Source organism: Adiantum capillus-veneris, chromosome 12, assembly GCF_014529385.1.
Source record: "Adiantum capillus-veneris isolate H3 chromosome 12, ASM1452938v2, whole genome shotgun sequence".
NCBI lineage: Eukaryota > Viridiplantae > Streptophyta > Polypodiopsida > Polypodiales > Pteridaceae > Adiantum > Adiantum capillus-veneris.
This window is the reverse complement of record NC_140942.1, coordinates 104,540,870-104,612,958: the sequence shown is the minus strand read 5'-3', so window position 1 is coordinate 104,612,958 and position 72,089 is coordinate 104,540,870. Positions and strand designations below refer to the sequence as shown.

Sequence of the window (72,089 nt, the reverse complement as noted above, 5' to 3'; positions counted from 1 at the left end):
ACATGCAATGAGTCAATGGTATGAGCCTTGGCCAATTTAGAACAAAAAGTTAATCATCGCTATTATTAACTTGAGGCTTGAAATGAGCACTTTTTTGAAATTTTCTCAAGGACAATCCTTTTATGATGTGTTTTAAGCCTATGAATCAAGTCAAAACTTAGTTTGACCTAAAAAGTCAAGAAAAAGTAAATAATCTGAGTTTTGGTCAACTTTTTGAAATTTTTACCTCGAAGTGTCCTTGAGCTTACCCACTGGTTCATACAACTTTTAGGCTTACTCCCCAGTTGGATTGAGTGAATTCGAGTCTTTTCGTGCTATTTCTAGCCGTAGACCTGAAATTCTGCAACCTTACATAACAACTCACACTTGATTCTTTTAGAGAGATCAATGCTATGAAATCCACCTCGGATCCTACTTACCCTACTCCTAGTTTCTCATGCAATGAGGTTGTGGAAAGTGTCCACCAACACTCGTTTTCTTGTGTTTTTCTATGTTTTTCAGAGTCTTGATCTTAAGACTTGTTTCGTCTACCAATCATTCTCCAAATCCTAATCTAAATCTACAATCCTACAATCCTAAAGGTACTCAACAAGTACGATCACTTTCAAGCTACCTCTACACAGCAAAGGACGATAATCTTAAGCTATGCGGTTTCTGAAAAGAGTTTTGAACTCTAAGCAAACCTAGAGGAAGTTAAAGGACAATTACACAAAACGCTCGTGTTTTTCCCTAGTTTAGGTCTCTTCAATCCCCGACAACGGCGCCAAATGTGGGACGCATGTCTAACTTCACCATCCTATCTTATTGCAGTATTAGTGAGAACCACGATTAATTTGTCAAACCATGGGACGAAGCTGACTCGACTAGTGCATAGAGGCTACAAGAGGTTGTCAATCTCTTGGAAAACAACTAACAACTCGCATCTAACTCAGGCTACACTCAAGTGACTGAAATCACCAAAAGCCAATCGCTCATCGACAAGCAAATCACATCCGTTACAACATCAAATGACATCCAAACGTAACAAAACTTCTAGGACAAGTTTATAAGACCTAAGCACACATGTCTATGGCCTCAAACCCCACTTTAGGTCAAGTTTCAAAATCGCGATTATTAACAGCAGTGGATTTTTGACCTAGTCATTTTCGACCCAGAATGCATCTAAATGCTTAGCAATAATACTCCAATATCCCGCCTATGCTTAGTTTTTGTTTTAAAAGTGTAAATTCTTAGTTATGATGAGATTAGGCAGCGGGTCGATGACGCCAAAAGCTACGAAATACGGTGAATGGCTTATGTCAACGCGTAGAGCTCTTACCTACGGTTGCAATGCAACAAACGCATTCGTAATGTGACAACCAGAGAGGGAGTAGGAAGCGCGAGAAGGAGAGAAGTGAGCATCGTTAGCTCACGCTGTGTATTTCTTATCCAAAAACTTACAAAAATTGGCTTTTATACCTTAGCCAAGGTTTTTGGGTGGTCAAAAGTGATAATCTGAAGTTCTACCAAAGCTGGGAATTGAATGGCTGATACAATCTGGAAGCTTATAGCCCCGGCTCATTAATTACAAGGTTTATCAAGAAAACAGGAGTTACGATATTCTTGATTTATCAAAATAATAATTGTTTTTACGAGGAGAACTGCGAAAAACGGTGTCTATGTTAGCTTGCTGCTAACAATACACTAAGTAAACATAGAAGTTTAATTAACATGGCTGACAATAACCAAAAGAGTAGAATGAACATTGATAACTTTGATTTTGCACATGAAGGTGCTAATGATGATGCCCCCATGTTTGTTAATTATCTTGTTACTAGATTGCAACAAGCTATGGGCAACCCTACTTTGCAAGCCAAAGTTACTCAACAACTTCGTGCTTACTGGATTTCCCTTCATCTCCAAGAGGAGAGAGAGCTTAAGAGGCCTCTTTGAGACTCCCAAAAGAAGATCCTCTCCCATACAAGAGGAGGAATCCAAAGAACGAGAAATAAGTGAATCCCTAAGTTCCTCTAAACATGTGGCTCCATGAAGATGGCGGTCTAGACGATCGCGAACTCCCAAGAGGAAACGGTCAACCCATAGTCCTTCTCCTCATCACTCTGAAAGGAGGGAAGAGAGGAAACAAAGGAATAAAAGGGCAAGAAAGAGGTCACCCTCTTCTTCTTCTTCTTCTTCTTCTTCTTCTTCACCTTCCTCCTCTTTCGATGAAAGCAATATCTATTCTCCTAGAGAATACAAGGGGGAAGACATCGCAAATCTTACCATGCATGGCAAAGGTCCCAAAAGCTCAAGGAGTTCAAAGAGGGAGGAAAGATATCACTTTTTTCACCTATGATGGCACCTTTGGTGCTACCAACAAAGTATTGGCCTTCATCCAGCAATTTGATGCGGCCTTTGGAGATGAGGGCTTCATAGAGTCCTCCAAGGTACGTTATGTAGCTATTCGTTTCCAAAAATCTACTCGTCAATGGTGGGCTAACCTTCGTGGCAATGGTGAAGCTCCAAAGACATGGAAGACTCTATGAGTTTCCATCATGAAGCAATTCCTTAGTGATGCAAAGGAAAAAGTGCTTATCGAATGGTGGAGTTTGAAGCTTCTCCTCCATGAGTCTATCCACAAATATGAAGACAAGTTTAGGGATTTACATCTCAAGGCTACTGTCTTTCAAAAAAACAGACTTTGTCGAGCAAAAGCAACAATTTTGTGCGGGATTACTTGGTGCGGGATTACCTAAAGAAATGGTTGAGTATCTCAACTCCCAATGGCCTGGTTCTATCACGGAAGTAATACGCCACTATACGGTTGCTTCGCGCATCAATTTCCAACAAGGGACTAAAAGAAATGCCAAACCCATGGAAAACAAAGATCGAAATGAAGCAAAGGGAAAGAACAATGCTTTAAATTCTTCCCAAGGCAACTCTATCAATAACAATAAAGCTAAGGAAAAAGGACTCTACAAAGGCAAGAATTGACTTTCTCTCGAGGAGCTAGAGCGTTGTTGCAAAGATAACCGGTGCTTCAAGTCAGGGGATCAAGGACAGGCCTATCGTGCTTGACCCTAAAGAAATGTGTGCAATGAGCCTCCTAGAGCCTCTATGGTTGAAGCTCCAAAAGAGGATGCTCATTGCCAAGGATTTCTCCTTTCCTATGCTTGGGGAAAGATGAAAGAGCATGATACATTTTTTTTGTTTGACCTTGGCTCAACCTATAATTGCATATCTATGAGTTGACCCCCAAGCTAGGCATACAAGCCCACGAGATGGTAGATACATTGAAAGCCAATGGAGCTATCAAGGGACAAGACGTCTTAGTTACTCCCTTAATTGGAAAATTGAAGCTTCATGTCCAAAGCTATGTGGACAAAGAGGATTTCTTCATCTCCCCTCTCAAGCATGGGGACATTATCATTGGGGCACCATGGTTTAATCGCATGGCTTCCAACATGAAGTTCCCTAAAAGGAGAATCTACCTCACCTACAAAGAAAAAAGCATGTACATACATGCTAATGAGTTGGGGAATACCATATTCCTCGTAAATACGCTTGCTCTATTTCTACGTACATGATTTTTGTTGGAGAATCTATAAATGATTCCAATGTTTTCACAAGTAGCAACAATAAAGGGAATCGAGAGGAAATAGAGTTGTCTAATATTCTAAATGGATTTCAAGATATTTTTATTGATGATATCCCCTAGTGAGCTACCTCTAAAATGAGGGATGATGACCATGCAATTGAGCTCCTACCAAGAAGCTCACCGCCTAACAAGCCTCCTTATTGAGTTTCCCAAGCTCAACAAGAGGAGATCATGAGGCAAGTGCATGAATTGGTGGAAAAAGGGATGGTGAGTCCTAGATCCATTCTATTCACCAGTACTTTTAGTGCAAAAGAAAGATGGAACATATCACATGTGTGTCGACTATAGAGCACTAACTAAGATCACTATCAAAAATAGATTTCATGTGCCACGGGCCACTCAAATTCTCTTGTGGAGTACAAACAACACCTCCAAGTAATTTTTCAAGTCATAAGAGAGAATAATCTTTTCATTAATCAAAAGAAAAGTGAATTTTTCCTTCAAGAGATTCAATATTTAGGTCACATTATCTCTAAAGGTGGCACCCGTATAAATCCAGCAAAGTTAGAGGTAATAAAAGGATGGCCTAATCCAAGGAATCTCCGAGAGCTACGAATCATTATAGGTATGTGTGCATACTACAGATGGTTCATAGAAAAATTCTCACTAATAGTAGGCCCATTACACGACTTAACAAAAAATAACGTTAAGTATTCATGGATTGCAAAAGTGTAAGAAGATTTTGAGAAGCTTAAGAAGAAGCTTATCTATTAATGTGTGCTCACACTACTAGATCTCTCAAAGCCATTTGAGGTCCAATGTGATACTTGTGGTGATTGCCTTGGAGCTAATTTACTTCAAGAAGGGCATGCCATAGCATATGAGAAAGACTCTACTCTGATAAGCGAGTATTGGGCAAATACAAAAAAGAGCTATTGGCTTTTCTATATGCCCTAGACACATGGAAACGCTATCTCTTGGGGACTCGATTCATCCTATGAATGGATCACAAAGCCTCAAGAACTTCATGACACAAACCAAGCTCTCCGCCGACAAACAAATGAGGTGGGAAAATTTTCTTTCGTAATTTAAATTTCGTGTTGCTCACATTGTTGGCAAAAGCACAATCAAGTGGTTGATGCACTTTCACAATGGCCAAGGGTAAATGTGGTGTATATAGCAACTCACAATGATCTATCATTTATGATAGATGAGTATGCTACTGACCGAAACTTTAAGTATGTATCACAACCTTTGCATTAGGGAAGAAAAAAGAACCATTCACCTTGAAGGATCATTATCTTCCAAACGGCAAATAGGCTATGTGTTACTCACCTATACAATAAGAAATTCATGTATGAATCCCATGCTTCTCCTTATGCGGGGCAAAGAGGGATTCCATAATCTATTCTTCGAGGAGTAGAAATGCATTTTTGTTGGTCTATCACGAAAAGTAAACATACAAGAGTATGTTTCAAAATGTGTGGTATACCAAAAATTGAAATTTGATTGAGGGAAGCAACTTGGATTGTTTTAGTCGACAGACTTAGCAAGAAAACACACTCTATGCCTATCAAAAAGACTATTAAGGCACATCAAACGGCGACTCTCTTTAGATCTCAAATTTTCAAGTATCATGGCTTGCCAAAATCCATAGTGTCGGACACAAATCCTAGAATGACCAATAATTTCTAGAAGGGTCTCTTTGAGAGTTTAGGAAGTAGATTAAATTTCTCTTTCGGCTTATCATCGACAAACGGATGACCAAAGTGAAATAACTAATCTAACAATTCTTGAATCTACTAAAATCCTATGTCATGGAAGTAGATCAACGTTCTCAATGAGAGAAGTACCTACCTCTTATAGAGTATACGTACAATGACATTGTACATACTTCTATGGGGAAAGCACCTTTTGAGGTTAAAGAGGGGAGATCCAAGAGTCCCTTACTACTTAAAGTACATGGGAAGATCTTCGTTGCCGATGAATATAGCCGAGACTCACAAGAATCTTTTCCAAAGATTAAAGAGGTAATATCCATCTCACAGAAAAGGCAAATAGGGTTGCTGCTAATAAGCACAGAAGATCCTTAGCCTTTAGGGGAATTGATTGGGTCTTGCTAAAGTTTCTCAAGGCTCATCTAAGGCATACTATCGGCAAGAATCATACGGGCCACCAAGAGTATTATGCTAAACTAGAAAAAAGATACTATGGTTCTTTTTAAATTCTTAAGCCACTCAATGAGATGGCTTATCAATTAAAGTTTCCCAACTATTGGCTCATGCATAATGTTTTCCATGGGAGCCTACTTAAGCCTTACAAAAGAGCGCCATCAAAAGAAGCAATAGTTGCAGACCCTCCAAAAGTTGAAGATCAAGAAGATGTACTTCAATCTGAGTCCATCCTACGACATGAAGACAAGGTATTAAGAAACGGTAAGATTATCCACTGATATCTTGTTAAGTTTAAGAATTATCCTTTTAAAGATGCTAGATGGATGCAAGGAACCTAGCTTAAGGATAATATGAACCTTGTCAATGCTTACAATGCGACACTAGAGTAAGCAAATGAAAATGCATTTTAAATGAACACTGTTTTTGTCTTATAATACTAGTTCTTTTTTTATTGTGCACAAATTTAAGAAGTATGCATGCTTAGGATCATGTTTGTGGTGACAACGTCTCCCAAACACCAAGTAGAACTTGTCAGTCTACTTTGGAAGAATGATATGGACTAAAGAGCAGACATGCTTGCATCAGCTAAGTCTCCCAAGCACCAAATGGATTAGTCATCTATTCTGGAATGATGTCGTAGGGTAAAAAGGGATCCTCTACCCGCTAAGAAACATGGACTAATGACTAGGCTTTATTTAATCTCCCTCATAGTCGAGGATGACTATGATTTCAAGAGAGAGGTAATGTCATAAAATCTAATGTCTAGCTAACCCAAATGATTTTCTCACATTAAACTGGTCATTTAATGTGGTAGAATAAATGGGAACAAGATTTAGAATAGAGACATGTGCTTCTAGACCTATCGGGGACCAAAAGGAGAGATGGTTGCATCTCAATAGGGGTCCAAAAGGAGATTGTCTACCAGAGAGCAATGTGTAATAAGTGCTTTTGGACTTATCTCAGCAGGGGACCAAAAGGAGAGATGGTTGCATCTCAATAGGGGTCCAAAAGGAGATTGTCTACCAAAGAGCAATGTGTAATAAGTGCTTCTAGACTTATCTCAGTAGGGGACCAAGAGGAGGGATTGTTACATCTCAATAGGGGTCCAAAAGTAGATTTTCCACCAAAGAGAAATGTGTAATAAGTGTTGAATCTAGACTTATCTCAGCAGGGGACCAAGAGGAGAGATGGTTACATCTCAATAGGGGTCCAAAAGGAGATATTCTATCAAAGAGCAACGTGCATCTAATGGAGCTTAAAGACCTTAGGATTAGCTTCATTAAAGACCTCCAAAGGTTAGTGTTAAAATTCCTTTGATCTTAGGCACGATAGGTTTGAGCTTGAGGTGGGAACCCGACCCAAGCTTAAGGTGCCTGTCATGCTTGGTGACTAAGGTGCTTGAGGCGCTTGTCGTGCTTGCTGACTAAGGTGCTTGAGGTGCTTGTCGTGCTTGATGAGGAAGGTGATTGAGAAGCTTCCCATGCATAAGAGTAAGGTGCTTGAGTCAAAAAGAGACCCTACAAAGGAGGGGAAATCCCCAAAGTTAGGGGAATCATTGACTTAACCTCCCACTCACCCAAAGGGCACCCACTTTCTCAAGGGGCACATGGACACATGTTAGGCTCTCCCTATGCTTAGCCACATGGTGTGCTTGAATTCTATTGTATGAGCTAAAGAGGGGTCTAATGAGCTTCTAGTTCAATTCAACAAATATCTAGATATTTCAAGCTCTCTCTCTCAAAGGGGTAAGGAGAACACTTGTCCAAAGGCTACCCATGTGCTTGAAATGCATTGTGCATGTGATTGGCTAGGAGGAGAGGGATCCAATGAACTTCAAGCTTCAGCAAAAAGGAGGGGTTTCCAAAGCAAGAAAGGGGTGTGCTTAGGGGTATACACCTCTCACATACTCATTTTTCAAAGATTCTCACTTGGTGAAAGTAGAGGAAGTCCATCTCTTTCTCCAAGCTTATTGAGAAGTTGAGAGCCTACACCAACACTTTTGGCGATGGAATGCAAATCCAACCAAGAGCCATGCTTCAATGCTTAAGCTTGCCATCTTCTCCACCTTCATTACTATGCTATTATGTTTGCTAGCAAGAAGAGTGATGATAAGTGAGGAACTATTTCTTTCTCCTATGAATGTTTCATCTTCCTCTTCCCTACTCTCATTCCCCGCTAGCTCTCTCCACCTTTGAAGGTGTTTGAGGCCTTGGGAATGAGGCCGGGGATGGTTAATGCTTTTACAAAGTTTATGTTATGCTCGTGATGCATGAAGCTTTCCATCTTCATAGCATCACCAAGGCCACAAGGAACACAAAGATTGTATTATACCAAGTCTCTCTTTATGGAAGAATCTATAATACAAAATCCTATTGAAGAGGGGACAAGCTCCACATAAATCCAGCCCTCAATTGTTGTCAAGTTTTCTAATTCTCTCTCTCTTGCAAAATTATTGTTCATGCCAAGTTAATTAAGTATAATGGTTATGTTGCTACTGCTAATTTAGTTCACCCTCTATGGTCACAAAGTAGTCTCATAAAAATGCTCACTCTAATTCTCTCAATTCCGTTATTCCCAAAGTTCATGGGCCATTTCCATTACACTGCTTGCTGCTCTACTTTGCTCTAGATCTGCAAAACTTTTGTCTTATTGATATCATCCGCCCTCTCTTTGATGCCCTCATTGATTTACCTTGTTACATTGTTCCTCATTGCCTCAGAATCTATCCCCTATAACCTACAATTGGTGTTCTCCTCCTTCTTGAAATCAACCTCCTCTATTATATGGCCTCCATTGGTATCTTGCTATAGACCTGGGCTCTCGCCTTTCTGATCCTTCCATTTGCCTCCCCTATGCATCTGATCAGATGGCTTAAGGACTCTTTTGGGTGATGTATATGTTTTGCTACAAAGGGGGTCTCTCGCCCATTTGATGTGCCTCAATTGGCACCCCTTCTAGGTGGTACAAGCTGAGGATAGTTGAGAGGAGGGCTTCAAGTTGGAATCCTCATACAAGGAGGTGCAATCATCTAATTACAAGATGAGGGTACTCTATGTCCCTCACTTAGCCTCGGAATATTGTTTGAATAAATGGAATGGGTTATTTTATTTTTTTTCTCTTCGCCATGCAATGTTTTTTGTGTGAATGGTTGAGTGGGATGCTGTGCATTGTTGTTGTGACAAAAAAATTCTACTTACTAAAAACAATTCCTCACAACATGTGTTTTTTCAAGCTCACTGGATTTATCTTTTATACTTGATATTGTCATGTTGTGGACTGCCTGGTTTTGGTTTGTTAAGCTATTGTTTATAACTTCTCATTTGCACAAAACGTGTATTCTAAAGATATTAATGAGTTTGGTAGATTACACAACCAAAAAATATATTTTCTTTTAAAGGGTATCCACTATCATTTATCCTGTATCTTATATTCTAGAGATATTAATGAGTTTGGTAGATTACACAACCAACAAATATATTTTCTTTTAAAGGGTATCCTCTATCATTTATCCTGTATCAATGATTTATCTAACTAGCGCTCTTTTCCATGCTTTAATTGGTTAGGCTTCACGTTATCTATTCAATTATTACTCTGCCATGTTGCCTAAACATACAAGTTGTCGTCATTTATGCTTCTAGGCTATAATCAAAATGTATCACTAAAAGTGATAGATACATTGGACTTTGCATATTCTACTACTAGAGAGAGTAATTTTTATCGTACTCCATAACCTCAAAAGACTAGAAAGGTTTGGCTATTATTTGAAGGATATGTTTCCTATTGATCTGAAGGATATGTAGTGTCAAAATGATGATATGAAGTGTTTGGAAATAAAGATTTACTTGCTCGATTCCATTCTTCAAGCTGGTTACTTGTTGGTTCGGTACTGCTCTAGTAGAATACTAAATATTGAGCTTGGCCTTTGCTTGTTTTGTTTTTTGGCATCCCTAGGATTCCATTATTCAATCGGCTTCTGAAATAGATTGTTATATTTAATACTGATCAAATTTAATAGGGTGAAACCATGCTAACGTGTCACACTTTTTCATGTCCCGGACAATGCTAACTAGCACAATTTTGACATATGTTAACTAGTACAATAACATGAGCTACATCTCCAAGATCTATAACGTATGTATATCAGTAGAAAGCTCTTGAAACAAGGAATCCAATATACAACCTCCGACAAATTTTGATATTATTTGTAAAAAAATTACTGGACGCCCAACTTTTTTAAGATGTGCTAACTTGAAAGTGCTAACTGGCACAAAAAGCGCGACACATTAACATGCTTTCACCCAATATGCTATGTACTTACTTGGCCATTAATATACTTGAGCAATGATTGCTATGGAATTACTTTTTTAATCTTTATTGGAAGCCGGTTCTAGTCTTCATAAGTTGTGATACTAAAGGATTTTGATCCTGCTATAGTTTTGAGTAGCTGGGATTATGACTTTGAGTTGGGACTTTGGCTCATACTGATCTTCTGAATATTACTGGTCTCCCTTGCCTGCTCATACAAATAGGCATTGTGGGTTTTGTTTCTAAGCTATGATTGACTGCTTTGATCATATATAAAAAAATAAAAATTACTAGTAATTTTGACTTAGATTGATGGTTGGAACATACCTTTTTAGCGGGTCCTAGGAATCTAAGCTCTAATGTCTTTGCTTGAGGAATCTCAACTAATTCTTTGATTTACATTTTAGCTACTATAGGATGAGCTTTTGCTTCATACGATTGTTAACCACTGAACACGAGAAAAGCCCAATGTTGTATTATTTATTCCGTCAAACTCAATGTAATTATTTTTCAAGATTCAGTTGAGTTTCCAAATTTTAATACACTAAATATGTGGATTAGCCAAACCCATAATAGAAAGTAGGAGAGGATTTTAAATAAGTTAGAACCTCCAAGGCTGATGTATAAAAGATAACTTTTGTAACCCTAAGGACAACTTTTGAATTAATCAACTTTTGAGCTCAACTAAGTGTGTCGTGAGTTTTGTGTGAGAGAGTGAGTGATCTCCTTCTACTCTCTACATGTGCTACAAATGCTATATTGCAAAGGCGTCTTCACCATCATGTTAGCAATAGCAAGATCTACGGGCCGATGCCAAGCTTCCAAGGTTTTGGTCTCTTCGCGAAGAGCTCTCCCACGAGCTTTGAGGTGAGTTTTCTCTCTAACCGTGCATCTGATTAGAGATTTCTATATGTCACTGCGTTCATGGCAAGTAGAACTACACATTAGGCTTAAATACATCTAGAATCAGTGACTTATAATTTTTGGCATGTCTTCATACGCGATTTGCTACACCAAGTGTTTACAGGTAGTGAGTTGGGTAGAGACTTTAGGGTAGTGTCCTTTAGGTGTGTAGAGGACACCCCTTGAGTTTCGTGATGATTCGACAACGTGAGGCCTTGTTTTGGAGAGTGTAGCCATCGTGGATAAGATAGCTTTTGTGCATACATAGTGTGATTTGGGTTGGTTTTCCTTGTTAGTTATTGTCCATAGAAGGTCTAGTAGATGAATGATACCCATCTATTTGTTTCCATGCGCCTACGGGTCAAGCTCCTTCCTTGGTTAACATCTTATTTGTTGGCCTAGTTCTCACTTTGCTAGCAACTATGAGCAGCGAATCTTCCCGAGAACATTGGCGCCACTGTTGCGGATGAGAGCCCTAGGTAGATGACCTTAGACTAGTCCTATGAGGTGAAAGTTCCTCTAGTTTTCCGGATTCTTGTTATTTTACTCTAGGTAGGACTCTTGAGGTTTTAGAGAGGTTCTAGGGAGCGTGGGTCTCCCTTGGGTCTTTCGCGGTAGACAATTTTAGTTAGTTTGGTATACTTGTGATTGTTCGTGTTTGATTGGTTGTGGTGGTGTGAATGTGCTAGACCGTGTGTAGCAATAAAGTGTGTTTCTACCCACGATTGCAAAACCCCACATGATAAGTAGGAGTAGTTGCTGATAGGACATGTGATTGTGATCTAGAGTTATCCATCATTGATATTATTTGCTTGTATGCTTGCTTGCATAAGTACTCTCTAAAAAGTCAAATTTTAGATATAAATTGCAATAAACAATCTTCAATAGACATGTATGCATGGTTGAGTGAGATTGGGCATTAAAAAACACCTATGCAAGAGATCTGGATTAAAAATTTGCAATTTTACATCTGTAGACATCATACGCGTATGATGTCTTAGGGCCTAGCAAGAGATCAAATTTGAAAAAACAGACTGCACTAGAGTGTTCTAAAGGGGTGTTTTATCCTAAGCACACCTTGGGACTAAGGTTTTGAGCAACATTTGGTCCCCAAAAGACAAAAGTCAAGTGTGAAAACAAAAAAATAGGAAACTTGTGATTCAGTGCATATTTTTGCATTGAAAATTTGTAAGAGTGCTTTGGAAGTAGTGTTACTTGGGGAAACCTGTGCTTGATTTCTCTCCCCAATAGACATCATACGCGTATGATATCTCAAGAGTACATCTGGCAACAAAATTGGGCATTTGACTTGAAACCCATAGTCTGCATATTATATAGAGCACATGCACCAAGTTTCATCTCATTTGGGCATATGAACTGAGTATTGAGGAAGTTTTACTCTTTCCGTGAAGCTTCTTGGGAAAAATGGTGATAAGTCCAACTTGATATCCAAACTTTGATGTGAGCACTTGCGCATGTTGTACACATCAAGGGACACCTATGAAAGAAACAAAAATGAATTCTGAAAACTTAGACATCATATGCGTATGATGTCTGGAAGGCCAAATTTTGGGCTAGAAGACACCTTTGTGTGAACCATTGTGTAGAGCTCCCAAGGATAAATTGTCCAAATCTCATTGACTTTGAATCAATTTAAGGCTAATAGAGACCAAGAGATAGATTTAAGCAAAGTGACTGCTTGATTTGACCATATCTAGCACAATAGGTGTTGAAATTACATTCTACAAGTGGCAATGAGTTTCTTGTTTGGTGGAGATTCTCTGAAATGAAATTCACTCCATTTTGACCAGATAGACATCATACGTGTATGATGTCTTAGGGGCATATTTAGTGACTAGAATTGCCAATAGAGCTTATCAAAGTGTGAAACATCTCAAGGAAAGCCTAAGGACCAAATTTCACCCAATTTGGATCAATTTTGGCCTAGTTAACTTCTTGGATAAGCCGGCAATGACCAAGGCTTGTGTAGGAGAGATTGACCTACCTACAAGGGTTAGAACTTCAAAGTGAGCCTAGATTTGGATTAAAAACATCAAGGAGAGTGCATGGTTCAAGTTTGAGTCAATTCTGAGGGAATAGAGATCATACGCGTATAATGTCTACAGACAAATTTTAGTGCTCAAACTAAGAATCTACTCCTCCAAAATTCTTTGCCGATATCCTAGAATTCCATTGTCTTATCAGACCAGAATTTGGAGCTCATATAAGGATCTTGTCTTTTTATATTGTATTAAGTGAGGATTACTAATTTGACAAACTCCAAATAGCGTCTTTTATTGTCATAGCTAAGAACATTTGATGGTGTTTATAATGCAATATGCTCTCTCTTTAAGGTGGAAAGTACCTCAGATCTTGTTAAAATGGGAAGATCCTCACATCTTTGTGCTAATTGAAAGGATGACCTACTCTTGAAAAAATTCATTCCATTCCTATTGCGATTAGTAGGTCAAGCATAGGATAGTTTCAAATGGAGCCTCCTTTTAGAAAAATTCCATGGCCATACAAGAAATTGATTCATCTGCTATTGAAAATGATCTCTAATCAAAAAAATTCAAGGTTAGATTTTGAGCCTATGTTCAAGTTTTGAATGTTTGAAAGAACTAGTAATCATTCAAGTCAGCATGTTCAGAGATTGGTTTTTCCATATCAATCCTTTAGAAGAAATCACACAAGATGCTTTTTACAATGGGGTGAGTATGATACTCTTTAATGATAGTACATGTGGGTTCGGTTACTACAATAAGGCTCACTATCTGTTTGAGCCTCTATACAATTTCAAGGGTATTGTCACTTTTAGACATGTGGTTATTATCAAAGAAGGATATCATGGTCTTTCAATAGTTTTTCCAAGGGTGTAACCCTTGAGTTGGATACTACTATGAGCAAGACTATCTAGAGTTGTACACCCTATGCTTACAACCTCCTGTAGTCAAAGTAAAGTTTAAATGCATCCACATGCTTGGGATTACACATGATTGGGTTTAATTATCTCTCTCTCTCTCTCTCTCTCTCTCTCTCTCTCTCTCTCTCTCTCTCTCTCTCTCTCTCTCTCTCTCTCTCTCTCTCTCTCTCTCTCTCTCTCTCTCTCTCTCTCTCTCTCTCTCTCTCTCTCTCTCTCTCTCTCTCTCTCTCTCTCTCTCTCTCTCTCTCTCTCTCTCTCTCTCTCTCTCTCGTGCCGACGATGATGCAAGGTGCTAGTGACTGCAGCCCTTTTGGTGAATGCATGTGTGCCACCGATGAGCAAGGTGCAGGTGAAAACTCTACGTGAAGAGGAAGAGCAAAAGGCACGAGAACCCTCTTCATGGGTAGTAGAGCCCTTCATTTGCATGTTACAAGTCTCAAAGACACTGGGAAAGTAGACGATAAATTGAAAGAACTTGTAGAGTGCATGAGCATTTTTGAACCACACACACGGGGGCTTGGAGAGTGGGAAAGAAGGCAAGTGATGACAAAAGAAGTTCCAAGGAAAGAGAACTCAATATATGTTTCCCTATGTTGGAAGCTAGGAAGGAATTCCTAAAGAAAAGGCCAACACTCAAGCACGACGGGATATTTTTGGGTGATGACCTCACTCTATCACAAGTAGCACACATGCAAAAGCTAATTCTAGAGATCAAGGCAACAAGAGAGAAAGGGAAAATTTCTTTCTATAGGGGAGGGAGAGTACTCGTTTTGGAAAGGTAGACCGCATGATGGTGCGAGACCTGTGGGACCAACCCTAAAATGGCAGCGTGGATTTTCAATGCATCAATGAAGCTAGATGTAGGCGCATTGGAGGATAGCTTCAAGGAAAGGGACATTATTTTTTACTCAAAGATGCATCAAACTCTTAGTGGCACATTACCCAAAGTGACAAGATACCATTGGGATACTACTTATAGATAGGATTTTAGATCAATTCAAAGAGCACGTGGATCAGGATAAGTGTGGCAGTCCTATTTAGGGAGGAAATTTAGCCCCTCATTTGTATTGTTTGAAGAGATGATCAGGCCAGATATATGTGGATCAATGTGAGAATGGAGACAAGGAGGCTTGCTCTACTTTGCAATATGCTATTTTGCCCCCAACACATCTCATTATGCATTGCCCACCCTACATGATATTGGATGAGGACATATCGAAGTTCTCATTCTTTTGGGATGATGGAGATATATACATGATATTGGATGAGGACATATCGAAGTTCTCTAGGGATGGAGATCTCATTCTTTTGGGAGACTTTACTGCCAAGACGGGCCAATCTCAAATAGCTTTCTACAATACCTTAGAGGAGATATTGAGGAATTGGATGTCAATGATATGGAATTGGCCAGGTCTTTGCAGGATGAGGAGCACACTGGTTATGGGGATATCTAATAGACATGGGGACTGCACATGGACTGGCCATCTTGAATGGCCTCCAAAGATTTCTAGCATGGAGTTTGTTCACTTGTTTTCCTCATAGACATGGGGATAGCGTAGTGGATTATGTTTTGGCTCAGCCCAGCTTTGTACCATCTATTTAGGACTTTACAGTCGAGGGACCATGCCTATTGGGGTAGCAGTAGATCATGCCCTTCTCATGTTTATATACAAAGACTTATGCACAGAGGATTCGAGGAGACCGCTAGAGGATCTCACTTATATATTGACAGAGACACTTGACAGAGACACTGCAGGATGCAGTAGTAGAGGCATATCCACACACTGAGCCTAGGAAATGACATTGTTCTAGGAGCATACCCCAGAATATCTGATATGATGAGGAATGTAAAGAGACTAGAGCCCAAATTCAAAGGGAGGTACTTCTAGGAGTCATTACTCACATGCAGGCACGGATTCTTGACGTTTGGCACGATAGAAGAAGAGGGCATTTCTAGCACAATTAGAGCAAGATTTATATCAGCTATTTTTGAGCAAGGATTCAAGAGAGTCATGTTAACTCTTCCATGGGCATTCACCCCCACCAATCATCACTTGTATAGAGGTATGGGGTCAGCATGCATCACTTCTCTACACAATCTTTGTGCAGCCACCTCTTCCATATCCACTAGAGCCATGCCCACACAAATGTGATTTCTTTACCATTGAGATGGTAAAGAAGGCCATTGACAAGATGAGTACCAAGAGAGCACATGATGGCCTAGTATCATAGCACTTTATACAATCCATAGATCTGCTTGCAAAACTTCTAGCATTGATTTTCAACCATGCGAGGTCCAAGGGCCTACTTGATACTTGGAGTTTGTCTACTATTGTACCTATCTTCAAATCAGGGGACCCTATGGAGCCTAGGAACTAGCAAACTATCATGATTGGACATGTATCGGCACGGTTTTATGCATCTATCCTTGAGCATTAGTTGAGTAGATGGGCAGAGAGAGCAGGTGTACGAGCATTAGGATAGGCGGGTTTCACGAGAGGTTTCTCTAGTCTTGATCATATTTTGACAGGTAGAGCCATTATTGAGGAGGGGAGATCACATGGGAGATGGATTTATTGTTTCTTTGTGGATTTTTTCAAAGCCGATGAGCAGACTGCACAAGATGGGGATACCCATAGCGTTGATTTGGGGGATCATGGCTCTATACACATGTACGCACTCTAGAGGGGATTTTGATCTAGTTCACTCCACTATTGGGGTGAAATAGGGCTTCCCGCTATCTCCTACACTATTTGGCATGTATGTGGATGAGGTTTTTGACTACATTGAGAGGGATCATGGCTCTATACACATGTACGCACTCTAGAGGGGATTTTTGATCTAGTTCACTCCACTATTGGGGTGAAATAGGGCTTCCCGCTATCTCCTACACTATTTGGCATGTATGTGGATGAGGTTTTTGACTACATTGAGAGGGATGGTGATACAGAAGCAAAGTTGGCAGGGACATAGATCCCAGTATTGTCATATATTGATGATATTGTATTGATTTTGTACTTCTCGAAGGGGATGTAGTGTTACTTAGATGCTTTGTACACAGTTTCTCATGATAGTGGATCATTTGTCAACCTAGGGAAACCCAAGGTTATTGTGTTTAACACCACACCACAGTGGGTCAAGAGGTCAGCATCCACATTTACATATGGCCAAGAGATGGTGGAGTATACAAATGCATACACCTACCTTGGGGTAGTCTTCACTGGACCGGTGTTTTCTTTAAGGAGAGCAATAGAGACTAGACCGATGAGAGCTTATGCAGCCTTGGGAGGATTGGAGAGGATGTGTTTGTGGGTTCAGTAGCTTTTTAACACTCTAATGGCTTCATATATTTTGAGTTCAGATGTGGGACCATCAGTGGACCATCATAGCAGATCTGGTAGCATTGCTGAATAGAGATATATGGTAGAGGCCTTTAGTCTCTATGATCTCTAGAATGATTTGGGCTAAGGCCTTAGTGCCACATGAGATAATTCAAGCCAAGCTAGTTGTCCCCCCTCTAGTGGTTAACGTACTTACTAGATCACTATCCTTCATGCTCAAGTTATGGGACCTCCCCAGAGACACATATGATTAGCTAGCCCTTGATTCATCCCAATAGCTAGCGCTACAAGAGGATACAACATGCCGGTATGGATAGATGACATCATGTTTTTAGTCACATGGTTTCACCATGGATAAACTACCTCCGTTCTAGTACTCCTTGGATGCACCCTCCCTATCTCTCACACAGACAGAGATCACTAGAATCATACGTCAAGATCTAATTCAACTAGATACCAGGAGCAGATGGATAGAGTTGACACAGGAGTTGGGCATGAAAATGGCTTTCTATAGAGAACATCTTTGCCAATTAACAAAGGATGGATATGTGATTAGACCGGCCTATATGGATGCTCATTTATCCCATGGGATACAATGTCCTATTGGTCAGATGCACACATCATCGCATCAGTTAGAGGTTGAGACTAGCAGGTTCAAGAGAGTGACAGCAAAGGCCAGGATTTTCCAGTTGTGTCATATAGAACCAGAGACATAGTTACATCACACATTTGTCATTGTCAGGTATACTATGAGATATGAGGCCGCTTTCATTGTCTATTCAAAGATGGCTTTGGACCGTTGGCTAGGGTCATGAGATATCAAGATCAGAGATGCCTTCAATTGTTTATGCTAGAGTTGTGCAGACACAAGGAGAGTCACTTGAGGAGATCAAGGAGTGGGAGAACATTGATGATGCTCTTCATAGATCGATGCAATACTTTCTCGGACAACACAATGTCGGGCGTCCTTGGGCATTGATGATGATTATTTTTATTTTATTTTCACTTTACTTCAGTTTTATTTTGTACCCAGACACTGTATCAGACCGGCCAAGATTGTATATGTTTGGTCAGATATGTCATTTTGGTCTTTTGAAGACGTTCAACATTTCATTTCATTTTCATCTGTGTGTGTGTGTGTGTGTGTGTGTGTGTGTGTGTGTGTGTGTGTGTGTGTGTGTGTGTGTGTGTAGGCCTAACACAACCATATGCATGCATGCTTTGCACCATCAACCGCCACCACATCACACCTATCTTGCATGTTTACAACCTTCACACGGCATACACCACTCTCTCTCTCTCTCTCTCTCTCTCTCTCTCTCTCTCTCTCTCTCTCTCTCTCTCTCTCTCTCTCTCTCTCTCTCTCTCTCTCTCTCTCTCTCTCTCTCTCTCTCTCTCTCTCTCTCTCTCTCTCTCTCTCTCTCTCTCTCTCTCTTTGTCACACACACAAAGGCTCGGGGAGGCACACATCTCACACACCGGCACTAGACAGTTGGAGCAGAGCAAAGATGAGAAGGGGGAAAAGGGGGAAGAAGCGGCATAGAAAATTGGTATGATTTGCTCCAATTATGATGAAAACATCTCCTACAAACACCATGAAACCTGTTGCTACTAGCTGCGTTGGCGCGATCATGACGAGAGCAACAAAAGTTGGGCAATCCATGGCTTCGCCTTCATGTAGCTCTCCTCATTGAGAGCGGCAAGAAAAGCTCCAGTTGGAGCCCTCGTTGGCACCAAACTTCTCCTCCAAGTGCTCCTCCGAGCTCCTATCAAGATCTCCTCTCTGAGCCCTGACTCCTTGGACAAAGACCGCCTTCTTCTTCCAAAAATCGAGCCCCCTCAAGCAAAAAATGGGGCCCTTTAGGGGTGGGCATGGCCCCTTCTATTTTTGTTGAGCCTTGGTATTTTTGGACTCATGTTTGCATGCACGAGGCCACCCTCTATTTTTTGCTTCCTTGAGCCCCAATCTACACATGCACACTCCTCTAACTGGGGCATCAACTACACCGTCATAGCTCCATAAGTTATCCCTCAAAAGTATTTGACCCGAAGGCGTGTGAACATGGCCTTATAGTGCCATGTCAACATGATTTCCCACCGTCGTAAACGGCCGCTCATAGCATCACACCATCATCGCCCACCATTAAAATCCGCCACCAGTATCGCCAAAAACAGTGCCCATAGCACCGCTTAATGAGCATGCCATGGCCATCACTAGGAAAGGACTCCCTCTCCCTCTTTGTGTACCCTTAGTGGCCTCATGGCCCCGGCTATATAGTCCTGCCTTTGTGCAAATGTCATTGCATGTGGGTCTATCTAGGGTGCAACGTGGCACTTCCTCATCCCCCTTCACGGCCCTCCAAGTCCTCAATGGTTTCCAAAAACCCACTTGAAAACTTCAAAGAATTTCCTTTCTTCCCTCACCTTCCACTGCCTACAGTTTGATCCCCAGTGATGCAATGACCAAGCCATCAAATCCCCCTAAAACCTCATCATGCCGTCTCCGAGGTCCTCCATCTCGGCCACTTCTTGACTTCACCAAGCCTGCAAACCGAGTGACTAAAAACTGCAAAAGATCATCTCTACCGACCTATTCAACAACAGATTACAACTTTAACAGGCTCTAACTTCTCAACCATAAGCCCGATGAATGAGTTGTCACTTCATGTGGCCGTCACATGCCACATACTCCACATACAAACCCTAGGAAGGCTCCAAGAACCTCAGATGATGGCACATTGATCGAGGCCACTAAACTAGCACAGAACTGGCCCCCGGTGAGATTTTAACTGGCAATATCTTGGCATCCAGGAGTCCAAATGACAATTTCAAAAGAGTGACATGCTCCACATAATGAGCACTTTAGGCCCATGCATTGACATTAGTTTTGGTCATTTGTCTCCATTTGTCCAGTCCCTCTCAGATCTGCAAACATCTCCAGCTTCAAACTTCAATATCTTGTACACCATGGCTCCGTTTCATGAGCCGACTGGACGAGCTTGTAGAGCACTTCAAGCTCATCATCACCAAGTAAGAAAACAACCCTTTGGACGTCCTTCACTTGCCATCCCATCACGCCCTTTTTGAAGCCTATTTGGTCTAGAAAATGACATAAAGCATACATCTCTGTTGCCACTTGCCTGCCCACAACTCCATACCCTCTTTAGCCCTTTGCCATGCATATTTCAGCATACATACCATTGCTTGGGCCCTTTGCTTAGGTCGACGCACTTTGGTTGCACCATCATTGCACAACCCCCTTGTCAAACATTCATGCTCAACCAAAAACCACTTTATTCTTCTAGAGACTGCAAAACTAGACAACATCGTGAGCATGCCACAAAAAAGAACTACACCATGTACAAGGCCTTACACGTGCTTGATGTTGCCAAACCTCAAGTGGGCTGCCCCAACCCTTGCACCATATCATGTCTTCCACCTGGACCAAACACCTAGCTCTTCTCTCTTCCATCCATCAGCATCAACCTCCAATAGTGCTTCACCCAAGCATGTAACCATCCATGCACACAATATGCCCAAAGCACTTTGGCAGTTCTCTGAGAATCAGCCTACTTCATCAACATACCTGGATCTGTCAACACATCATCTGATCCAACAAACGTGTCTGGTCCTCCCTCCCAACCATGTAAAGTAAAGATCCTCTCAAGGGAACCCCCTGTATCTGATGGATAACTCACTGCACAATTGCGCTCATAAGCATACTTCTCAATCCTAAACCTCGTACCTCTTTTGGAAGCTTAGACAAACCCCAAGAATCTTTTACATCTACCGTAGAGCACCCCTACTGCATTGGTTCCATCATTGTCTCCATGCTTGCTTCTACATCTGTAATGCTCTCAATTCAAGCACCATCAATCCCTTCATCTTTGGCAGGCCCTTCAAGATCAATCATCACCTTTTCTTTGTTAGCTTCATCTACATGCACTTCCACTTCATCCCTTGCCAAAGAGAATAGAGTATCGTCCGCTATCGCGCTGTCCTAGTCTCCTTCCAAAGCCAAGCTTTTGTTCTCTTTCATGGAAAAGACATGTACCTGCTGCACCACTGTAGCACATCCCATAGCAACTTTCACAAGCATAGCCATCAACATGGCACCACATAACATCTTTACGTGCATGTCCACGGCCGTAGTTCTGGACTCCTCTATTTGGACTTCATTATGCACATCGATTGACACTTTTTCCTTCTCCTCCTTGACAACTTTCACATCTTTATCCACATGCAGAAGATCAAATTCCTCATACCTGGAGTAAGACAAATCAGTTTCCTATGTCATATCGGAATCCATAGAACTACTATCCTCTGTTTCCACCTCTTCCTCCATCCCAAGATCTCGGCTTTCCTCTACCTTTACCACTTCAACTTCATCTATAAACCGTGCTCTTCGATCCCTAACACTCACCATTGGAATTTTCTCAACTATACCTGAGTTTGCATGCGCTACTCCCACCCTGTCTGGAACCCTTTGCTCTTCTTCCACAATTGGAGCTTCCCTAACTGGAAACTTTTGCATGGAAACTGTTCCACCTCTTTGCAGCCAAAAAACCCTCAATTCCTCTTGTATCGGCACTTCCCTTTGCACCATCTTTGGCTTTACTTCCACCAGTTTGACATACCTAGGCACCAAATCATTTGACAGACTCTGCCTCGCTTGACGCTTCCTCAAGGTCTTCTTGGTTCGACCTCTTGCCAAATTTATTGCTCTCGCATATGTAACAGGCCCATCCGCTTTGACATTATCCCTAACCTCCTCATGCAGGCAATCCAAAAAAATTATCAACTTCAAATAATCAACACTTTGTGTAGCCATCAGTTGTCTTCAAAGGGCTTCGAATTCCCACAAAAAAGCTTGAAAATCTCCAGGCTTTGCTTCAGACCATTCAACCTCTGCTTTACTTCATGCAACTGCACATCCAGCACATACTGTCATCGAAAAGTCGCTTCCAAAGCTATCCAATCAGCCTTTTCTTCATCCCGCAATTTTTCGTACCATCTTTTTGCTTTACCATGAACCAGCAAGCGAAAAAACTTAAACCACGCCTTCTTCTCTTAACAGCCTGCTCTCCAGTACAAACAGACCATAATCCTGCAATCAGATCTCTGCATCTTCAACCCCATTGAAAATAGGAAAACCCGTCCATGCCATCTTTCACAGCGCCTACTACAAACAGACAATAATCCTGCAGCCAGGTCTTTGTATCTTCAACCCCATTGAAATAGGAAAACCCGTCCATGCCATCTTTCACAGCACCTTCTCTTCAAAATTTGCACTTCATCATCTTCAAAACCACCACTCCATCTTCAATTAGGATTAATTAGATGCTCCTCAGTGGGGGCTCTTAACATAAAAACATCCTCGAAGATTCAAACCCTCACACACTCTCGACTTGCAACATGAAAATGTTAGAGAGAGAGAGAGAGAGAGAGAGAGTAGACACAAGATGGAACTAGGACTATGAGCACTAATTGGAACAATGAGAATGTACAAGAGGTGTCTTTATAGACAAGATGCAATGCAATGATGACATCATTAATTGTGTCATAGGATGTTGACTTCATAGCTTAGGTCAAGTCTAGGATTCTAGCACAAGGATGATTCCCACACCTAACATTCCCTCTTTGAGAGCATAGGTGGAGCTAACTTAAGAGATGACACTAAGCTCAAAAAAAAAGTTTTGATTCAAACAAAATGGATGTAGAACTAGCATGGACTCTGGTAGGCTCAAAGGTGATGATGCACGAACATGGCTACCAATAAACTAACAAGGAATAACTTAGAAGCGAAACAAAAGCCACCTTGACTAAGAGGTATGTGTTCAGATGTTTAGAGGTTGAGCCAAAAATATCCTTTAGATGATTCAGAGGCTAGTAAATCCCTCCTAATGAAAAATCCTTAAGGTAAAGCAAAAAAAAAAGTGGTATCTTTAGGTCAATTGATGCAAGAAAGATGCATGGACGGTCTTATCACATGCTTTAAGAGCATGGACATTGTGTATACCAAACTATATGCAAATTTACAGGTCAAGGAAAAACCTTGTGGAAAAAGCCTTTGCAATTATTCATGAAATGCATTAAAAATATTTTTGAATGATTTTAGAAGGCCCAAGAATCCTCCCTTTCAAATGAGTCTTCTATAACTTGCATTTCTTTTTCTGTTGAAGGTCCTCCTCGTCACCTTCAAGATGAGTAGAAACCAATTGAGCATGATGTTGGTCTTGTTGCTTTTCAAACTTCTTGAAGCAATTGTCAATTTTATGACCGAACCTCTTATAGTATGTGCACTTCGTTAGTTTTCCCTTGGTAAGAAAGGCCTTCATTGAATTGGATCACCTCAGACAAGGTCGCGCTCATCATGAGTTGCCGTTTTCCAAACGCCTTCACACATCATCAAGAGTCGATTCCTAGTTTCCCAAAGAGGAAAACACTTTGATACCATGAGAGAGAGAGAGAGAGAGAGAGACTAAACATAAGATGGAACACAACCCTAAGAATGGACCTCTAATCACTAAGCGTCGGAACAATGAGAATGTACAAGAGGTGGCCTTATAGCCAAGATGCAATGTAAAAATGACATCATAGACTATGTCATGGGATGTTGACTTCATACTTAAGTCAGTTTTTGGATGCTAGCAAAGGAATATTTCCCACACCTAACAAAAAACACACTCTAATAAATTTTATGCTTTAGATTCTCTAAGAAACCTCACCCACCACTAGCATGGAAGACTCTTGATTACCCTAGATCACCCTTGCATAGGGTAACCTTAGTTAAGAGGATGATCATGTACTTCTCCAACAACTAAAAAGGATAACCAAACATTCTTGATTCCTCCTACACTACAACAAGAAAAATTCCCAAAGATGGAGTCTCAAAATTGTGTGGAGTGAGCCATGCAAGAAGGATCTCACACCTCACCCATAGCTTACCGCACAACTTGTACAAGTAGCCTATATCTACATATTGGCAAAGCATCACATGTTTTTTTCATTTCTGCACACATAATGTTGATGTCAATGACAAGTAGACATTTTCCACAAGACCTACCTTCCCTATATAGAAACTAATATGCTTTTATGTTTGTTGGTGGTAGGTAATATATGTTGCCTCTACATAAAGTTGCGCCTATACAAAAAAAGGTGAATGCTATGATGTCCATGCTCTACCATTCATGCCACTTAAAAGCAAAGGTTGCACGCTTTGTTTATTTTTCAAAATTGGTGGGTGGACTCAATTTTGGCTTTGTTTTCGACCCCTGCTCTCTATCACATTGTCTATTTCTTGTGATGCCTATGAAGTTCTCTCAAGGGTGGAAAGCAACCTATACACACATTCACACACGCATGCACAGATTGTGCTTTCTATTGTTGTTTTGTGGGTATTTCTCTTGGAGGATTCAATATGTGTAAACTCTTTTTATCATGTGCATTCGAGGTCTATTTGAAAAACCCTTATCAATTAATATTTGAATAATATATTCTACACTTTTCCTCAATTCAATCTATAGGTAACCCTTTAAATGGGGCACTTCTACATGTCAAAGTGGTGGAAAATGGGGATTCTAGAAACACCTTCTATTGAGCTCACATGATATACTTACATATTTCTGAGTGACCCCTTCTAGGTCCGACTTGATCTTTCTACTGCAAAGGAGGTATCAACCATGAAGCGTTCAAGTTTTAACCAAAGGTATACTTTGAGGAGAGTCTGAAGAAGATGGTGGGAAAGAAGTGCCATCATTAAAGTACAAGATTGATGAATAACCTTAGGCAATTTTTTTGTGAAAGACACACTTATGATCTTTTCAGCACCTTTTTTTGTGAAACCATGGATATTGGCATGTTGATCTACTTCCATCCAACTCCCTTGAGTAGAGTTCCTTGGCTTAAACCCCAAAACCCCTTGCCATGTGTGGCATACACGTGGATCCTAGCCACTGACCTAGTTGGGCCTTACCCTCAGAGGACCCTTTTCTTGACAACTAACCTTCCCACCATGTTTTTTTCCTTTCTTCACCCTTGTATTAGTGAGGAAATGAAAGTATTACTCCAAGAAACCAACTTTAGAATGGTAAATCTTGACATGTGAGATGTAAAAGAATGTATGACGGAATGTATGGACCGGATCTCTGCTATCATGGAAATATTCTTTATAGGAATCCATTTTTGTGTGGATCTTAAATATGGTGTAGCTTCTGGAGGTGAGATTGAAGTGCATGCTAGGAGACTCCACCACATTGATCAACTTGAGCATTGGCAAGACCTTTTGAGCACCCATTAACCAGTCTTCACAACCAAGGAGAGCAAAGAAAGGTCATTATTATCAAAGTGCAAACAAGAAGACCGTGTGTAGAAGCCACTATTACTCGTCATGAAGTTTCCTTCCCATCAAACCATATTTATAGTAATCTTCCGGATTGTATTGAGGTTGGGCCAAGGACAAAACGTGTTGCTATCAAAATTCAAGCTAGAACTAGAAGATGTCATGATTGATGGTATGGTGGATGGCACACCCGAGAGTGTGGTAGGGATAGTCAATGTTGCAATAAGAAGTAACGGATTTTGCAAAAAAGGCGATAACACTACACATTGATGGAGCCCAAGAAGCAGAATAAGATGCGCTATAACACATTGTTGCACTCACGTCGGGCTATGAAATGCGGTGCATCTCGAGCCTTGCAAAACTGCCCTACAAAGTGGATGTAGGTACCATAGAAGAACATGTTCCAAAGCCTAGCATTGACATAGAGACAAGGATTTTGGCAATGTCAAAAAGCAACACACATGTACGGCAATCAACTCATTCATGAGAAGTTTACCAAAGGCCCTACCTTGGTGCTGCTTTTTGTCGCCAGTAGACTTTGAAGTGTCATGTTCTTCTATGTTGTCCACATCCGCCATGTAGGAAAGCTTTGTAGGGCTCGGCTTGCACCTGATTCAAACTTTGGGTAAGACTCCAATGATATTCTACACCACATTTTCTTCCTCTTCTTGTGCCTCTCCGATGTGTTGCAATATCGTCTCATTTCAACATTCTAGCACTTCTCTCTATGTAGTGTCGATCACATCCCCATTGCATTCTTGGTTGTGCCACCCACCACCCCATTGATTGCAGCAGCTTACGGTATGCCTTGAAAATCTATGAAGAGCACGTTTGTCCTTGGCAACCACAACACATTATCTACTTGCTAGAAGAATACCAAAATGTGGATTTGTGTGGAGAAGGATTTATAAATAGATGCAAAATAGCAACTTCTGCATACAATCTTCTCTGTTTGCAATTTGATAACAATGACATTTCTTAGTTCTTTAGCATGGACATCTCAAAAGTCAGAGGAGACATTTCTACAAATGCCTCCATTGGTGTATAAAGAACTCCCAAAGAATTTTGGTAATTCCATTTTAGATGCACATGGGAATTCACTCAAATCGTAAAAGTCGGCACCTAAGTGTCATTAAACTAGTGTTAACTTATTTAGGATCCCTACATAGCACTCTACAATATTGATTTTATAATGCATAGTCAATATCCAAAAATGTTAGCCATAGTCTCAAACTAAAATAGTCAATTGTCGAAGCCATTTTGTCAATACCAAACAATGTTAGCACATAATTTATAATGCACATTCAATTGCCCGAGCCATTTTGTCAATATCCAAAAATGTTAGCCATAGTTTCAAACTGATATAGTCAATTGTCGAAGCCATCTCACCAATATCAAACAATGTTAACACATAATTTAGAACTAGTATGACACATCTTTATGATCTCATACTAGCCAAAACCATGGAGTATGATCTGTGCTACCAACACAATGTGTTTTTTGCAATACCTTCTCTAAGGATTTATTATGAGAAACTGTGATGGACAAATCAAGAAAGAGGAGTCATCCGAAATTGGGGTAGAACAAGGCTTTCATCTTATCTGCCAAGCACACCATCTCAAGCAAAGATAAAACTTGAGTCCATAAAATTAGCAACATCGAGAAGGCCAATTTTTCTACATTGTGGATATTTTGTGGTATCAATTTAGCATTGAAAGGGTCTCATCAATGCTTCAATTAGGCCAAAGAAATCTTCAAGGGGGTTTCATAGAAGGTTTTAGCTTTTATACGAGACGGTGTGCCTATTCACATATGTAAGGTGAATCTGGGACACTCCTAAACATGTGTGTAATTCTCGTCGCCAGAAGTAGGGTTCAAAGGTGAAGTCTTTGTCTGAGGTGCAACAAGTAAATGTGTGAATTGTTCTCTTGTGGTGTCTTCACCCTATGAAGATTATGTGTGCTGATATTTTTGTATTCATTGCATTTCTTACACCGGTACATTTTAGAAACTCTCTATGCTCTCTCCACTGACAATTGTGAGTATGGCAAAAAGAAAGAAACTCTATAGAGAAAAATGAAAAAAAAATCGCCATCATTAACTTGCCATGTGGCACTAATCGAAAAGTCTCTTCATAATCTATGCCTTTTTGCTATGCATAACCCTTTGCAACAAGTCGAGCCTTATAGCGATCAATCTCTTTATCCAACGGTCCAAAATTGCTCCCAAGAGTTCCATGCATTACTAACACCTTATGTATGCCAAGAACCTCAGCTTCTAGCAGCTGCAAACAAAAGAGAATGTACAAGAAATGGAATAAGTGCACACACTTCACATTTCATGTCTTTTTTGGCACTATATGGCTCAAGAGCTCAAAGCCCAAGTTTTCAACACAACACCTGTCATCAAACAGTTTGCTTACTTTTACAATTCAGGAGTATGTGCCATTTATATGCCAATCATGTTATGCCATTTGCTAACTTAAATCGGTAAGAAACGTTATCCCACTTCTTTAAGGTGTACTACCTCAAAAGAAGCCTTTTTTTGGCCCTCCATTAATGTAGGTCTTTTTCAGTTTGAGTATGAGATGTCAGCAGCAGACTCCCCTTTCAATGCCCTGCAAAGCCTCCTAGAAGATGCCTCTTCTTTGTGGTGGAGTTGATTGAACACATAGGTCATCACCATCTTCATCGTCATCGTCGTCATGGTCAGTATTTGCACTCAGCCAGTTGCCTGGATTTCTGTTTAGGGTAATGTTCTTATCATGATACATGATTTGTTCTGGCTCACCTGTTGCATGAGAAAGTAGAGGAAAATGAGCAGCCAGACAACTCTATGGAGACCATAACCATCAACCTTACCAACCTAACGCATTGTCACTCCCAGTTTGCCGAGGTGAGCCATGAGGATCCATTCTCATTACACTTAATGAAAGTGGCGGTGACCTACTGACAAATCAAGAAATCACACAGAAAAATGTCATTAAGAGCCTACCTCCTACCAGTCACAAAACTACATGCTTCAGGTGTTTCAATGAAATAGGCCCTAGCAAACAAGCTGATTACAAGCACATTGTCAGGATACAAAGGAGTGCGATTGGCCACATCATTATCCTTTGGCTGCTCCAATTGCTGGCGTTGTAAGCCAACAAGTATCTCTTCACTTGCATCATTGCTGTCTTGCATGTAGGCAGGCTCCCTAGCCACATCTCTATTATCCCAACTCTTTGTGGCACTTCCTGAAGGGATAACAGGAAAACATTTAATGGTGCATTTTATTAGACTTACTCAACAGTGTCGCATGTACCTACTCTGGAACAAAGTTCAAAGTTTCACTTTCTGTGGAAGGGTCACATATGCATTGGTATAGGATTGATTAGCAGACTGCTCTTGAATCTACCCCAAAACAATCAGCAGGACGAGAAGGCCGGCCTCTATTAATAATATTATCAAATGGCTAAGTCCTGCTATTTATGACAGAAAATTACCTCCTTACATCAAAAGCCAACACCACACAAAAGTCTTTAAAACATCGGAATTTCTAATCATGCGGCATAACTGCATAACATTGTGCTTTGTTTGAACTTTTCAATCACCATCACAATATTTACCGTACATAAACGAAGAGCAGGATCATTGCGGTACTCAAAGCATCCTAAAAAGGTTGTACTAGCTGAAGGAACCAAAACATTTGTGGCACAGAAGGCGACCTATACAGGAGCAGCTTACTCTGTTTGTGGATATGCTTCATCTCACTAATGCACTACAAGGCATAGAATTAAATGAAGTTAGCTGCTTACCAGATACCTCAGACCAAATTTTGGTGTGGTCTGAGTGTTCACCAGCAGATTTTTGTGCAGAAGCTGACATTCTCTGCATCCTTTGAGCCGAGGTTTGAGGCCCTGCAGCAGCCTGAGCAGTTGACCTTCTCAATTGTGAAGGTGGTGTTGGATTAGCTCCAGCTTGCAGCTCCGCACCTTCATTGTCTGCTTCTCTCAGCTGGGAGCCAAGCATTGTTGCCAATACAAGGGTTGCATCAAAGTCCACCTGACCCGAGTCATCCAAGCCAAACCTTGGTGCAAGAAGAATTGGTCTGGCAGCGACACCACGGCGTGTGGATCAAATACAATACACACATGCAATCAGAAAGTTCTAACTTGAATAGCTAGATAAAGTTGCTTACTTGCCAGCCTTCTCAAAAAACACATGCATGTCTGCTTCAGAACCTTCACAAAAACTGAGAAAAGCCTGAAAGTTACACAAGAAGAAGTTGGAAACAAAAAGCTAGTTGCCAGATACAAAAGCTCATAGCAAGGCATCAGTGTCCTGAACCTTAAGCTCCTTAAGACTGAACGTAACATCAACTGCAGCACCTTGGTGCACATACTCTTGCAGCTCCTCTGATGGATCAATCCAAAGCTGTGTGTGCAAAGCTCCATCATTATTCTCTGCTGCTGACCAGACAACTATGTTCCTTCAGGTCCCAGAAGCTAACTAAAACAGCATCAGGCAGCAGGTAACTTGCAAAAAAAGACCTTTTATAGGGTCAATATAGCTCCTTAACTCTACTGCCTTTCCATCTGAAGAAGTCTTTGAGCCCACAGAAGACATCGGTGAAGCTTCTGTGGCAATGATGGTGATCTCTTGAAGTGAAGATTGGAAATTGCCAAGAAGTCGAGTGAGGTCACAAGGCTTGACAACAAGACGGCTTGGAAAGGTTTCACGGTCCAAGACAACATGCTGCATATCAGGGTCATTGGCACATGTGATCCAGTAACTTTTTCTAATCCCTGCAGCAAAACGAACTCACATCCACTGAGACTACGGTGTCTTGCCCGTCACAGTACAGAAGTAACTAAATCTTACCATGCAAGCATTCCAAAGTCCATTGCAATTTTGTGGCCGCAAGGTCCGGTAAAATGATGGCTATTCGCTCCATGCTAGTTGGTGGCAATCTGAAAACTGTGCAAACTGCCTTGAAGTAGGGCACAGAAATTAAGACTGGCCCTTTTATAACAGAACTTCCATTTTGATACGTGGTGTGCACAATTTAAGTAGCCATCTCTCCAAATAGTTCTCAAAAGTGATCCTTCTAGATTTAAACCGCACACCCTTGATGCAGTTGAGATTCTTTTCAGAACTCAACTTTGAACATTCATATACAAACAAGCGTTTCTGAGACGCACCTTCAAAAGCACACCACATTGCGCAACAGGAACAAGTAATCGATATGTGTCGAAAAACTGAGCCTTGAAAGATATTGCCAAATAAGCTGAGCGTGACGAATTCAGTGTCCGCAAAATGAGCTGTTCATACAACAATCCCATAAAAATGATTCAAAAACTGCCCTAAAATAAAGATGGTACATTTACACTCTTGACTGTTCATGAAGATGAATTAATGAGGACTGAATGCGTATGCATCAATCTGTAAATATAAAGCTCTATATCCGATTGATTCTTTTCAAGCGGTTGCCTGTCAATCCTTCTTGCTTTGGCAGAACATCTGTGCACACATACTGCAAAAGGAGCAAGCTGTAGGATTACTTTAAGCTTGGCCATGTGCCTTCGACAAATCTTGTGGCGGCATTGCTAGTAGTACGCACCACTAACATGGAGAGTAGTACTACAGGATTGACCTTGCTCAAAGAGCACATCGCATGAATACAATTACGGAGGAAGAATACAATTACGGAGGCTCTTCAGAAGAAACAAAGACAGAAACAAAGCAAGAAGCTAAACAAAAGCCATAGCAAAAAGGGAATGTTCAATGCCGAAAAACCCCCAGAACACAAAAATACATTCTGGAACTATCTAGTGAGCCAATATGCACCGCAGTGGACATGTTCCATGTCTCAGTCTCTTACTTGCCATAGTCTTTCCAAACGTTACAAATCGAATTTTGCTTATTTGGAACACCCCATCCCCAATGCAGTGTGGCAGTGGGGGTTTATTTCAGTAATAAAGTGACATCCACGTCAGCAACACAAAGTCGCTAAGATCGTCGTGTAGTACCGGCTTCACACCAATCGGGTGGAAAATCTGAGGTTGGTGAATCTGCAATGTCACATGGACGAGGCAACACGTGCCAACGGAAAAGAACAGACCGAACAACTTTAAGCACTTCAAATAACAACTGGACTGAAAGAGATAGAGAGTGCACGACACACGAGATGGGGAGTGGCGGAGTTCCACCCCGAGAGAGAGTACTGGCCCCAAACCTTGGCGCCCCTTCCGGTATTTCTTTATATTGCTTGAACTCAATACAACGCCGGTACTCCACGCACTGCACCTTCACCCGGAAACATGCCAGAGAATGAGCCCTTAGCTCATATTTTAAAGGCCCTTGGCCATGAAAACCAATTACATGAAAAGCTTCAAGTACTAAAAGCACCTGTTTCCAAAAGCTGATGCTAAAAGCTATCAGTGCATTTCACGGAAATCCGTACAACTGTCACATCATCAACGTAAAACGCAAAAATCCGTATTGTTAGCCGCGTGGCAGTGCCAACGCAAAACGCGGATGTCCGTATAGCTGCCACGTCATCATGCTAACGCACAATCTTCTGAGGGTGGATCTGCTTTATTTAATATCTTTAGGTCACTTGGGCCCCATCGAAAGAGGTCCCATAAGTTGGTGGGAACCTCTTTTAAAAATAGGCCACTCGGCAAGACTTTGCAGGTTGGTAAAACTTCTTTTGCTGCTTTTGTTGCTTCTACTACTTCTAGGTTTTAGGCCTCTCGGTCAAGATCTATAGGTTGGCTCCGTTCTTTAGTGGCTTGACATGTCAGCAGTTTGTGCCATGCCCCCTTCTTGAAAGACAAAAAAAAATCGTCCGCAATTATAGCAGATCTACAAAACAACTCAAGTTAGCTCAAAAATTTACAAGGATCATTCCGAGGAACAATCCGAGGGGCAATCAGTTTTCTCAATCTAGATTGGAGCTCTTGATATCCTGGGTCGTTGGCTTCCCAAAAAAATCTCATCCAATAAGGAGTCTCATTCAAGATTGGAGCTCTTAATATTCCGGCGTAGTAAAATTAGCCATCACACCTAGACCGTGCTGATCTCCAACAGGTGTCTTGATGCATTAGCAATATTCACTTGTTGGCACATCACAATGCAACACAAATGCTCACATATGCATGTTACATGACACAAAAAGGTCCGGGCCATGAGTTCAGAGGACTGATACAACCAAACGCTCCCCAGACCGTAGCTTGCATTGCTTGGAGGTTCAAGCATACAACCAAACGCTCCCTAGACATCCCATCTGCGTCGTTTGGAGATTTTCTAGCATACAATAAAACGCTCCCTAGACATCTCGTCTGCATCATTCTGAGGTTTTCACGCATACAACGAAACGCTCCCCAGACATTCCGTCTGCGTCGTTCCGAGGTTTTCCAGAATACAACGAAACGCTCCCCGGACATCTCGTCTGCATCGTTCGGAGGTTCAAGCAATACCAAAACAACATTTCTTACTACTCCACCCTTAAGTAAATCACCAAGCATTGAAACGAGTATTAAAAGCAGAATCAAACAATTCAAATCGGCATCAAGACAGATTCAAAACAAATACCATCCATTTCAAACAAGATCACCAAACAAGTTCTCAAACAAATTTACAAGACTCCTAAATCAAACTGAAAAAGAATTCTCAACATCAGTCGAGATCAAAAGTTGACAAGCCTTCCGCCTAGAATCCTGCAAAAAAATTAGGGATAGATTTTCTTTCATCATATTGTAGCCGACTGCAACATGGTCCATAAGCTCTTGAATAGTTGAAACAAGCCTCAACAGACGGTGTTCTTGTAGTAGTGATGATAGTCCAATGACATAGCAATCACATTGGGCCTCCAAGGTTATCGGTTTGAGAAGAGACCTACTGAGAGATATGAAAAAAAATCAAGTCGTAATCTACTAGGGTTTCAGTGGCAAGCATTTCAGGATACCCCACTCTACCAGAAGCTGCACTTCGAAGGAAAATGTTTGAAGGCATGTAACTTCGGGCCAAAAATTTTCTTAAAAGATTGCCAACTATCTATCAATGATCATGGTTGTATGAGTGTAGATAATAAACTATGGACTCTAATTATTATGCTCAACTCAATTTTCAGCCGATTCGATATATTGGAGTGTGGAGAGACGATGAACTTTCATGAGCCGTCCCATCCATGCGATGGCCGCCATGCTTCATCTTCTCTACAAGTCGCCAAAGCTATGGTGTGATACCTTTCTCAGCACAAAACAATCTGAGTATGTTGGGCTCATGTTTTCAGAGGATGATCAACTTCAGATAGACAGAAAGTCGACCAACTACATGAACGGCATCGGCACTCCTTTTACGAGGGCAGTAGCCTCAAGGAAGGAAGCCACAAAGTTTCCGTTGACGTGGTGGCACTCTTATGGGAGGGTTGGTCTTCCTAACCTCTCATGCCTTGCTCTTCGTGTTCTTTCTCAAGTAGGAATCCATTTTACTTTTTCATCTTTATATTATAAGGCGACCATAAATTCCACTTACTTAATTCCGTGCCCAAAATTGCTCGGCTGGAGCATGTGAGCGCAATTGGAGCTCTTACTCTCTCATTCACATGAAGATTCGAAATCGCCTTAGCACTTCTTAGTCGGAGAAGTTGGTGTTTTGTAGAGCTAACATGAGGCTCGTGCGGAGTTACCAATCTTTGGGGCAATCCAAACCGGTAAATGATTTGGCGTATGGCTGCTGGCATAAACACATATTATAACTTTTTGTTCACTACCGTTTATTTTACTCTTCAACAAGTGGATGTGACACAGCTCAAGATGGTAGATAATCCTGCTCGAGAGGAGGTGGAAGACAGATTAGAGACGAGCAGGAGGTGATTCTCAGAGAGCTGCATAGAGAGCTTGAGAGTGTGGATCGTCGTGTGACTAGATCATGTGCACGAGCTCTCAGCATTCCTCTACGCCCCACGCTTCCAAATCCAAACACTCTGAGACAAGAGAGTATTCGCAGGGGGAAGCTTCGTATTTGCTCGCACACGAGCAAATGAAGTTGTCCAGCTCACAGCGAGATTGCTGATTTCTCTGAGAAGGCTAGCGATGCAGAGGTGCTTGTTCCAGATGCCACTGTTGTTGAGCCAGAGTTTGATGAAGAGGGCAATGTCCATGATGACGGGGACATGCTCTCTTCAAACGATTCATCTTCAACATCTGACACAGACTTTTGAGGCTCTAGGCATGCCGCCTAATAGCCTATGTGCATGCTTTAGAGAGCAGCAGACTTTGAAGTTTGATTGTGTTTCATTATTTTGATTAAGTTTGTATGGCATATACAATGTCAGCTTGTGGCTGATGCCACAGACATTATGCTTGTAGTTGAGTTTGTACCTGTGTTTCATTTTTTTGTTTCAGTTTGTATGGCATATACAGTGCCGGCTTCTAGCTGACGACATAGACAGTATGCTTGTCGTTGAACTTGGTTTTATGATTTATCATTGAGGCTTGAGGCCTCAAAGTTTTATATCCAATTATCAATATGTTCATTTTCAGCATTGTAATGTAAATTTATTTGAGTCTATGGGTTTTTCATTAAAACATGGGTTTTTAACAAATGGTATGTACCTATTACGTACCTGAAAGGTGGTTCACTACGGTAGTACGTTCTGTACGTACCTAAAACATGTTGTACACTATGTACCATTGGCCCTTTAAAAAGTCAATTAGACCCGGTTTATGGACCAGGTTGGCACAACCCGTTCCCGGGGGGGGGGATGTCAATGTTGATGTGTGTGTGTGTGTGTGTGTGTGTGTGTGTGTGTGTGTGTGTGTGTGTGTCTTGTTTGATAGAATTTACAGGTGGGAAACCTCAAAGCGAGGAAAACCCACAGAAAGAAAGGGATACAAAAAGCAGAGCCTTATGAGGCTCAGAAGGCTAGAAACAGTCAAAGTAAATCCTATAGGTATCAAGAGTGATGTCTCCAGTGTTGTTAGGTGCAGCGGAATGAATGTTGTATTTTCTCAAGATTAGTGATCTTTATTGCTCAAGGTTCCTTTTAGTTCTTTAGGGAAAGAGAGAGCTTTCCGTCTTATGGAGAGTGTGGTGATCACGAACAAAGTGAGTGGATCTTGTGCGTGCAAGTGAATGAGACTGAGAGAAGGAGAGAGAAGAGATACGACACCCGAGAGGTTGTAAAACCCTCCTCCGAAGGCCCCACTCTCGTCGGCGAGAGTGGTCTATTCTTGGATTGCACAAAAGTGTACAATGCGTATGCAATGGACTATGCAACTTGGTCTATGCCGATGACGACGACGGTGACGATGACGACGACGACGACGACGACGATGATGACGATGACGACGACGACGACGATGGCTGAAATCTGAGATATTCTAATCGCTGAATTTCGGGACTGTTTCGGTGGCTGAAAATGACTGTTTTGGCTGCATTTTCTTGGCTGAAAAATGAGGTTTCTTAGGGCTGAAAACTGATGGTCTTTACGGGCTGAATCTGCTACACTTTAGGTGAAAAATGCCGGTCTTAATTTGTTGCTGAAATCCAAAAACGCCAGGGGCTGAAATTGGTCCTTCTGTCGCCGGGGTTCTGCAAATGCAAAAACGCTAGGCTGATCTGTTGTGTCGTGATGACGCCGGGGCCGGTCTGCTGTGCACAAATCGCCAAGGCTGATCTGATGCAAAAACGCCTTCTGTGGAGAAAACGCCAGAGTAGTCGCGGGGTTGGTCTTGCTGAGAAGTTGCCTGTTGAGTAAGGTGCTCCTGCTACCTCTTCTGCCATTTAGTGCTAACTTGGGTTTGCTTATATAGAAACTTAGCAAAATTGCACTACCTACTTTTGTTGGGAAGTCACCTAAAAATAATAAGTGAAAATCCCAATAAATAGGAAAATAGGCTAAATGCACTGGAAAATTCCCCTAACTGATGCGAATGGATTTTGATGGGAATTCCGATGATCATGTTGTGTGCAACCGGAGGATATGCATCTATGCTAAGTGACTGGGCATGCACGGTCTACGAATAGACTCACAAAAGTGCCAGATCACTTCTAATCTAGACTTGACTGAACTGACTGAACCCTGCTGTGGTGTAGCTTGTCCACGGACACATAGGGTTGGGATGTGTCACGTGACATCCCCTCCTTTTCAAAGTGAGGTACTGGTACCGAACTGTATGGCATTGAGGGAGATCGCCAACAGCATCCGGAATCCTGGAAGGGACTCTTCGTCGGCCCACTCTGATGTGTGGGTCGTGCGGTACTTGAACTTCATAAATGTTTGCAACGCTTGCTTCTTTGGGCCGCGCCGAAAGCGACACAAAGTCTTCTGAATCTCCTTTCTTGCTTCAACTTCGTCTAGAGTCCTGCTTCTTTCGTCTTCAAGAATCTCCATGGCTGAAAATTCCTGAAACCATCTCCAACACAAAACCATGAACATACCCATTCCATGTAAAGTGAAGGAAAAAAATATTGTCTTCTCTAAAGACTGTGTATGCAATGGCGATGAACATAGAGACGGAGTGGCAACCCGTTCATCAAACACATGCAAACCATGAGATCGAATCTTTTCTGTTTGATCGAAATCAATCAACTGTGGCAATTCACAATGGAAATGCCCATGCTTCGTGCTCATACTATCATGTGCTCCCTCGGAAACTGTGTCATGCCAAGGAAGAGACATGGAATGTGACTTCCTGACATACAAACTTTGCAGCTTTTCCTGAACAATCCGCATACATTCGTGCTCATCCATGAGAGAAACGTGCTCAACATGCAATATGTCATGCCTAGGAAAAGGGATCACATAACGATGTTGACTTAAATACAGGGAACCTTCACGAATGAAACACTCGAACAATGCGTGCGTATCAATCGTGCGAACACATAGTACTTCCTGTGAGGGCTCTTTGGACCAAGGCTGGAGAACCAAGATCGGTTCGTCCTGAATGACCGAATGGTCCTGTGGGGGTTCTTTGGACCTCGACTCGAAAGCCAAGATCGGATCTTCGTGATTGATCGAATCTACAACGAGGTTAGCTTCGCTAGAAAAAGCATCCACTAACACATCATCCTTGTGAACAATCACATCATCTTCATGCAACTCATCATGCTTGTGAGAAATCACATCTTGATCATGCAATTCATCGTGCTTGTCATTGTCATCCAAATCATTATGCAAAGCATTGGCATCCAAATCATCATGCTTATCATTGTGCTTCAAATCATCATCATGCTTCACACAATCATGCAAATCCTGTGTGTCATGCTTTGGAGAAGAAGAGACTGAGAGAGTCTTCTTTTCCCGAATTTGTTGCATCTGTGTTTGTAGTCGAGAAAAGAGTCGCAACATCTCTTGCATTCTTGCTTTGGTCTCGCGATCAAATCTTGCTTGACTTTCTCTCTCTTCCAAGTCGAACTGACGCTCTATGGCTGCCATTTCTTCTTCGTAGGCCTTTCTGTCTGCTTCTCTTGCTTGGTCCAACTCCTCCATAGGAGTTAGTGCAATCTTTGTAGTAGATGGAAAAGGGGGAGGGTCGGAAAAACCTCCTGGTGGGGAAAATTCTTCTTCGCCTCTCATGCTCATCACCTCCAAGCGAAGTATCCATTCCGCTTCGAGTGATGATCATTCTGCAATCGTGGTTCTTTTGGGTTCTTGGGGGTTCTTGAGTTCACGAGGAACTTGGGTTCTTGGGGGTCTTGGGTTCTTGAGGTCCTTGATTCGTGAGAATCTAGGGTTCTTGAGGTTCTTGAGGTTCTTGAGTTATTGAGTCTTGGGTTCTTGGGGTTCTTGAGGTTTCCTTTCGTTTGCAAATCGCGTTAGAGAAGGATCTTCTCTTCACCCGTGTTCTACCCTTTTCTGCGGGCGCACCCCTTGGCGGCCTTGCGCTCACACCAAGGTTGCTTTTTCCCACCTCACGTCGATTGGCCGGCCGCTAAGTGCACAGTCCGCTCTCAATGAGTGAAAAGAGACACAAGGGGAGGCTGGACAAGCCCTTCTTTCTTGGGATTCCTGTCACTCTTCAACAAAACACGATTAGGAATCGCCACGCCCAAGTAAACTTGGGTTCGTGCGATCGCAACAAGCAAAAAAAAATCTTGTGGTTCTTGTGGTTCTTTCCTTGAGTAATGCAAAACACTTCCAAAGCTCTGATACCAATGTTAGGTGCAGCGGAATGAATGTTGTATTTTCTCAAGATTAGTGATCTTTATTGCTCAAGGTTCCTTTTAGTTCTTTAGGGAAAGAGAGAGCTTTCCCTCTTATGGAGAGTGTGGTGATCACGAACAAAGTGAGTGGATCTTGTGCGTGCAAGTGAATGAGACTGAGAGAAGGAGAGAGAAGAGATACGACACCCGAGAGGTTGTAAAACCCTCCTCTGAAGGCCCCACTCTCGTCGGCGAGAGTGGTCTATTCTTGGATTGCACAAAAGTGTACAATGCGTATGCAATGGACTATGCAACTTGGTCTATGCCGATGACGACGACGGTGACGATGACGACGACGACAACGATGACGACGACGACGACGATGGCTGAAATCTGAGATCTTCTAATCGCTGAATTTCGGGACTGTTTCGGTGGCTGAAAATGACTGTTTCGGCTGCGTTTTCTTGGCTGAAAAATGAGGTTTCTTAGGGCTGGAAACTGATGGTCTTTACGGGCTGAATCTGCTACACTTTAGGTGAAAAATGCCGGTCTTAATTTGCTGCTGAAATCCAAAAACGCAAGGGGCTGAAATTGGTCCTTCTGTCGCCGGGGTTCTGCAAATGCAAAAACGCTAGGCTGATCTGCTGTGTCGTGATGACGCCGGGGCTGATCTGCTGTGCACAAATCGCCAAGGCTGATCTGATGCAAAAACGCTAGGTCTTCTGTGGAGAAAACGCCAGAGTAGTCGCGGGGTTGGTCTTGCTGAGAAGTTGCCTATTGAGCAAGGTGCTCCTGCTGCCTCTTCTGCCATTTAGTACTAACTTGGGTTTGCTTATATAGAAACTTAACAAAATTGCCCTACCTACTTTTGTTGGAAAGTCACTTAAAAATAATAAGTGAAAATCCCAATAAATAGGAAAATAGGCTAAATGCACTGGAAAATTCCCCTAACTGATGCGAATGGATTTTGATGGGAATTCCGATGATCATGCTGTGTGCAACCGGAGGATATGCATCTATGCTAAGTGACTGGGCATGCACGGTCTACGAATAGACTCACAAAAGTGCCAGATCACTTCTAATCTAGACTTGATTGAACTGACTGAACCCTGCTGTGGTGTAGCTTGTCCACGGACACAAAGGGTTGGGATGTGTCACGTGACAAGTGTCATAAGCCGAATGCAGAGCTTGACAAAGAGATAATGTGAAATAGGGAAAGGGGTCAACATAAGTGCCTTGGAACATTAAGGAGTTCCTATGGTGCAAGATGGCCCACAAAGTCCAAAATCTGACCCAGGTGAAGAACATCACAAACTGAGATTGCGGTGACTGGAGCACCTCAAAAAGCCAAAAGTGTCACGTGCGCATTTCACTTGCGCCACGTGGACACGCTTCTGCCATAGTCTAGCATGAGTCTTAGCTTAGGACTGAGCCTGGCACCTTTGTGAGCCTCTAGTAGGACGTGCATGTCCAGGCCAGTCACACTTGCATACCCTCTCTTGCACAAGAACAGTCATTTCATCATGCAAGCATTTTACCGCGCGAACCACCTTTTATAAGTCATTTTATTAAAAGTGACTTTTGGAATTCTTTTTGTAAGTTTGTTGGGAAAGTAGGTAAGGCAAATTGCTACAGATCTATAAAAGAAACCCATTGGGCACTCAGTAGAAGCAGAAGAAGCAAGACACAGAAGGGCAGGCACCCGCAGCAGAGCAGGCAGGCACCCACAGGTCCCAGCATTTTCTCAAGAATCAGCCCAGCTTTTGCAGTTTTAAGCCTTGATGCCGTCGTCGTCGACACCGTCGTCGTCTTCGACATCATCATCGTCATCGCAGTCCCAGACTTGACAACGACACCACAGTCGTCATCGTCACAGTCACCATCGTCGTCGTCGTCGTCGTCGTCGTCGTCGTCGACATAGATGAGCAACACCCGTCGTTGACATCATCGTCTTCGACACAGAACTGTCGTCGACTTCACCGTCATCGACAAAGAATCATCGTCGGCTTTACCATCTTCGACATAGTACCGTCGTCAACAAAGACCCTTGGTACCTCGTCTTCGACATAGAACCCGTAGTACCCATCGTCGACATCATCATCATCAACACAGACCCATCCTGACCTCGTCATCGACATAGAACCTCAGTACCTCAGTACCCCTTCAGTACATCAGTACCCAGTCCCCAGCATCAGTATCCATTAGCATCAGCATCATTGTAGTAGCATTTGTGCAAGAATAAAGAAATTACTTGCTCTGGCAACAGAGCAAGGGGGCCCTTGAGGGTTGGGACCCGACATCCTTGTGTCGTCTCTTTTCTCTCTCTCGTCATCTCTTTCGTTCAGTTCAGTTCAATTCTTTCAAGTGAAGTAAAGTGTCCCTTGTGTTTGTTTGCGGAGTACTAGATCCGAGCAAAATCCTTATTCTCTTTCGTTGCACCTGACATTGGTATTAGAGCTCTGTGCGTGCTTTGGCTTCGCGAACTCAAGGGAAGAACCATCAAGAACCTAAAGAACAACCTCAAGAACCAAGAACCCCAAGGAACCCTAGAAGAGCCATCGAGCCCAAGAACCCAAGGAACCTCTCCCAAAAAAATTTTCCTTGAAGAATCTTTGAGTCCCGACCATGGATTTACCAAATTCCATCTTCATTGCCATGTCTTTGAAAGAAGATCGCCATCGGATACACGAGAACCCAGATCTTGAGTACCAAGATCTCCTAGCTTTGTACGCGGATATGGAAGGAGTTGGAGACAAGATCCCTAACCTCTTCTACATTCGCATTCGCATGTAGCGTGCATCCATTTCCCTCGTCATTGAACCTTTAGAAAGGACTCCGGAACCACACCTCAGTCCATCAGCACCGGTAATGTTTTCACCATAGTCAGTGTTCGGGGAACAGCTCTTGCTACAGCAAGCAGAGTCAGCACTATCTGGTATAGAGCCCAGGCTGATATTCGGCAATCGTAGTAAGGCTTAACAGTGACCCTTACATGGTGTTTGCATCGCCAACAGTACCCACAGCACCCAGAGCACCCACAGTTCTGGAGGAATCTGCATTGGTTTGTGCATCCACGGCATCAGAAGCATTCAGCAGTCTGCATCAGAAGTACAGAAAGAAGTTCGACAGATGTGCCTCACTTTCAACAGGGGGGGATGTCACGTGCGCACTTCACTTGCGCCACGTGGACACGCTTCTGCCATAGTCTAGCATGAGTCTTAGCTTAGGACTAAGCCTGGCACCTTTGTGAGTCTCTAGTAGGACGTGCATGTCCAGGCCAGTCACACTTGCATACCCTCTCTTGCACAAGAACAGTCATTTCATCATGCAAGCATTTTACCGCGCGAACCACCTCTTATAAGTCATTTTATTAAAAGTGACTTTTGGAATTCTTTTTGTAAGTTTGTTGGGAAAGTAGGTAGGGCAAATTGCTAAAGATCTATAAAAGAAACCCATTGGGCACTCAGTAGAAGCAGAAGAAGCAGGACACAGAAGGGCAGGCACCCACACGTCCCAGTGTTTTCTCAAGAATCAGCCCAGCGTTTGCAGTTTTCAACCTTGACGCCGTCGTCATCAACACCATCGTCGTCTTCGACATCGTCATCGTCATCGCAGTCCCGGACTTGACAACGACACCACAGTCGTCATCGTCACAGTCACCATCATCGACGTCGTTGTCGTCGTCGACATAGATGAGCAGCACCCGTCGTTGACATCATCGTCTTCTTTGAGAGGTATGTTACAAGCTGCTATATGATAGGTCTTTCGGCCATTTGCGAGCATTAAATACCTCTCTCTCTCTCTCTCTCTCTCTCTCTCTCTCTCTCTCTCTCTCTCTCTCTCTCTCTCTCTCTCTCTCTCTCTCTCTCTCTCTGTGTGTGTGTGTGTGTGTGTGTGTGTGTGGTGATGATGCTAATGCTTGACCACTTAGTCAAAGTCCCATTACCATGTCCCACAGGACCAGCCAAACAAACTTATACAGAAAAAAGACCTCCCTCTCTCCCTCTCTCTCTCTCTCTCGGGGTACAAAGAAGAGACCTTTTCCGGAAGAGCTTCGATAAGAAGCTCGTTACCAATTCTAGCCAAGCAAGTGACGGCTCTATGGAAGGCCTTGATCTGATTACCGGCGAGCAGACACTCCATGGCGCGAAATCTACCTTCGAAATGAACTGAACTCGAACTATGAACTGAATACTCCTCTTTTTTTTTTTGGGGGGGGGGGGGGGGGCCGCGGGCTCCCATTCTCCACGTTGTGGGTTCGATCCTCCGAGGTGGGAGGGGAGTCAAGGAGTACTGTAGATCTTGGGCAAAGTACTACTTATTTTCCGAGTTTACTTTGCCCAAGATCTACAGTACTCAATCATCCCATCGTAGGTTCCATCTCCTCCCATGCCCATGTGAGATATAGTTGAGGGGGGGTTACTCACTATCTATCTAGCATGGGGTCGCTCAAAGCTCACACACATCGAAATTTGAAGATCATCACTCCAACAAAAAAACATGACGTGGCAGGAATATTTAGCTCGCTGCGTCAAATGTGTTAAAAGTAGGGCTTGCTATGCACTTTGATGTTGCGACCCAACAATCTAGCTCCTTAGTCGAAAGGGGAGAGACTCTCAGAGAGTGATTTTGAAGGGTTTTGGGTAGAGCATGTGCGGGAAGAAGCTTTGGCAACAAAGTCCTATATTCAAAGTTGGGATGAATTCCTTGTGATGAAGGTCTCATAGAGGATCTAGGGCTCAAATTAGGGTTTGGATCGCCAAGTAAAGTAGGAGTAACCAGAGATCGATAAACTAAGAAGTGAACTATGGCAGTGTACATTTACCATGCCCAAACGGACACATGACACACAACTAGCATGTTGGTAAGGATTTCATGTGGGAACCATGAAGTCCCAATCCCCTTTGAGTGCCCCCCCCCCCCCCCCCCCCCCCCCCCCCCCCCAAAACCACTATCTCATAAGGGATCTTTCGAGTCGAACCTAGGGCCCAAATTAGGTGATGGAACGTAGGCATCGAATTGTCAGGTAAACTAGGGATCGATGAAATAAGGTGGTGTAGGGAGTAAACAAGGGGGTACACTCGACATACATAGTGTGGATCCTCTCAAGAACCCTTTCCCTCTCCTTTTGCGGCTCCCAAACATGAAGGGGACAGTGTTATGTCAAAGCAGTCTTAAGTGTAAACAATAACTCAAAATGAAGCAGTAAGGAGTAACTTTAGCCATTCATAAGGAGCAAATGATTAATCAATAATCAAATGGATAATCAATAATCAATAATCAAATGGATAATCAATAATCAATAATCAATAATCAAAGGAATCTCCACCCAAATGATCAATAATCAATAATCAATATCTAATTCTCCTAAATGATTTTCTCATGTTAAACTGATCATTTAATATGGGGAAGTGCCAGGGGAGAAAAAGCTAGAATATTGGTTAAGCTAGCAGACCGGCCACATTAGGGATCCAAAGGAGGGAAAATAGGGATCCAAAGGGGGGGCCATCTGTAAAAGAGCAATGTGCAACAATGGGCTTAAAAGACCCTAAGGTTCAGCCCATTAAGACTTCCAAAATGCAAAGGTTCCAAAATTCAAAGGTTGTGTCCAAAGGTCAACCTTGGGGGAATTGGATGCTTTGTGTGTGTCCCAAAAGTCTTTATCAATCCCTACATAGGAGGGGGCGATCCTTGCAAGTAGGGGATGAGAGAGAAACGCACACACACACACACACACACACACACACACAAGCTTCCTTTACACAAAGGGAATGAGGGACACATGTCAGCTCCCTAGCCCAGATGTCCACAAGGTGTACCCAAATCCTATTGGATGGCCTTGGAGGTGGACCAATGAGAATTAGGCTAGAGTAAATATGGTTCAATTAATTTAAAAACACTTAATAAAAGAACCAATAAGAATTAAGCTTCTAGAAGACTATTGGACAATCTCCCAAGGGGACCAATGAGCATTCAGCAGCCCAATGGCTTGCCTGATTCCTATTGGCCAGGAGGCAAAGGGGTCCAATGAGAGTTTAGTTGCATTTATTAATTACCTAAAGCTCGCACAAAAGGGGAAAGGGGGACACATGTCAGAAGGCTATCACTTATACTGCTTAATTCCCATTGGCCAGGCCTGGGGAGGTCCAATAGGACTGTAGCAAGAGCAAATTGGAAGGGGGGTCGACCAAGAGAGAGAGAGGGGGCTGATTTTTGCAAGGCATTATCACACACACTCTCACACAATCTCATGTGTGAAGCAAAGAAGACTCTCTCTCCTTCTCAAGCTTTTAATGGAAAGCTTACCAGCTATTATAAGCTTGTGAGAAGGGAGGCCTACACCAACAACTCTTGGCTTTGTGATGCAAATCCAACCAAGAGCCAAGCTTCAATGCATGCTCATCTCCTCTACCATGCTAATTACTAAGCTAAGCTATGCTAATATGGTGATTATGTGAAGAGATGTACATCTTTCCCGTAAGAATACTCCTTCTTCCTCTCAATCTACTCTCATACCCCGCTAGCTCTCACCATCTTTGAAGGTGTGTGAGGTCTTGGGTCTGAGACCGTGAGGGTATTGATGTTTTGTTTGATAAGTGTTTTTCTTAGTGCATGAAGTTTCCATCTTCATTGCACTAGCTAGTATAGAAGGAACACAAAGAATTGTATTGTAAAATGTCTCTCTTGATGGGAGAAACCATAATACAAAGCCTTTTGGAGGGGAGACCGGCTCCATGCAAATCCGGTCCTCAACTATTGTAAATTGCTAAATTTCTCTCTCTTTTGAAGTATTTTTCATGCTATCTAACTAGGTGTTATGCTTTTTGTTGCTCTCTCCACCCAAGCACTCTTGTTATTCTCATTAGGAAGCTATTCTAATGAAATGCTCACTATGTTCATGCTATTTTCCGCTACACACAAGTTACTAGAGCATTAAATGTTACATTGGTATCATAGCACAAGGTTTCTCTTTTCTTGCTCAAGAAGGGAGGTCCTCAAGCTAGCTATAAATGGTTGGTACTATTAATTGCATGTGATTAAGTAGAATAGGGATTTTTCAGCCTTGCAGTGCGCCTGCCTTTGTGCAGTTAACGGGGCATCACCGTCGAGAGCTATGTTCTTAATAGTGGAGTCCTATGGGGCTTGCCTACTTGCCTACAGCTTAACCACTATTGAGCTTTTAGAAGCTTGACAGGAGTCGGTGATATTTTGGTGTTGAATGACCCTCTCTTCTTTTCCTTGCAATTAATGATATTCGAGCCACGGGTACAGTAGCTTGAGTGCTTTTTCTAAAGGGGTAAAGAGGAGTAGCAACTAGGGCTTGAAGTGCCAAAGTACACCTAAAAATTTTACACCTAAAAGTTGTTAGAATGGCTGACAATAGTAAAGAGAGTGAAATTAATGTTGATAGCTTTGATTTTGCTAATGAGCAAGCTACTAATGATGCCCCGATGCTTGTTAACTATCTTGTTTTTAGGCTTCAACAAACCATGGGCAATCCATCCCTCCAAAGTGAAGTGCAATGGCAGCTTCATGCTCATGGGATTCTCCAAGCTCCCCTCCATGACAAGAGAACACCTAGGAAGCCTCCTTGCAAGACTTCCAAAAGAGGTCTCTCTCCGATTCGGGAAGAAGAAGAGGATCCCTATGAAGGGCTCAAAAATTTGCTCCTTGATGACGCATGTCCTTCTCAAAGGAGAACTCAAGAGCCTCCACAAAAGGAACGAGAAAGAAGTGAGTCTCCTGCCACCTCGACGGAGATGGCTCCACGAAGACGGCGGGCTAAACGCTCTCCATCGCCTCCAAAACGGAGAAGACCATCGCATACTTCTCCACACCATACTTCAAAGAGGCGAGAAAGAGGACACCCTCTTCTCCATATTCTTCATCCTCTTCCTCTTATGAAAGTGATGGTGAAGACAACGAAGATCAAGGCAAGAAAAAGGCGGAAAGAGGTCACCCTCTTCTCCATCTTCCTCAAATTCTTCATCTTCTGAAGAAAGTGATGGTGCAACCTTTGAACCATCAAAAAGAAGAGGCCATAGGAAATCCTATGCTGCGTGGAAGAGGTCATCCAAGCTCAAGAAGTTCAAAGAGGGAGGGAAGAGCATCTCTTTCTTTACCTACGATGGCACTTTTGGTGCTATGGACAAAGTCTTGGCCTTTATCCAACAATTTGATGCGGCGTTTGGAGATGAGGGCTTCACGGGGTCCTCTAAGCTACGCCATGTAGCTATGCACTTTCAAAAGTCCGCTAGGCAATGGTGGTCTAGCCTACGGGCCAACAGTGAAACTCCACGAACATGGAAAGCTTTAAGAGCTTCCATTATGAAGCAGTTTTTGGCCACTGATGCCAAAGACAAAGTACTCACCGAATGGCGAAGCTTGAAACTCTCTCCCTATGAATCCATTCACAAATATGTAGACAAGTTTTGGGACCTACAACTCAAAGCCACTGTCTTCAAAAAGTTGGATTTTGGAGAGCAAAATCAACAATTTTGTGCGAGCTTAACTGAAGAAATGGCGGAGTATGTCAACTCCCAAAGGCCACACACCATATCGGCGGTTATACACCATACTATGGTGGCCTCTCGAATCAATTTCCAAACGGGGGCTAAAAGAAATTCTAAGCCCACAGAACACAAGGGTCCCAATAAGCCTAAGGGGAAGGACAATGTCCAAAATTCTCCTAAGGGAAACTCCAACAAAACTAAAGAGAAGGGAGTTTATAAAGGCAAAAATAAACTCTCTCCTGAAGGCTTGAGCGTTATCGCAAGGATAACCGCTGTTTCAAGTGCGGCGAGCAAGGGCATGCGCATCGCGCTTGTCCCCAAAAGAACAACCGCCATGAACCTCCTAGAGCTACCTTGGTCGAAATCCAAGAGGAGGAAATTCACCACAAAGGATCTCCTCTATGCCATGCTTGGGGAAAGGTAAGAGAACATGATGCTTTTATTCTCTTTGACCCTGGTTCTACTCACAATTTTATATCTATAGAGTTGGCCACCAAGCTAGGCATACAAGCCTACGAGATGGGAGATGTCCTACCCGCAAATGGTGCTTTCAAGGGGCAAGAAGCTTCAGTCACTCCCTTAAACAAAAAATTGAGGCTCCATGTCCAAAGCTATGTGGACAAAGAGGACTTCTTTATCTCTCCTCTCAAGCATGAGGATGTAATCCTAGGGGCACCATGGTTTGATCGCATGGCTTCCAATGTTAAATTCCCTGAAAGGAGAATCTCCTTTAAGTTCATGGAAAAAGATATGTATATAGATGCTAAGGAAATGAGTAACACTATACCCATTGTACATACACCAGCTTTCAACAAGTCAATAAAGAGCTCTATTTTCGTGTACATGATTTTTGTTAAAGATTCTCAAAATGAACCTAATGTTTTAGCAAAAGAAAATATACACAATCAAAAGGAATTAGAGTTATCCAATTTTCTCAAGGGGTTTCAAGATGTCTTTATTGACGACATCCCTTGTGAGCTACCTCCTAAACGAGGTAATGATGACCATGCAATTGAACTTCTTCCAGGAAGTTCACCGCCTAACAAACCTCCTTATAGAGTTTCTCAAGCTCAACAAGAGGAGATTATGCGACAAGTGCATGAGTTAGTTGAGAAGGGCATGGTTAGGCCTAGCTCATCTCCATTTTGTTCTCCTATGCTACTAGTGCAAAAGAAAGACAACACATATCGTATGTATGTCGACTATAGAGCACTAAATAGGATCACTATCAAAAATAGGTTTCCCGTTCCACAGGTAGAAGACCTATTTGATAAGCTACAAGGGTCCACCTACTTCAGTAGGATTGACCTAAAAAGTGGCTATCATCAAATAAGGATAGTTGATCAAGACATTATAAAGACCGCATTTCGCACTACATTTGGTCTTTACGAATACATTGTCATGCCTTTTGGCTTGACCAATGCACCAGCCACATTCAACCGCTTGATGGAGAAGCTATTCAGGCCTCACCAAACCTTTACTGGAGTGTTCTTTGATGATATCATCATCTACTCTAATTCATTAGACAAACACAAGCGACACCTCCAGGTAATATGTGCTTACACTACCGGGTCTCTCAAAGCCATTTGAGGTCCAATGTGATGCTTGTGGTGATGTCCTTGGGGCTGTTTTGCTTCAAGCAGGGCACACCATAGGCTATGAAAGTCGAAGGCTTGACCCTGTTGAGCAAGCTCTAGGCATATATGAAAAGGAAATCCTTGCAGTTCTACATGCCTTAGACTCATGGAAGCACTATTTATGGGGGACTCCTTTCATTCTGCGAACGGATCACCAAAGTCTTAAGTACTTCATGATGCAAACTAAGCTCTCCAACAAACAAATGAGGTGGGTAAATTTCCTTTCGCAATTTCATTTTCATATTGCTCACATTGTTGGCAAGCATAATCAAGTATCCGATGCACTCTCAAGACGGCCGAGAGTGAATGCGGTTTCCATAGAAACTCACAATGATCTATCTTCTATGATAGATGGGTATGCTATTGATCCCGATTTTAGAGATGTGATTTCAGCCCTTGCACTAGGGAAGAAAGAGGAACCATATACTTTACAAGATGGTTATCTTCTCTACGGCAATAGACTATGCATTACTAGCTCACTACATGAGAAAGTAATGTATGAATCTCATGCTCCTCCTTATGCAGGGCATAGAGGGATTCAGTCTACCCTAAAGAGGATTGAAACATATTTCTATTGGCCTACCATGAAAGCAAACATACAAGAGTATGTTTCTAAATGCGTTGTATGCCAAAAGACAAAAATTGATAGAGGGAAGCAACTTGGATTGCTTCAACCTTTGCCAATCCCTAATTCACCATGGGAGAGCATATCCATGGATTTTATCTTTGGATTGCCTAAGTCTATCCATGGGAATACGGGAATATGGACGATAGTAGACAGGTTCAGTAAACAAGCTCATTTTATACCTGTCAAAAAGACTATCAAAGCCCATCAAATGGTAACCCTCTTCATTTCACAAATCTTCAAGTACCATGGCTTGCCAATGTCCATAGTGTCGGATAGAGATCTTAGAATGACCAATAATTTCTGGAAGGGTTTCTTTGAGAATTTAGGAACAAGGCTAAACTTCTCTTCTGCCTATCACCCGCAAACGGATGGCCGAAGTGAAATAGCTAACCTAACAATTTTGGATCTACTAAAAGCCTATGTAACGGAAGTAGATCAAAGATACCAATGGGAGAAGTACTTACCCGTGGAGTATGCCTACAATAACACTGTACATACTTCCATGGGAAAGGCACCTTTTGAGGTAATTGAGGGAAGATCAAAAAGTCCCTTGCTACTGAAGGTACACGGGAAGATCTTTGCTGCAGATGAGTATAGCCGAGACCTACAAGAATCTTTCTTTTCACAGGAAAGACAAAAGCTGCTACTGACAAGCACAGAAGAGCCCAAGCCTTTAAAGAAAATGATTGGGTCTTACTCAAATTTCCCAAGGTTCGATTAAGGCACACGATGGGCAAGAATCTTACGGGACACCAGAAGTACTATGCTAAGTTAGCAAAAAGGTACTATGGTCCCTTTCAGATTCTTAGGTCAATGAGATGGCCTATAAACTCAAGTTGCCCAACCATTGGCTCATACACAATGCTTACTATGTGAGCCTACTAAAGCCTTACAAAGGAGAGCCACCTCAAGAACCAAGTATTGAAGACCCACCGGAGATCGAGGACCAAGAAGAGGTGTTGCAGCCCGAGTCCTTTCTCCGACATGAAGACAAGGTACTAAGAGGTGGTAAGACTATCCGACGATATCTTATTAAGTTTAAGAATTATCCTTTTGAAGATGCTAGATGGATGCAAGGCATACAATTAAAGGATGACGTAAACCTTGTCAATGCTTACAATGCTTCCCTAGAGTAAGCAAATGTACAAATGTTTAAAATGAACAAAGTTTTTGTCTTATAAGACTCTCTTTTTCTTTATTGTGCACAAAAAAGAAGTAGTATGCATGCTTAGATCAAGTTTGCGGAGACAACGTCTCCCGAACACCAAGTAGAGCTTGTCACTCTACTATGGAAGATTGATAGGACTAATGTGCAGACATGCTTGCGGCATCTTAGGCTCTCAAGCGCCAAATGGACTAATCATCCATTCTGGAACGATGTCGTAGGGTAACATAGGGATTCTCTACCCGCTAAAAAAAGGACTAATGAATATGCTTTATCTTCTCTACCCCATAGTCGACGACCACTATGATTTCAAGAGAGAGGTAATGTCATAATAATCAATATCTAATTCACCTAAATGATTTTCTCATGTTAAACTGATCATTTAATATGGGGAAGTGCCAGGGGAGAAAAAGCTAGAATATTGGTTAAGCTAGCAGACCGGCCACATTAGGGATCCAAAGGAGGGAAAATAGGGATCCAAAGGGGGGGCCATCTGTAAAAGAGCAATGTGCAACAATGGGCTTAAAAGACCCTAAGGTTCAGCCCATTAAGACTTCCAAAATGCAAAGGTTCCAAAATTCAAAGGTTGTGTCCAAAGGTCAAACATTGGGGGAATTGGATGCTTTGTGTGTGTCCCAAAAGTCTTTATCAATCTCTACATAGGAGGGGGCGATACTTGCAAGTAGGGGATGAGAGAGTAACACACACACACACACACACACACACACACACACACACACACACAAGATTCCTTTACATAAAGGGAATGAGGGACACATGTCAGCTCCCTAGCCCAGATGCCCACAAGGTGTACCCAAATCCTATTGGATGGCCTTGGAGGTGGACCAATGAGAATTAGGCTAGAGTAAATCTAGTTTAATTAATTTAAAAACACTTAATAAAAGAACCAATAAGAATTAAGCTCTCTAGAAGACTATTGGACAGTCTCCCAAGGGGACCAATGAGCATTCAGCAGCCCAATGGCTTGCCTGATTCCTATTGGCCAGGAGGCAAAGGGGTCCAATGAGAGTTTAGTTGCATTTATTAATTACCTAAAGCTCGCACAAAAGGGAAAAGGGGGACACATGTCAGAAGGCTATCACTTATACTGCTTAATTCCTATTGGCCAGGCCTGGGGAGGTCCAATAGGACTGTAGCAAGAGCAAATTGGAAGGGGGGTCGACCAAGAGAGAGAGAGGGGGCTGATTTTTGCAAGGCATTATCACACACACTCTCACACAATCTCATGTGTGAAGCAAAGAAGACTCTCTCTCCTTCTCAAGCTTTTAATGGAAAGCTTACCGCCTACTCCAAGCTTGTGAGAAGGGAGGCCTACACCAACAACTCTTGGCTTTGTGATGAAAATCCAACCAAGATCCAAGCTTCAATGCATGCTCATCTCCTCTACCATGCTAATTAATAAGCTAAGCTATGCTAATATTAGTGATTATGTGAGGAGATGTACATCTTTCTTGTAAGAATACTCCTTCTTCCTCTCAATCTACTCTCATACCCCGCTAGCTCTCACCATCTTCGAAGGTGTGTGAGGTCTTGGGTCTGAGATCGTGAGGGAATTGATGTTGTGTTTGATAAGTGTTTTTCTTAGTGCATGAAGTTTCCATCTTCATTGCACTAGCTAGTATTGAAGGAACACAAAGAATTGTATTGTAAAATGTCTCTCTTGATGGGAGAAACCATAATACAAAGCCTTTTGGAGGAGGGACCGGCTCCATGCAAATCCTGTCCTCAACTGGTGTCAATTGCTTAATTTCTGTCGCTTTTGAAGTATTGTTCATGCTATCTAACTAGGTGTTATGATTTTTGTTGCTCTCTCCACTCAAGCACTCTTGTTATTCTCATTAGGAAGCTATTCTAATGAAATGCTCACTATGTTCATGCTATTTTCCTCTACACACAAGTTACTAGACCATTAAATGTTACATATTGAATAAAATATAAGCGGTGGGATCTAGGGCACTGAAGTGAAGCACATATGTCGTTTGATTTGTCCTTGTTTACTTTTTGTGCCCTGGTCGATTTCACTTTATGAGACAATGGCTTCACCTTGGGGACAAGCAAACCCACACGGGCACATGGTTTCGGCGTTGGGCTGCCAACAAGGAGGTCTTGGGTTCGATTCATCAATGCGAGGGGTCGCGGGTCAATGCACTGACCTTTTTTTCCTCCGTCCACTCTCCTTGAGATCCCCGTAGCACGTCACAATCGTTGATCCCAATGCTTGGACCTCGTGTTAGATAGTGTTGAGGGTAGGGTGGAGGGTGTTCATTACTTCAAATCCACTGCATGGCTGTGTGGGGGCAAAAATCATAATCGAAAAGGAGGGGCCGCGGGTAGTTGGACTGTGTTTATGGTGGATAATGCTCTGGTGGCTCAAAAAGTAGGTGTGATTCGGAGGCTCTGACTCTACATCGATGAGCGGTTGATAGGGGATGACCTGTGGCAGTTATGTAGAGAGAGAAAGAAAGCTGTGGGGTGGCCTGCACATCGGAAGTTAATTATTATGGGTGGTTTGTTGTTGGTCCTTGTAAGAGAGAGAGGTGTGGTAAAAGAGAGATAGAGATTTTGACGGCGATTGGCCAGAGAGAGAGAGAGAGAGAGAGAGAGAGAGAGAGAGAGAGAGAGAGAGAGAGAGAGAGAGAGAGAGAGAGAGAGAGATGCGGGTTGCATTCTACCTGCATGGTGGTGGGAGTTGTTATTCGGATGGAGTGCACCCCGTTGATGTCCCCTGTTGTCATTGCAATGTTGTTTGTTTGTCACCTGCAGCCAATGACAGCAGCCTTAGTTGCAACATCACTCAAACACACACACACACACACACACACACACACACACACACACACACACACACACACACACACACACACATATATGGGGCCATTCCCACGATAATGTGAAAAACTAGGACCTCTGACTCCCTCCCTACCGTTCGCAAGCATGTGTAAAAATGGTTATTCCCTTTCCTGCTTGATTAGAAAACCTTGAGCTCAAATCTCATTGAAGAGATCTTTGACGTCCCTTCTTTGGATGTATTCCTATGAGCCATCAGGGTTTCTTTGAAGCTTGACGGGGTTTGTAGAGGTAGTATGCACTATATGAAGCTAGCAAGAAGTGATAATTTCTCATCAAACAAGAGCGGCGGGTTGAAGTTGGCAATGGGCCCTGATCGAGGAGAACCTGGTATTTTTTGCCGGTTTTGGCGGCCTCAGTTTGAAGTCTTGGGAAGGTCGGATTGCAGAGCACACAAGCGAATTTGAAGTCTGGAATGGGAGCTTTTGGTGGCATTTCATAGCTTGGTGATTGGGGCACTGGGGCCTGCTGGGAAAGTTGAGAGGGGAAAAAAGATATGTTTATACGTTTGTGGGAAAGCAAAAGCTTCTCTTCTTCTTGTTCTTCTTCTTTGTAAGGATACTATTTTTGCTCATTAGCCTATGCAAAATCAAGTCCTTCGGCTTCTTCTTCTCCTATTATTACTTAAAAATCCTTCCCTGGCGGATGCCTCTAGATTATTATGCACACAATTATGCATGCTATTATGTATATAATAATATCAATAACAAGAATCCTACTAACTAATTTATGAGGATTACCACTCTTAAATATTTTGTATCGATTTAGCTTTTCCTATTGACATATTAAATGTTGATTATCTTCATCCATGTCCTTTAAGATAGTTAAGAATGGCAACATCAAGGAATAAAATGAGCAAGTAAAAAAAATAAATCAAATTACAACTACACTTATCTATGGTATGACTATCTACTTAGTAGCAAGTTGGATCATGCACCTTGTAGGATGTGATATGGAAATCAACTTTGCATATCTATGATTGCTACATCACTAAGAGCATAGCCATGGGCTACGATACCATTGCTAGAGATGGAAGGGTAGTGTCCTTGCAAATTACACAACAATACCATGCTATGATTGATAAAATCAAAAGATATCTATACCTGGCATACCACGCTGTGAGCGGGATGGAAACACACAGAACGCCTCTATAATGACCCGACACACACTCTTGGAAGGATACACACACACACACACACACTATGGGGCACCACTCGGCTTACACAACACACCTGGCTGAGACAGGGAACACACCTATGGAGTGAGAGGAGAGAGACAATCCGTTTACCCACTCCACACAGAGAAATACACACACACACACACACACACACCCCAAAAACTCAGCTCAAAAGAGGAGAATTTCTACTGTTTAGATACAAATGAGCTTGGGCCAACACCAATCGGGCAAATAGCTCACACAATATGGGTAAAATAAGCCAGATACAATCACAAACTGGAGCAGAAGCTTCGCTCATAGGAGAAACTTACACAGCCAAAACAGCAGAAAAAGAGGGAGTAATTTGGAAAAATGGACAGTGCCATCGCGTTCGGAACGGCCCAAAACCCCAGTCTACAATGTCAAAGTGCTCAAATCCGACCTCGGATGAGCAGTTTACGGCCAAAACAGGCTCCAAAAACTCCAAAAACACACCTGCGGCTGTTCCTCCTCTCTTCTCCACGTTTTTTCTGGTCTTCTCTCAGTTTTTTCAGTTCCCACACTTAGCTTTATTAGTTGGGCACCCTTGGCCTTTTAGATGACCTCAAACGGACCCCGAATGGACCCCGAACAGGCCAAAAATTGACCTCGCAGTGCATAGTTATCACCCTGCTGCATCCATACGCACACCTGGCACTCGACTTTTTTCAATAATGCATCCCGCAACCACGTGAAGTGGCCCCAAAATATGGTCCTCATGATGACCTTTCTGCATAATTATCACAAGAAAACATCCACGTTGTGTCCGTACTCATCCACGTGCAAGTATTGACCCCATTCGACCTCCTGACGCCACTAGATGCCATCTGACGCACCTGCTTACCTCATGTCGTTGGCCCGCCGATAGATTCCTCGAGAAGTTTTACGCGCTATCAACTCCTCATTATTATAGAAAAAACACACTGGTACTGGTGACGATGAAAATCAATGCACTATGTACATACTGTCCTACCTGTACACGTGTGGGCCCCACGTAACCACCTGGCTCTGGAAAATGGGCAATCCTTTATTTGATGCACCATGCATGGGTATGTACATATGTGCAATCCCTTGCTCCAAAAAACTCCTGACATAATTTGCCCATCCCCTAGCCTGCTAGATCATTCATGATCAGCAGCAGCAAAAAGCGATATGAGACTCGCAGCGTCACAAGTCTCCTCATCCTTCACCAACACTGCTTGATCCACAGACAGCTCATCTTACTCCACCATCATTAACCTGGCATGATACAATTTAAGACGCAATCCATTTACCCTTGACTTATGTAGAACACCATCCAGGTTAGCCAACTGATATGTACCATTCGGAAAGCACTCCACTACCTTGGAAGGGCCTTCCCACTTGATTTGAAACTTCTTTTGGAAGGTGTTGTCCAGCTTACTGTTGTAGCACAAAACCAAGTCATGCTTCTTGATACCCTTACTTTTGACCTTTTCATTTATCTTTGCCAAAGCCTTATCCTGCATCTGTCCATAATGCTCCAGTGTGCTCATCCTATCCAACTGAACCTCTTGTAACTGCAAGAGCCTCTCTTTGAATGCATCACTAGGCGGCCCAAGCAACTTCTCTAACATCTTGACCGCAGGCAACTCTACCTCCACAGGCAATAATGCTTCCTTTCCATACACCAAATGAAATGGAGCAAACCCTGTACCTGTCTTCACCGAAGTATGGTAAGCCCATAATGCACTAGTCAATTCCAAATCCCACTTCTTTCCTTGGTGCTCTGTCACTTTCGAAAGAATTTGCACCAACTCACCATTGAATCTTTCATTTAAGCCATTACACTGCGGATAATAAGGAGTGGTATGATGGTGCCTAATCTTCATCTTCGCGCATAAAAAGTCTAGCAGTTTAGCTCTAAATCCTGGCCCCTTATCTGAAAGTAGCTCCAATGGCACCCCAAACTTGCAACATATTTCATCGTACACAAATTTTGCCACATCCTTTGCAGTGATCTTTTTTACTGCTATAGCCTCTGCCCATCTAGAGAGATAGTCCACTGCAGTCAAAATATAGCTTTTGCTCCTGCTTGTGATAGGTAATGGGCCTATTGCATCAATCCCCCACTTTTCAAACACATCAAACGCCATAATGGTTTTTCGTAGCTCTGGCTTCAACACTCTCTTCCCAAATGCTTGACACCTATTGCAAGACCTACACCAATGATGAACATCCTTGTGCAAACTAGGCCATACATACCCCTCTTGCAAGATCTTATGCAAGGTGATCTTTAGAGCAAAATGGCCGCCACATGCGCCTTCATGATTCTCTTCCAACACTCTATAAAGCTCCTCCCGCCAAGGTACACGTCTCAACACAAGATCAGCCCCTTTCATGTACAAGACATCACCAATCAATTTGTAGCAAGTAATGACGAAATCATCGACAAGCAAATATTACACTGGCCATCACTAGCTCTACTTCCGAGAATTTTCGCTCTGCTACCAACTTCACTCGGCTTGCACAATATACTGGCCTCATATAATGGCTGCCCTTCCCCTTTTGCAATAGCATGGCTCCAATGGCATCATCCCCTACTGATGGATTTACATAAAACACTTGCTCCGAATCAGGAGCCTGCATGGCTGACAACCCCCCTAACACCTCTTTCACCTCTTGAAACACTTCTTCACACTTGTCATCCCATTGCAATGGATCATGCTTTGCCACTTGCTGTAAAGGATAAAGAAGCTGTGAAGACAATGGAATAAACCGTGCCATGTACTTCACTTTGTGTATAAAGGTTGCCAATTGCTTTGTACTCGTAGGTGATGGAAGAAGAATAATAGACTTAACCTTGTCTGGATCAGCCTCAATGCCATTTTCTGACACCATGTGGCCCAATAACTTCACCCTTGGCTGTGCTAGATGACATTTCTTGGGATTTAGTTGTCCTCCACATTCATCATATCGAGCCGATACCATCTGCAGCGTCTCATGATGTTCAACCCTACTGCTATAGACACAAAAGTCGTCCATAAAAGCTTTAACACAACTACCAATGAATGGTTTCAATACCCAATTTGCTCTCTCTTGATAGAAAGATGGTCCATTTGTCAACCCAAATGGCAATACTGTGTAGCAATAGCAGCCCCATGGCGTAATAAAAGTTGTCTTTGTACGGTCTTTAAGAGCAATCTTCAATTGAAAATAGCTTGAAAAACCATCACACACACTGTACCTCTCATAACCTGCCACTGAATCCAAGATATGATCAATGAATGGAAGAGGATATGGGTTCTTCTTAGTGGCTACATTTAAGGGTTTAAAATCTACACAAATCCTCCACTTCCCATCCTTCTTTGGACCGACTACTACCGGACTCACCCATTCTGTGGTCTCCACAGGGACTATGAACCCTGCCTTCAATAACTTGTCCACCTCTTCTCGCAAGGCTTCCATTTGCTCTTGACCCATCCTTCTTAGCCTTTGCCGCACTTGCTTAGCACCTTCTTTCAGCTCTATATGCATCTCTTTGCCCTTGAACCCTCTGATCTCTTCATATGAAGTAATGAACAAATCAGGAAAACTAGCTAGCATGTGCAAATATATCTCCTTCTCCATAGCTGAGAGGTCTCCACTGATCATTTGTGTCATCAATTCCTGCTTCTTTGACAACTCAACCTTGGTTTGCATCAGCCCTTCCATCACTTCATAAGGCCCTTCACTTTCATCTTCAACTTCATTCGCAAATGCAACTAAACCAGACTCCTGGATTTCTTTATCCATCAAAAGAAATGCAACATCAGCATCCTCATCACTGCTGGTAGTGCTATCACTGTCCTCATCTGTCACCGTGGAATAGTCTTCATCACTAGACTCATCCTCATCTTCATAAAGCTCCTCCAATCGTTTCCTTGTGTCCATATTATATAGCTTCTTGGCACCTGTCTTTCCATAGAGGCTAATCGTACCACGTCTCCAATCTTTAACAGCTTTCACTGCACGTAACCATGGTCTACCCAGAATAATAGGATATGCTCCCAACCCTGCTGGCATCACATGAAAATCAACCACCGCCTTTGCATCATACGCCTCCACTTCTAAGCTCTTTACAACACCCAAACATTTTACCTTTTGATGGTTTGCCAATCTAATCCGAAAGCCTGACACCCTAGTCACTGTAAGACCCATCTTCTCAACGCATGAGTGTGTTATGACACATATTTGGGCTCCACCATCCACATAACCTTGTCCCAGATTTTTTCTTTTGTGCCACACATCTACTATTGGGCAAATATCTGGTAGCTTATCCATCGCCAACACCTTTACTGAACCTCTCTCTGGCTCTTTCTCCATTTAACCATCCTCTTCCACTGTCGCTTTAGTTTAGACACCATCTCTATAAGCTGCCCAAAAGTAACATCGGTTGTCCTGCTTGTTAGATCCTCCTTCAAGTCATAGCTTAATTGCCCATCCCCTAGTGGAAAATCTGACACATGAAACTTGCGACGAGCCCTTCTTTTCCTCTTGGCCTTGACATCCTCGCCTTCATGACTCTTTCCCTTCTTCTTACTAGGACTTGGGACACTTCTTCCTTCCTTTTCCTCTGTGGTCCTCTTCCCAATAGGCATCACTAATGTATCCTCTAGCTTTGATGCCTTCTCCAAGGTGACTACACTTAGCACTTTTGTCTTTCCCTTTTCCTCCTGGGTTAATCCACTCGTTCCTTCATCTCCCTTAATTTCAATGCCATAATCATTTGACCTAGTTAGCACCTGTCTTGGCAATGGATACATATCTCCACCCATCCTTGGTGGCTTATCACATTGTGGGCTGATGTGTCCCAACTCTCCACAATTATAACATGTGAGTGTCTGCCTCCAGAACCTACCATTGCTTTGTCCAACACCATTCCTAGGTCTTTCTTCACCTCCTGGCTGATTTGCAAACCTCCTTCGACCTCGATTATTTCCCACTTGACCTAGCATGTTTAGGCTGAGATTCTTCACTAAATCTACCACTTGCCTCATGTCTTGCCTTAACCCATCATCTTGCACTGCTGTAGTGACCACTGCTGGCATAACCTGAGGAGTAACAGGAACCACTGGTTCATGAACCTGGCATGCGACCTTGCGAAGAATCCATAGGCTGAAACTCAGACCTCATGGGCAAAGACTCTACTCCTAGCTGGCTCATTTTCCTCAGCTTCCTCTCTTTGTTCCTTGCCACCTCTAGTGCATCTTCATATGTTTTGGGCTTCTTTAGCTCCACTCTCCAACGTATATTCTCCCAAAGACTAGCCAAGAACCTATCCTTCTTCATCATGTCAGGTGGGGATACCTGTGGTGCTAAGGCCTTGCACATCCGCTCCCATGCCAATGAGAACTTACGTATGTACGTATCTACTGGCTCACCTTCCTTCTACACCAAACCTTGTACTTCTTGCCACACTTTGTCAGGATCTTCTATCTTCACAAACTCCACTTCCAACCCATGTCGTAGATTGTCCCAACTCAACCTTACGGGTGGATCAGCCCCACGTAACTCCTCTTCAAATGCTTTGGACTAAACTCATGCATCACTCTTCAAAAAGATTTGGAGAAGACGTAACATCTACGCAGGGTCATGAATCTGGTTGCTAATGCAGGCAACCTCCATCTTTTCCAAAAAGTCTTCCACATCTTCATCACTTCTTCCATGAAACTCCGGATAAGAGAAAGCCATGGCTACCCAAGTTTCAATGCTTTGAGAACCCCTTCGAACACACGTGCAAGAACCCAAAACTTTTAACTGACTCAATTCCCAAAAACTTCAATGGAGCTCAACTTTAGATAAGGACAAACACATGCACATCAAATGAGTTTTCATAGTTAATCATCGGAATTACAACAGGCAAAGGACATTCCAGGATCTCTCGTAATCTTCTTGGCCCGAACATAAAGACTATGCGCTGCTGGAAAAAAATCTTCCTGGACACATGAACATTTATCTGGATTCCTTGAGTTAAATGAAAAGGAGTGAATCGAGGGCCATTTTGATCATCCATTAAAGCCAACCATGCAGCTTCCAAGAAGGCACACCTGACTTATCCTCTAATTTTGCCAAAATTTCAGCAGTATAACATCATAAATGCCTTAAAAGACCAAAAGACTAGCCATCATAACTTGGAAAATTTTGATAGAGTTTCCCCAGAAGTAGAGCAGTAAGAACCCAAAATATAGATTGTATATGTATGCATAAACTGCCAACAATAGAACCTGAGCATCAAGTAGGAATCACTAGTACATAGCCTATGGCGAGGTCACGAAAAGGGTGCTCCAGCTACCTGTATCACCGAAAGGATCTCCACATTTGAGAATTCCCCAGCTCAATAAAACCTCACGCTATCGACCCTCACACGAAGGCTAATGCAAATTGCGTATAGTCAAGTCTCAGAAATGACTATCTTCCAGACCAAGTCTCAGAAATGGCTGGGACTGCCAAATAAAACCAAATATGGCTCCACAAAGGTATACAATGGCAGTTTCCACAAGTAATATACAATCCTCAACAGACAATGCGCTCAAACAGGCGCAAAATGATGCATACCCACAACAACTGCAAGTGACACCACTGCTAGTATATCACTGTACTCCAGCTACCTGTACCTGTGTGAATCACCTATACCTGTCCCTGTAACCTGTAACCTGTAATCTGTAATCCCGAATCTTGAAGCTTGAAGCTCGAAGTAGAAGGTACTCGATAAAGATCCTCCGTGGGGGCGCCAAAAGAATGTGAGCGGGATGGAAACACACAGAACGCCTCTATAATGACCTGACACACACTCTTGGAAGGATACACACACACACACACTATGGGGCACTACTCGGCTTACACAACACACCTGGTCGAGACAGGGAACACACCTATGGAGTGAGAGGAGAGAGACTATCCGTTTACCCACTCCACACAGAGAGATACACACACACACACACACCCAAAAAACTCAGCTCAAAAGAGGAGAATTTATGATGTTTAGATACAAATGAGCTTGGGCTAACACCAATGGGGCAAATAGCTCACACAATATGGGTAAAATACGCCAGATACAATCACAAACTGGAGCAAAAGCTTCGCTCTTCATAGAAGAAACTTACACAGCCAAAACAGTAGAAAAAGAGGGTGGAATTTGGCAAAATGGACAGTGCCATCACGTCCGGAATGGCCCAAAACCCCAGTCTACAATGTCAAAGTGCTCAAATCCGACCTCGGATGAGCAGTTTACGGCCAAAACAGGCTTCAAAAACCCCAAAAACACACCTGTGGCTGTTCCTCCTCTCTTCTCCACGTTTTTTCTGGTCTTCTCTCAGTTTTTTCAGTTCCCACACTTAGCATTATTATTTGGGCACCCTTGGCCTTTTAGATGACCTCAAACGGACCCCGAACAGGCCAAAAACTGACCTCGCAGTCCATAGTTGTCACCCTGCTGCATCCATACGCACACCTGGCACTCGACTTTTTTCAATAATGCATCCCGCAACCACGTGAAGTGGCCCCAAAATATGGTCCTCATGATGACCTTTCTGCATAATTATCACAAGAAAACATCCACGTTGTGTCCGTACTCATCCACGTGCAAGTATTGACCCCATTCGACCTCCTGACGCCACTAGATGCCATCTGACGCACCTGCTTACCTCATGTCGTCGGCCCGCCGATAGCTTCCTCGAGAAGTTTTACGCGCTATCAACTCCTCATTATTATAGAAAAAGCACACTGGTACTGGTGACGATGAAAATCAATGCACTATGTACATACTGTCCTACCTGTACACGTGTGGGCCCCACGTAACCACCTGGCTCTGGAAAATGGGCAATCCTTTATTTGATGCACCATGCATGGGTATGTACATATACGCAATCCCTTGCTCCAAAAAACTCCTGACAACGCATATACATAATTGATGCTACACACGATCTGAGAGCGATAGAGAGTGAGCGATAGAGAGTGAGAGAGAGTAAAAGAGCACGTGCAAGGGCACCTCCTAGAGAGGAGTGCTACACCAACACGATGAGAGAGAAGAGAGGAGAGGAGAGAAGAATAAAATAAACACTAGGTGCAATCTCCCCCCATGCAAGAGTAAGCATTTTCCTTTTGCATGTATTTATTTATAGATTTCTTGAATGCTCAAAATGATTAAAGACGGTCCGCCCAGACATACAGTGACCATCGCTCATAAAGAGCACTTTAATAATAAAACATTCATAAACATGCTATCCTTTCGGATAATCCATCTCCCACTTATGCTTTTACCACCTGTCAATTGCAATAAATAAATCATTATTGATTTCCATTACACGTCCACCACATGCAAGACAAAATACTCATATTTTTAGCCACCTCAATAACATTAAATAATGAATCGTTTAACTTTTATCAAATTACTACTATTTCATATACCTATGTAACACTCGTCGTGTGATACACTCTATGTGAGTTACAAATTTTCGGCCAAGTTTATCTTCATTTTTTGGTGCCACAACATGAATGCATTATCAAAATACTTGCAACGAGCTCATGCAAGGTACTCATTTAACTTGCACCCTTCACCTATACTTATCTTTTTTATGGACTTTCTCCCAAGGTGGATTTTCATTTTCGTTGACTGCACCATCTCAAAGAGATGAAACCAATAGATATGAGGTGCAAACTAGTCTCTTAGAGTCTTGTCCATGTGAGATATTGCAACCATTTTGAGTGCCTCCTCCTCTTGTTGGAAAATGGAGGCAATCCACTTTTTTTTTGGCATGAAATTTAATGTTAGGTAAATGCAAACCCTTTATGTATGTGCAGTATATAGGCATAAAATCTTACTCTTCCAAAGGAAGAGAAGTCTTTGCAAGCTCAATTATCTTGTTGATGGATTATTTATGAGCTTTGTCGTGCCAATTTTTTTGTAGCACACACATAGGTGAACCATAGTATGCCATTGTCGGGATTGGTTATGGAAACATAAACTCTACACTCTTCTCGTGCAAGTACTAAAAAATATGCTTCTCTTTTCTTTCATCCTAGACATCCTGTAACTAGACGTACTCAAGGCTCTCTTCACGTGGGATGTCTTTCATCTTTGTATGGTAGGCTTTCATAAACTCATGCTTCAAATTAGAGATTCCAAAGAGAATTAATAGGGAGAATGCACACCTTTGTTATTTTTCGATGAAATAATCTAGAAGGTAACATAAATTCGATATTTACTATGCAATAAATGCTACAGGAATTCGCACCCACTTTGATCGATTATTGTTGGGTATTCAAGCCCAGTAGTTTGTCTGTCAAAACTTGTGGGAATAGTCTTTAAAACCATGCAGTTATACGCCACTCTTATGTGAGTTTGCATGGAAAGAAGTGGTTAGATTTTATATATGTAAAGTTTTTCTTCATAATCAATATAGCGTTAACTTTTCAAATCGCTCTCTCTCTCTCTCTCTCTCTCTCTCTCTCTCTCTCTCTCTCTCTCTCTCTCTCTCAATATTGGCCTTTTACAGAGGAGGGAAAGTAGTGGTTTTGTAAAAACGCATAGCATGACGGTGCGAGACATATGGGACCACACTCCGGATGGCGGCATGGAATTGTAATGGATCATATAGGCTGGATGTGGGTGCCTTTGAAGATAGCTTCAGAGATAGAGACATTGTCTTTTACTCGGAGACACATCAAAAATCTGGACAGTTGATGCCAAGTGTGACTGGCTATTTATGGGAGACAGCTTGTCGGCCAGACGATAGATCCCAGCATGGAAGTCGAGGTTCAGGAGGGGTAGTAGTCTTAATCAAGGAAGAGTTGCATCCGCTATTACAGATTGTCCGGAGAGATGACCAGGCGAGATACATGTGGGTGAGACGGAGAGCTGAGATAGGCAGATTCTTATACATTGCTATATGTTACTTTCCCCTTAGCACATCAGTCTATACCTCACCTAGAGGGCAATCCCCTTTCTCTATACTTGATGATGACATATGGGAGTTCTCTAGAGATGGAGATATCATTCTCTTGGGAGACTTTAATGCCAGGACGGCCAACTCCCAAACGGTATTTTATGATACCTCGGAGGAGATGCTTAGAGAGATGGATATATCGGAGATGGGACTTGACAGACACTCACAGAATAAAGAGCACACAGATATCTCATGGAGATGACAACTACGCATGGTCTGGCCATACTTAATGGTCTAGAGATTTTTCCTTCATCTGGGGGATTCACATGCTTTCCACATAGACATGGGGCCAGTACAGTGGACTATGTCATGACTTCACCGAGCTTCATCTCTCATATTCAAGATCTCAGTGTGGGACCTAGGCCTGTTGGAGTAGCAGTGGACCATGCTCTCCTGACTTTTTCAGTCTCTTTCCAGTATAGTGTCTCTCAGACACCACGGAGGATTGCACACACACGGTATACTTTTACACCAGAGACGGATTCAGTTAATGTTGAAGAGATTTATAGACGGATGGGGGCAGCCGAGCCTGTATATACAGTGGAGGAGATCACCACTTTATTGACGGAGATCTTGCATGGGGCGGCAGCAGAGGCATACCCACACACTCAACCAGATCAGAGAAGACGTTCTGGGAACATGCCTCAGAATAGTTGGTATGATGAGGAGTGCAGAGAGATGAGAGTTCAGATTCAGAGCGAGCTTATACTTGGAGTCAGTACATATAGACAGTCTCGGATTTCCCTTCGGCGTTTAGTGCGACGAAAGAAGCGGGCCTTTTTAGCCCAGATGGAACGTGATTTGTATCAGCTCTTTTTGAGCCGAGATTCAGGTAAGGCCTGGCATCTCTTCCATGAGCACTCACCTCCTCGAGTGATTAACTCTCCCTAGATTTGGGGTCAATATGCAGCATCATTATATACAGTACCTGAGCAACCACCATTACCACACCCTCTAGAGCCATGTCCAGCCACTAGTACCTTCTTTACCACTGAGATGGTGAAGAACGCCATTGACAGGATGAGGACTAGGAGAGCATATGATCATGATGGTTTGGTGGCAGAGCACTTGATACATGCTAGAGATTGACTATCAGAGGTTCTTGCGCGGTTGTTTAACCGTGTCATGTGTGAGGGACTACCCGAGTCCTGGAGATTATCTACTATTGTACCTCTTTTCAAGGCAGGGGACCCCACGGTACCAGGGAACTACCGTACTATTATGATAGGGCACACATTGGCATGGTTGTATGCATCCATTCTTGAACAGCAACTGAGTAAATGGGCAAAAAATGAGGGTATACGAGCAGCAGGACAACATGCTGGGTTCAGGAGGGGTTTCTCCACTTTGGACCATATTCTTACACTCAGAGCCATTATTGAGGAGGGTCGGGCACATGGGAGACGGATGTATTGTTGCTTTGTGGACTTCCGCAAGGCATTTGACACAGTGCCGAGGGCCAGATTGATGCACAGGCTACTGAAGTTGGGAGTACCCACAGAGATCATATGGGGGATCATGGCTTTATACGGCTCAGTGACTGGTCAGGTACGCACTCCTGAGGGGATTTCTGACATTGTTCATTCCACTATTGGAGTGAAACAGGGGTGTTCTTTGTCCCCTACACTTTTTGGTATGTATGTAGATGAGGTCTCTGACTACATTGACAGAGAGGGTGACAGAGGCGCTCAGCTGGCAGGGACATGGATCCCTTTATTATTATATGCTGATGATATTGTGTTAATGTCAGAGTCGCCAGAGGGCATGCAAAGACATTTGGATGCATTGCACAACTTTGCAGAGGATAGTGGACTGTCTGTGAACCTTGGTAAAACCAAGGTTATGGTGTTTAACACCACACCACAGTGGGTCAAGAGATCGGCACCTACACTCGTATATGGCTAGGACACTGTGGAGTACAAAGATGAATACGAAGGTTCAGTTTCAAGAACCACGAACAAAACTATGGCTCTTTGATACTTTGGTTGCTTCATCTATGCTTTATGGGGTTCAAGTTTGGGGGACCATCTGTGAATCATGACAGTTGGAGGAACATGGAGAGACCCTTGGTATTTATGATATCCCGGATGATTAGAGCCAAGGCTTCTGTACCACATGCGATTATTCGAGCGGAGGTAGCCGCCCCTCCTATAGAGATTGAGGCTCTTACCAGATCAGTGTCCTTTATGCACAGTCTATGGGATACACATAGAGGCAGATATACTAGACTGGCTCTTGAGTCCTCTAGATAGTTAGCGATGCAGGGAGATGCATCATGTTGGTATTCACAGATGACCTCATGGTTTCAGAGACATGGTTTCAGCATGGATAGATTGCCTCCCTTTCAGTATTCCCTGGACGCACCCTCCCTGCCAGTCACACGGACGGAGATCACTAGACTCATTCGTCAGGATCTTATACAGTTGGACACCAGGAGGACATGTGTAGAGCCGATAAAGGAGTTGGGCACGAAGATGGCTTTCTACAAAGAGCACCTTCTCCAACTTTCAGGGGATGGGTTTGTGACTCGTCCAAACTACATGGACACTCATTTATCTCATGGTCTGCGATGTGCTATTGGTCAGATTCGCACATCCTCACACCAGCTGGAGATTGAGATAGGTAGATTCAGAGGGATACCACCAGAGTCTAGGATATGTCAACTATGCGGTAGAGAGCCAGAGACAGAGCTACACTACATATGCCACTGCACTGTGTATTATGAGATACGAGGGCGCTTCCATTGCTTATTCAGGGAGGGTTTTGGACCCCTAGATAGAGTCATGAGATATTAGGACCAGAGATGTCTTGGCTTATATCTACTTGAGCTACACCGACATAGAGACAGTCTGTTGGGGAGACATGGAGTACGACAGTCGCAGAGACAGATCACAGATTTCTTTGGATCGAGGGAGCCACGAGACCAACCATCAGCAGAGGGTTGTACCAGATGCACCCTCATTGACAGGGCGATTGAGCTCGGGATATCGAGACGACCACAACCAAGACACAGGAGCACACTACATCGACGAAGACTCCAGTAGAGGATCAAAGGCATTCTAGCACGACACCCAGATTGTCATTGAGGGCCTATTCTACATTTTCACATTTCACATTTCACACTTCATTTCAGTTTTCATTTTTATTTTTACTTTCAATACTTTTTGTACTTGTACTTCAGACATTGTATTAGATTCACCACTTTGTATCTGATGGTCTCATAGGTCATTTTGGCCTTTTGAAGACGTTAATATATCATTTCATTTCATTTCTTTGCACGCTATCAACAGCTGCACCATGGCTCATCTTCACCCACCATAGCCCGGATAACCCCATCAGTTAGTACCTTAGCTTTTGGTCTTCATGTGCTTTTGTGTCCAATCATGCACTTCATGTTCTATGACAACATGGAAGTGGGATCCACAAGTCTTATGCAATGTATCATGAATATATCATGGGAGGGTGTGTGGCAGATGATCACCTTAGCATGTATGTCCCCAAGCAAGCATTACAACATTAGGGTAATTTTTTTAAGTAATCATTGTAACCAATAGTTTAGAGCTAGTGAGTGCAATTTGTTTATTGCTCGTAGGATCACCAATAGATTGACCATCTCCAAAGGGTCAAAATTTTGACTCAACAATGGAAGTATGGAATCTCCTCTTCTTTAATGTATGCATTGTTGAGAAAGTCCATCCAAGATTTTAGTAAATGGGGCTGCCATCTCATACTACAAAGTAATTGTCTACCATGTGTGACCACTTAGGGTGGGTTCAAAGCATCTTGCCATACTTGATGCCGGCTTCTTTTAGTACTAACATGCAACGTGAGTATCTTTTCTCAAAGGGTGGTTGGCCTAGTAAGCACTTCAGGACTATAAAATCTCCCAAGCTTGGTTAATAATCATAGTTATGGATAAATCTTTCTTAGAAAAGATCAATTTGATCATCATGAGTATAAATTTTGAGATTGATTTTTAATTTGAGTATAGATTGCCAGATTGATTTTTAACTTGCATATTGGCATACGTTGAAGCCTTGCATCTTTGTCAGTGCAGTGATCTTCTAACGAATTATGAACAAGTGTGAGCGAATGATTGAACCAATGCCTATCACACATTCTCCTCTCTTATGTCAATGCATCGGGTTGATATACAAGAGGCATTCTATTAGAAGGTTCTTCTTTATTGTGGCCTCCTTGTGAAGTTTGAACAAGTGGAGGTACTCGTATGTCTTGCAACATTGAAATCACATTGGCTACATCCACCTCACCTTGTTGCACCAATCAAATATATCTTCGTACAAGTAGGGTAGAGGAGCACCTTAAAAATTCGGGCCCCTCTTTAGAGACGTGCAATGCCCCATATAAAAGAAAACATTTTGCTCCTATGTAGAAACAAGTATGCAGGTGTGATGGGTAAATTTTTTTTGATGAGTCACTAGTGTATTGGCCAAAAGTGTTGTGTTCAATCCTTGTTGCGGTGAGTGTCTCATTACTCCTCCCTAGTGGTTTTGCTACTGGTATCCTTTTTTGCAAAACATGAAATCATTCAGCACCAGTGCACTATCCAGTAGAGGTATCGACGCTATATTTTTTATGTTTCTAGTCCTTCACCTGAGCCATGAGCTATGCTTATCTTATTGGAAATTGATACAAAATGCATAGAGCTTAAGGCATTTTATCTTCAACGCCTCTAATATGGCTCCCTTACCCTAGTGGGGAGACAAAGGAGGTGTTAAAAGGAGATAGATTTGAAGAGAGAGAGAGAGAGAGAGAGAGGGGGGGGGGGGGGGGGGGGGAGGAGGAATGTGAGAGATAGATAGATAGATAGATTTTATTATCATCCTTGAAGGTCAAATATGACCCATGAGACCAAATATACATGTGATGTACTATGTATGGGGCTGATAAGTGATGCTCGATGCTTTGATGCTCCATGTTTGCGGTGATGAGAATCCCAATACAAAGACCACTGTGTGCCTTGGAGAGGAAAGTGTGTAGGTCGTAGTCATGGATGAAAACATGAGGGAAGCAAGTTCACATGTGAGCAAAAAGCTGAGCACTCTACTAGTGTGTGGTACTCAAGACTCTTGAACTTGCAGTGAGCATAATGTGGTTGATTTGACTCTTCTCGATTTCCCCAACACCCTGTCTCGCATAGAAGAGAGTAGGAGCTAAGTCCAATGGTTACGATAGTGTGTATCATTGACAAGGGAATACTCTCCAGTATATAAGGGTGAGTATGGTTTCCTCTTTTGGCGAAGAACACTGTTTTGTAGTTGAGGGCAATGTGGGTGGTGTAATGTATGAAGCGTGACCACCAAATTCCTCCCAAGCCATAATATGTTGGCATTGTAGAAAAGCTTCATTCACTTGGGAGTCTATTGAGGCGGTTCAAGCTACTGAGAGGTAAAGGTGCAAAACAGACCCAGTGGCCTCTACACCAAGACTATGCATCCCATCTCCCAAACCACTTCTTTATGTCTTGCATCCATCCAATACTGTGAAGATCTTGCTTTTATGTGTCTTTTGGATTTTTTTTCTTGCTTCCCATGCAATTGTAGGAAGTTAAGGTGAGGGGTTTTGATGCATCTTTATCATGTACTCCAAAACCCTTTCCTTCCCCATAACTTCAATTGGAAGACATCACAACTCAAGAAGTAGAAGCATATATGGTGTTTGTGTCTTAACTTGAAGAAAGTTTGTAAGAAAATGCTTGGGGCATTAGCAAACTCTTTCCAAGTAGACATTGAGATACTCCCGCCCCACACTCCATCTTCGTAAATTAGAACTTGTGTCACCAATGTGTCAAAAAGGTACTTCTTGAGAAGACAACATTTGAGATCCCTCATATTACACATGTTCTCAAATACATAGCACACTCTCTTCCTAGCTTCCAAACAATGTATAGCAGATTCATGCCACTTTTGATTGATTGGAACCTCAATACCAAGGTACTTAAAACTCTCAACAAATTCAAGTGTCTCATTGTTGTACACAATGCATGGGTTCTCCTTATTCACAAGCATAACCTTTGTTTTGGATTCATTCACAATCAGCCCACTATGCACACAAAAGTTAAAAGACAACCATAAACTTTTGTGCATCCTCTAAAGTGTGTGATAGAAACACTACATCATCCGCATACAACAAAAACATGATTATCACATTGCAAATAGTAACCTCTTCATTGCCTTCTTGTTGCATAAAGTCAAGTACCATTTATTTCAATTGAACGATGCATAAACCAAAGAGAGTTAGTGACAATAGACATCCTTGTTTAACCCTACTAGTGCTTGTAAAACATTTTGAAATTCCTCTTCCCATGCGCAATTGACATATCACCTTCTCATAGATTCGATAACCACAAGCATAAGCTCACTTGGCACCTATAGTTTTTCCATCCTTCTCCACAAATTGCTGCGTCAAATTGTATCAAAATCTTCTTTGAATTCCACAAAGCAACAATACAATTGCTTGCCTTTCAACTGGCTTTTGTCCTTGAGAACACGAAGAGTGACAAGATGGTCAATGGTGCTATGACATTGACAGAAACCATCTCGTCCTTTTGCACGCTTGCCATTCTTTTCAGCCCAATCACTCAATTTTATCTCCATCATGCACCTAGATAAGTTTTTTCATAAGAGATCCAATCATTATATTCTGATAGTTATTTAGAATCTTTACATCCCCTCCTTTATGCAAAGGCTTGGTCCAATTAGTGCTCCAATAAAAAAACATACCATGTTGAAGCGTAATGTTGAGCATGCCATCCAATGAGGTGATAAATCTCCTATCCATTTAATCATTTTCTGCTTGTTACCTTGAAGATCTCTCGCTTTGCAAATAGCCAATTTTTCAAGACCACCGCACACAACCTCAATACTATAAAAAAGAGGACATATATGTGAGTGAACCATAAAATGTCATCTTTCTGGCATTTGGTTGCACATATAGTTGTGCATTTAAATATCCATAAGACTCGGGTTACCAAAACTTGCAACTCATTTGCCCTTCAAGTTTTTCCAAAATCTTCCACATGCATGTGCCTTTTCTTGAACTTGAAAGCATTGACTGTGAGGGCTATTTTTCAAATTTTCGGTCCATCTCTCTCCTTTGTACGAGAACCTCACCTAGTTTCTTCACAATTATTTATCCTCAACTAGGTTTATCTCTACTTTATAGCTTTTAGATTCATGGAAAATAAAATAAAAATTATGGCCATTACTAATCGACCTACGTATTTCCATCTCATCCTAATTTTTTGTGATTATATTTTATTCCACAATGCAAATATTATTATTCCACGTTCCTAGTCTTTTTATAATACTTATTGACTGGTTGCATTATGGGCTAGGTCTTTAAGTATTAATAAAGAGGACCTCATTGGTATTTTTGTAAGAAAATTCAAGGCCCTTGGTGGTTCTTTCACACATGGA

The 72,089-nt window shown here is 42.4% G+C and overlaps 1 protein-coding gene across 5 annotated transcripts; it reads right to left on the bottom strand.

The window, feature by feature from the left end:
- Positions 1-27,863: 27,863 nt before the first annotated feature.
- On the bottom strand, positions 27,864-42,896 carry RAD9 (cell cycle checkpoint control protein family). 5 transcript variants are annotated; one of them, XM_086525511.1, is made up of 10 exons: positions 42,739-42,896; positions 30,750-30,869; positions 30,430-30,538; positions 30,099-30,353; positions 29,896-30,017; positions 29,747-29,811; positions 29,364-29,656; positions 28,649-28,802; positions 28,430-28,509; positions 27,864-28,354 (listed from the first exon to the last, which is right to left on the bottom strand). In XM_086525511.1, exons 1-10 carry the CDS (start codon positions 42,841-42,843, stop codon positions 28,194-28,196), a joined length of 1,464 nt encoding a protein of 487 aa, XP_086381637.1. In that variant the 5' UTR covers positions 42,844-42,896; the 3' UTR covers positions 27,864-28,193. The 5 variants fall into 5 exon arrangements, with proteins under 5 accessions (XP_086381637.1, XP_086381638.1, XP_086381639.1 ...); XM_086525512.1 differs by having other exon boundaries at positions 29,896-30,014; XM_086525513.1 differs by having other exon boundaries at positions 30,430-30,534; positions 42,739-42,877.
- Between the last annotated feature and the right edge of the window lie 29,193 nt (positions 42,897-72,089).

Bases quoted from the DNA above. Each gene is read 5' to 3' on its own strand.
- RAD9 (XM_086525511.1), bottom strand. From the start codon at position 42,843: ATGGAGTGTCTGCTCGCCGGTAATCAGATCAAGGCCTTCCATAGAGCC. The intron at 30,539-30,749 runs GTGCGTCTCAGA...CCCTACTTCAAG, and splicing joins AATGTGGTGTGCTTTTGAAG to GCAGTTTGCACAGTTTTCAG. The intron at 30,354-30,429 runs GTAAGATTTAGT...GTTTTGCTGCAG, and splicing joins GACTTTGGAATGCTTGCATG to GGATTAGAAAAAGTTACTGG.